At 33.1% G+C, this 55,321-nt stretch overlaps 2 protein-coding genes and 1 pseudogene across 41 annotated transcripts; 2 read left to right on the top strand and 1 right to left on the bottom strand.

Moving 5' to 3' along the window:
• Window positions 1-3,354: 3,354 nt before the first annotated feature.
• On the bottom strand, window positions 3,355-9,709 carry LOC142611024 (coronatine-insensitive protein 1-like). Its single transcript, XM_075783029.1, has 3 exons — window positions 8,835-9,709; window positions 5,208-5,679; window positions 3,355-4,403 (listed from the first exon to the last, which is right to left on the bottom strand). The coding sequence occupies exons 1-3, from the start codon at window positions 9,314-9,316 to the stop codon at window positions 3,534-3,536; spliced, it is 1,824 nt and encodes a 607-aa protein (XP_075639144.1). The 5' UTR covers window positions 9,317-9,709; the 3' UTR covers window positions 3,355-3,533.
• A 17,520-nt stretch (window positions 9,710-27,229) lies between these two features.
• LOC142608652 (putative disease resistance protein RGA4) lies at window positions 27,230-33,034 on the top strand (annotated as a pseudogene).
• A 6,205-nt stretch (window positions 33,035-39,239) lies between these two features.
• On the top strand, window positions 39,240-53,203 carry LOC142609701 (putative disease resistance protein RGA3). 40 transcript variants are annotated; one of them, XM_075781383.1, is made up of 21 exons: window positions 39,240-43,098; window positions 43,213-43,291; window positions 43,418-43,462; window positions 44,228-44,424; window positions 44,565-44,666; window positions 44,770-44,918; window positions 45,383-45,710; window positions 46,420-46,657; window positions 46,786-46,912; window positions 47,289-47,552; window positions 47,726-47,791; window positions 47,972-48,033; window positions 48,273-48,380; window positions 48,522-48,604; window positions 48,683-48,712; window positions 49,491-49,561; window positions 49,728-49,795; window positions 51,261-51,364; window positions 51,541-51,700; window positions 52,356-52,469; window positions 52,579-53,203. In XM_075781383.1, exon 1 carries the CDS (start codon window positions 39,407-39,409, stop codon window positions 43,085-43,087), a length of 3,681 nt encoding a protein of 1,226 aa, XP_075637498.1. In that variant the 5' UTR covers window positions 39,240-39,406; the 3' UTR covers window positions 43,088-43,098; window positions 43,213-43,291; window positions 43,418-43,462; window positions 44,228-44,424; window positions 44,565-44,666; window positions 44,770-44,918; window positions 45,383-45,710; window positions 46,420-46,657; window positions 46,786-46,912; window positions 47,289-47,552; window positions 47,726-47,791; window positions 47,972-48,033; window positions 48,273-48,380; window positions 48,522-48,604; window positions 48,683-48,712; window positions 49,491-49,561; window positions 49,728-49,795; window positions 51,261-51,364; window positions 51,541-51,700; window positions 52,356-52,469; window positions 52,579-53,203. The 40 variants fall into 40 exon arrangements, with proteins under 40 accessions (XP_075637498.1, XP_075637497.1, XP_075637495.1 ...); XM_075781382.1 differs by having other exon boundaries at window positions 48,240-48,380; XM_075781380.1 differs by having other exon boundaries at window positions 47,967-48,033.
• The last annotated feature ends 2,118 nt before the right edge of the window (window positions 53,204-55,321 follow it).

The following is a 55,321-nucleotide window of genomic DNA, read 5'->3' as shown; positions in this document are numbered from 1 at the left end:
AAGTTCAACCTTAGATGATTTTTTTTCTCCTATTTTTTGTTTGTCTAAATATGAAATTCAATAATTATTGTAATTATTAATAAACATTTCAATAATTGTAGTTATATTTGAAATTGTATATTCACGATGTGCCACAATTCTTAATGGAAAGTTTAAAGGTAGAATATAATTTAAGTTAAATAATTAATTTATATATATATATATCAGGGGTGGCGTTACTTATGCTCGGGGGTTCAATCGAACCCCCTTACTTGAATTTTTTTTAATATATATAAAATTTTTTTATTAGTATAATTTACACTTGAAAATATGTTTGCACACTCTGGCTTAAATCTTGTAAACCCTGCCACATATCATCTCAACCCAAAGCCAAAACAACACACATGTTATCTCATGCTAAAATTAACCAAACAACAACATATATCACAGGTCTCTCTAAAAGAATAAAAATAGAGTGTTTGTGAGTAGTAGGTGTCTCTCTTTATTATAAACTTATATTATATGTGTGTTAGTGTGTCTCTGATACTGATTGTGTGCATTATTTTTTATTTGTTATAATGTTAGATCACAAGTCTCTTTAAAAGAGTAAAAAGGTTAAAAGAGATTGTTTGTGAGTAGTAGGTGTCTCTTTATATTATAAATTTATACTTATGTGTATGAGTGTTTGTTTGATACTGATTGTGTGCGTTTTTTTTTTTATATGTTATAATGTTATTTGTGTGAGTTGTGATGTGTGCGAATGTGTGTTGTATACTATAAATATAATGGGCCTGTTTGGATATGCTGTTCACAAAAGTACGTTTTAAAAAAGAGCATTTTTAAAACGTGCGTTTTGAAATCATTTTAAAAACCACAAACAAGCGTTTGGTAAAAATGTGAAAATATGCGTTTTTGATTTTTAAAGTTACATTAAGCGTTTGTATAAGCTGTTTTGAAAATGGCTGTTTGGAGTGTAAATTCCAAAAAAAAGACTTAACTATTTTGTTAAGGTTATTTCGTCATTTTTCCTTTAATCAGTGTTTTTTTAATTACACAATCTAATAAAAATATACATGGAGGCAATGGCGGCTCTAAGAATTTTTTTAGGGTGTTTTTCAACAAGCATAAATTACACTGTCTAATAAAAAGAAAAATTTGTTCCTCACAGTAGTCGAACCATGATGATGTCAAAATTAATTTAATAATTAATTAATATGAAAATAAATAAAATAATTATGTAAATTTTAACAATCTTAATAAAAAAAAGTATTTACAGATGTTAAAAATATATCTTGATTAAAGATTAGAAGATATATCTCATAATTTACTACAAAGATTAATAAATATCCTCTAATTATTTAAGATATTTTTTTAAATTTGTAATTTACTAATATAATTAGCCAAACTATTAATATATTAACCAAACTACTAATATATAAGATATTCTATTCATCTGTAGCACAGAGTTGAAACTATTAATAACATTACACGTATTGTATTTATATACATTCAAAGGCCTTCAAAAAGTAAAGTTTATTTCATTAAAATAAAAACTACATATATTAAAGTTTGAAATTTTAGCTGGCATTAAACACAAAAAAAAAAAAAAAAAAATTGTAGCAAGTATTCAACTTTTTTTTTTTGTTGAGAAAGTAGTAGGTATTCAACTAGTCTAAAACACGTTTTTCAAAACTAAAATACATGTCAAAGTAACATGAAAACAGGTGTGTGGCTATGGAATTTTTTTTTGTTTAAAAAATATAAAAGATCTCATCTCTGTCTCTGTTTCTTTTCTCCCGTCCTCTCTGTCTCTGTTTCTTTTCTCTTCTTTTTTGAGAATCTCACCTCTTAGTCTCTCATACAACAAGTAGATCAGAGCACACATCTCTTCCTCTATAACCTTTCTTCCTAAGCAAACTGATCTATCAATGGTAGATCTAACATCTATCTAAGGTTTGAGCTTTTGGTGAAGATGAACGAGCCCAGCTACCGGCCATTTTCAGTGAAGATTTCTGTGGGAGGAACCATGAGAACCGTGAGGTCTGTGGGAACACCCTGCACTGAAGATATACATGGGAGAAGGGATAAAGCTGGTATTTCTTATCGTATAGGCGCTATTTTTTATCTTATTAGCGCTATTTTGATTTTCTGAAGAAAAAAATAGCGGTTAGCCCATCTGCGTTTCTGAAAAAGCAAAATTTTGCAGTGCTTTGTAAACGTGAAAAATCTGGATTTTGAAAACGCAAACGTGCTGATTTTGTGGAGCCAAACGATTTGACAAATCACGTTTTGTCTAAAACGCTAAAACGCGCGTTAAGGTTTTATAAACAGCCTGTCCAAACGGGCTCAATATAACTTTATATAATTTAATAATTAGAAAATACTTAGTGATTCAAGAAAAAAATAATAAAATTAGTAGTTGTTCAAGTATTTGATTAGTTAAGTAGACGCTTACTGTCTTATTTATGTCTGGATATGTGTGGTTGTGTAGGCCAATTTAATACAATGCCAATGGATTGAGTTTTGTCATTTAGTTTAAAATATTTTTATAAAAACAATAACAAATAAATAATAACAACTTCATAAAAATAAAAAATGTTACAAAAACTTTTTTTTGAAACAAAAATGTTACACAAACTTAATAAAATAAAATGATCACACTTACCCACATCGACAATAAATAATGACAATTAATAATAAACTATCTTGAAATGATTTTAAGATATGAAAATTCGTAGAAAAAAATGGTAAAACTTTATATATATATATATATATATATTTTGTCGATATCTCAATATATTCAAGTTCTCTTTAATATTTTGAAATGATTAGATTAGTATTTTTTTTATTTAATGAAAATAGAAAAGTAATATTTAATCGTCATTATTCTCTGATTTCATTGACCCCTTTCCCCCTTATAATATACATGGAGGGCCCAGCTTATGTACTTATGTATTGTTTTTTTGTGTGGAGAAGATTGTACCATGTATTTGGTCTACGTTTCTTGGGCTCAATTCTACAATCTCCCCCCCCCCCCCCCCCAAAAAATAAAAAAAAAAAACACCTCCAACTTATATCTTATGTAATTGGATTTTTGGACTATATAGTCCATAAAATTGATTTATTTTGAGTATTTTTTATCTTTGAAATTTCAAATGTGTTGTTGGTCCTTGAGTTTAATAAATGAGTCTCATTAACTAAAATACTCTATTAGTCCGTGAAATTTACCTATTAAAATTTCAATATATATATATATATATATATATATATATATATATATATATATATATTTTTTAAGACCAACAGTGAATTTGGGCCATTATTTTTAAATTAATTTTTGCTGAATTCAATCAAAAGGTTAATGATAGTTGGTAATTATTCTCGATAATGGTTGGGGAAGGGGTTGGTTGCTATTTATAAATTGCTAGTTGCAAGTAACCTGTTTTTCAATTGAATAGAATACATTAATATTTAATAATTGCTGATGAACCTAGTGGGATTGGCCGAGTGATTGGACACTCGGTCTCAAAGTGGCTGTCTTGAGTTTGACTGTATCAAAAAAAAAAAAAATTGCTGATGGAAGAAAAAGGATGGCTCAACTCAGTAGTATCATCTAGTGCAGGTAGCATTTGCAATGGGTGACTAATCGTTAGGAAAGAAGACAGATTGAGATTCCTGGAGTAATATGCAAGTATATGGGCTGGATGCTCAACTATCACGGTCTCCCCAAGAGCATTGGGAACACTTCCTCGTCTAGCAGGAATTAACTCGATATTCCAGAATGGGCGAGCCATTGTCATAAGGTCGCTACCATTTAAAGATGCTCTAAATCCTTGCACCCATAAATACCTCAGAGAAGTGAGTCGCAACACAGCATCAGCCAGTGCACGCTCACTGAAGATACAGCCGCTCATTTCTAGTTTTTGCAAGCTAGGACAGCCTTTAGCAAACTCCAAAAGCCCTGCATCAGTCTCTCCAACAGGACCAAGAAGCATCCACCTCACATTTTGGCTGTACTTTCCAATATAACTGAGACCCACATCAGTCAAGCCCCCAGGTTGGACATACAACGCAAACCTCCTAAGCTTTTCACAGCCCCTCAAAAGAGCTTGGACACCATTGTCAAGTGGCAAATCGGTTATCCTCTCTTCTTGGTCAAGTAGGACTAGGCGGAAATCACAAAGGTTTTTTGAGTAAGAGCCAATATATTCCAAAGAGGCATTTGTGATATCAGACACATAAACAACCAAGTATTCCAGTTCTAGGCATCCCTGAGCCAAGGCAATCAATCCTCTTTGTGAAACTAGACCTTGTTCATCGTCCATTCCCTGCTCATCGGCACCTCGCTCAATCCTAAGCCTCTTTAGTCTCTTACAACTCTGAGCAAGAACTTCTAATCCTCTATCCCCAATAACATTCCTTGTCTGTACTTAAGAAAAACGATTTTAGATATATATATATATATATATATATATATATATATATATAAGTTTTAATGCACTAAATACCCACTCCATTGAGCAGAACCATTTTCTAGGATTTTTTTAAGAAGTTACATACAACCATTTTAAAGAATATGCACCTACATTTGGCATTTAGCATTGTCGTATAAATTCTAATTTTTTCCCTACAGTTTACTTGCCAATTAACATGAAATAATTCAATTTGGTTACATAGGTGAAATCACAAACAGGAAATAGTACACTTACGTAAAATCCTAGGAATTTGATCTTTTAAAACCAAGGTCAATATAGTCATTATTGAGAATAAAGTAACGGGGGATTCTACTGGAAGAAAAGGTTCTACAATAGTTGCAAATAATCCAGATAAGAAAAGCAGAAATGAAAGTCTTTTGGAACGTGAGTTCCAGTTAGCAGAACGGATAAAGTCTCTTGCCAACAAATAAAACATTTGGGGTTCAAACCCCCTACTTACACTAAAAACCAATTGGTGTCTTAACCTGATGATAAGGAGAAATCATCATGAAACGAACACCATAGATTGAAATACTATTGCATCTATCAAAACACAATTCTAAAAAATTTTCAATTAAAAAAAAAAGTTTCAGCATATTTACATATATAGTGCCTTAAAAATTTAGAAATATGATATAAGACATAACTCTGACCAATGAAAAAAAGTATACACACACATAATGATAAAAAAAAATAAAAAATAAAAATAAAAAAAAGAAGGAGAAAAGATGAGAAGTGGTTTTATGGTCTTACCTCAAGAACTTCCAAGCTGGGGCACCTTTGAATTAACATACAATGGTCATCTGTGTCAAGGAGTGCAAAGAGTAGATCCAACTTTTTGAGTTGGGATGCAAAAGGTAATACAATTGGAAATTTATTCTTCCCCATGTATGATAGACCCAAACGGCATAACTTTGGAGGTAGTGACACAACTGAGTAATTTTCTGGTTGCTCATTGAAGGAACCCCCACAAAACTCTTCTAAAGCAGTTGCAATACGAAAGAAACCAAGGAGGTCCAAGATTTCTCGATCACTAATTTTCACAGAGATCAAGGAGTGACAATTTCTGGCAATGAGTTCAAGGTCCTCAAATCTGACTTGGGCAAGATCCGTCATATAAAAATTTAAAGTTTCAAGAACCGTGTTGTTCAAAGCAAGCTCGTGTAGCCAGTCACCATCATTCTCAGCAATGAGGCTCTCCTCCAAAAACAAAGTTTTTAAATTCCTGAGAAAGCATATAAAGAATAATACATTAGACATAATGACTATGGATCAGATCAGTGCTCCAGAATCAATAGCTTCTACCACTATGACAGCAAGCTGTGCTCACACATCCACTAAGTGAAACATAATAGTAGTAGCCCAAATAACAGGCATCATAAACAGTCAACATTATATATAAATGGTAGTGGGGGCAATCACATGATACATGAAAATGAGAACATAATTCTCAACTTAACAAAACTTATCTGAACTAATTGCAACCACTACATAAGTCATGTTTCTGCAAACCTAGAACATCTCACTAATAGGTCAACATTTCTATACTGCTATCTCATATCTTCCTCGTTTTTTTTTCTGGTGGGACAAGCTCATTGTGACTAACTCATACAACATATTTCTAAAATCCATGGAAAAAAAATAGAAGTGAAAAGAAGAAACAAAGCACAAAGAAAACTTTCCAGGGTGTGAAATTCTCCAAGAAAAACAAAATTCTACCAAGGTTTAAGCAGCATTGGAATCCCAGGCAACAGCTAATTTTTATTTTGTGCATCCTGAGCAGTTTTTTCCTAGTTTTAAACTTCTGTTTTCCTCTGTAGTACAGAAAGTTGCTTAAGAAAGAGTATTGCAGAATGAGTAGACATAAATAGTTTACCAATACATATGTGAGGGTTGGTGTCCAAAGCTCTTTGGGAGTCCAACTATTCCCCTCAGTGTGTGTAGATCCCTTGTCCCACGTACATTAGGAAATTATAGGAAGGAATCCCTTGAAGGTAGTACCAAGATGCTGATTAGAGGTTTCAAAGCCAATACCTCATGGATATCATGAGACCTTAGAAACCACTAGGCCAATCCCTTGGGATAACAACATATGTGAGGCCTAAAACTTCACAAACATATCCAAAAAACTAAAGCTTCTCTCTAAAGTTTTTTTTGATAAGTAAATATTCATTGATTAAGTGTGCGTTTGGATAGCAAACGCGTCTAGCATTTACGTCCAAACCTAGGTCCCGTGCACTGCTCACGGGATCCACAAACCTCTTTTTTCAGCAAAATTTCCATTAAAAATGAGTCCCACAGCACTATTCACACATTTAAAAATTATTTTGCTACAGTGTTTTCAGTTTTCAGCAATAAGCGGTATCCCAACAGACCCTAAATGAGAAAAGTGCTCCCCATGTAAAAAAAAAAGGGGGAGGGGAGGGAATATAATTTTACTATTAAAACCCTTTTATATGTCTTTGTCAGAATAGGGATGAAATCGATATTTCATCTCCATTTCATTAAAGGAACAAATGTTCCTCCAACTTCTGAGGGGAATGCTTAGGGTTCTAGACCTAGATGAGCATAGGGATCAAGAAACAGAATCTGCAACTCTAACAAGTCATAAATTTCAAGATATAGAATCAAGCTAGTTGACTTTCAAAGACAAAGTAAATGTATAACTTACTTTCATCATTCAAGAGAGAATATGTATATGCAGTTAATTAAAAGGAGAAACATGGTATTATTGCAAGATCTACCTTTTAAACTCACTTAAATCATTATGTATATATGGTTGATGGTTCACAAACATTTGCTTGTCAAAAGTTATACTTTTTATGTTTTTAGTCTCAGCCTACATTTGATGCATTTTGCAGAAGTAATTAATCTTTTATATTATCTCAGTGTTATCCAAACATTTGCTTGTCAAAAGTAATACTTTTTATGTTTTTAGTCTCAGCCTACATTTGATGCATTTTGCAGTAGTAATTAATCTTTTATATTATCTCAGTGTTATCCAATGATTAGACTCTTCCAAGATGTTTGAATTTCTAAATTGAATATATTTTCATTGCCTTATTTTTTTCCATTCTCTAGAATCTTGATTCATTGCTGATCACACCAATAACTCAATCCTGTCAAGCTTGAGTCTTTCATTACCCATTTAAACATCTTGATTACTTATCAAGAAAACTTTCCATTGGTCATTCAAGTGGGAAAGGGAAAAAATGGTAGTTTTCTCAATTGATCTCCATTATATAAAACCAAGTCAGTATTACATTACCCTTTCCAAAACTTGATTGCCACCATAAGTGCTCAATCATACTCCCCAAAGTTTTCAGAACATAACTCAGAGATATGACAATAATTAGCGCAACTTCAACCCTCTGATTAGTGATTAATGAATTCATCACAAAGTTCTAGGGACTTCACAATTTTTTAGAATCTTGGCATTATAGCCATTGTTGTACACAAACCATAATTTCAAAAACCTTGTGGACTTTTAAGTTAGATGATTTGCAGTATTCAAAGTTCAGAAGCTAGAGCATGAGGTGAGCCAACCCCAACTGCCTGAGAAATCCTCAAAGTAACATATAGACAGATCCAGATATATCCAACTATTGTTAATATACATGTTAACAAAACATTCTAGTATATTTTCACTTCCCAATTGTACTAAACTCATCTACTAGTGGTCAACTCAAACTATAACTGCCAACAACAAGCTTTCAGTTACAAACCTATGCAACACCAAAACAACTATATAGAGAAGAAGTCCACAAATGACTGAAAATTTTTATCAAAACTTTTATTCTTTTAATCGCGTGTGCTAATTAATTCAAATTTCAATCAAACTACAACTTCCCGAAGAAGAAACAGAGAAATTATTCTCACTATAACACAGGTAATTATCCGAATAGAGAAATAATCATACTCAAATGACCTGCAATTTAAGCTAATCATGGAAGACACCAACAATCATTTCGCTCAACATTCAAAAACAAAAACAAAAAATCGAAAACAGCATGTCAACTACAAGCCCTGCACTCTATCAATAACTCGCGATAACAAAAGATTAAGTAAAAATTACTCGAGCAATACTCGTGAAGAACTTTAAGCCCTTGAAAATCATATTTAACCAAGAAATCTCAGTAAGTCAGTCAAAAATTAAAGCAACAAAATTTGCACGATCAATCTTCACTTGATAACAAGAAATTGAAAAAACAAAATAGAAATCACAGTAATTCACACAATAAAGCAACAAAATTTGTTGAGATTAATCTTCAGTTAATAAACAGTCAAAAACAAGTACAAAATCCGAATCCAAATTCAACAGGAATAGAATCAATTCAAGCTTGAATTATCACAAACAAAGTTTCAGATAAAAGGAACTACCTGCAAGATCGACCGATATGTAGAAGGCCATCGGTGGAGAAGCCAGAGCACTTGTCGAGCTTCAGCGCGAGGAGAACACGGCCGCGAGTGCGAGCGAGAAGTTCCAGATCCGAGTCTCGAACAATCATTCGGCGAAAGTGGAGCGATTTCAAGCAATTGAAAGACTTGGCGATCTCTCTCACCCAGGGAGTGACGTGGCCACCCCAATCTTCAGGTATGAGCTGGAACATGGTCGCTGGCGGCTTTCCTTTAAGCTTCAGAGATTCGAGGTGCCGAAAACGGCGCCGCAACCGATCGGGACTCGTGGTGTAGCAGAGCTCGATCGTCACGTGCTTGCGCGTGAGCGCGTCGAGCTCGTACCATCTCTTGCAAACCAGAGACACCGCGTCTCGGTCTTTCGGGTCGTGAATATACGGCATCACATAGCCGAGGACCACGTCAGACATTCCGATATTGATTCTGTTCAAGTTCCGATCCTCCATAACCAAAAAAAAAAACCCGAAAAACAACAAAAACAAAATCGGCTCAAAAGTTAAAAATCAGTTTCAAGCAGCAACAAAACAAAATCGATACCGAAACCGATATTTAGAGACCGAATCATTCCGTTATATCTGGAAACGACGAAACGTCTTTTGAAGAGAAACGCGGTTCGAAGAAAACCCACATGGTGTGAGAGAGGAGGATGGACGGTGAGGATCGACGGAGAAAGAGAATCGAACGGCGACGGTTGGAGAAAAAAACAGTTAGTGGAGTGGTGGCTGAGTGATTGGATTGGATCAGACCCTTGAGGGGTCTATTGTGCGCCTCAAATAACAAAAGAAGAGGCTGAGTGACTTCACAACAACCCCTCCAAAGTTGCTTCCTCATTGGGGCATGCTACCTAATTGGTGACGGCTCTTCTGTCAACATTTGGACTGACCCGTGGGTCCCATGGCTCCAAAATTTCAAACCCAAACCAAGAATCCAAGCCTCCTATCTCCTACCTATAATGGCCTCCCAAATTATTAACTCAGAGCTGCATGTTTGGAAAGAAACCTTGATCAAAGAACTGTTTGATCCAGAAGATGTACCTGCCATTTTGTCCATCCCACTACCTCACACTCCTAGAGCTGATAAGCTGATTTGGGTGGCTAACTCCAAGGGATTTTTCTCCGTCAAATCATGAAGGTATTGCCATCAAAGTAATGTCAAAAATCATCAATCTGTGCTCACCTATACAAGCAGAAGCTGCAGCCATTCTCTGGGTTGTCCATTTAGATAAGGCTGAAGCATGGACCCACATCATAGTTGAAGGTGATGCTAGATGCTGCTTCGACGCCTTATCCAATGCCATCGCTCCAGACTGGACCATCAGCACTTCCATTGTTAATATCCAGAATCTCGCACCATCCTTTGCTAGTTGTTCCTTTGCTTGGGTTAAAGAGACTTTGTAATGTTCCAGCACATATTGCTGCTAAGCTAGCTTTATCTTCTTGTTCTTTTTGTTTCAGTTATGACAATCTGCCCCCTCCCCTAAAATTAGCTTGTAATGCAGATTGTCCCGCTTTTCCATCTTAATTTAATACAATTGCAGCATATCAAAAAAAAAAAAAAAAAAAAGAAGAAGCGAGAGAGAGAGAGAGTGTGTGTGTGGGGTTTTGTGAGTGTAAAAAAGAGAGGACTCAAAGGGAGCATTTTTTTTTTTTTCTCTTTTCTGATTTCAAACTTCGACTGGATTTCATTGATTAAGACCGAGGTCCATTGCAATTACATTATTTAAAATTTGGAGTTCAATGATTGGGGGAATATCCCGGTGCAATTGAACCCTTTGTCTTGAATTTTTTTAAATATATATAATAATTTTTTTATTAGTATAATTTACGCTTGAAAATATGTTTGCACATTCTTAGGGTCCGTTTGGATAGAACTTATTACTGAAAACTAAAAACTGAAAACACTGTACTAAAATAATTTTTAAATGTGTAAATAGTATTGTGGGACCCATTTTTAATAAAAAAAATTCTAAAAAGTGAAGTTTGTGGGTCCCGTGAACAGTACACGGGACCCACAAATATACTGAAAAGTCAGCAAAAGCGGGATACTGTTCATGCACAGTATATGAACAGTAGCCTCTGTCCCTACTGACCCGTGCAGCAGCAGAAAAAAAAAAAAAAAAAACGCAAATTTTTTTTATCAAAACGCAAACGCCAAATTATTCAAACACACGCTAAGTTTAGGATAGGCAGTTACATCACTTGGAGGATAAGCATAAGACAAAAAGAAGGAAGCCAGTTTGATGACAGGACAGCCAAACTAGCTGCCTTGACTTTTGGAAAGCGAGAGAAGAATTGTATTCATTCAAAATCGGGTTAAAGAGCCTGTTAGCGTTAGAGTTGATTGAGAGAAGTGTGACAGCTTCAGTGACATCACACTCAATAATTAACTGAGAAAATGAAGTGTTGTTTGGTAAGAGATTTTTAATAACATTGTAGTTGTACTCTGGTTATGTAATATATTATAACTCGATTTAAAATACTAAATATTATTATTTTTGTGTGTGTTCTAATAAGTATTGTTGTTTACTAAAAAAAAAAAGAATGTTTATCCCACATTGTTTGTGTATGTCTAATATCCGTTGTTTATAACCCCAGTCTACAACTACAAAAGTCTTTTGTAGTTGTACTCTGGTTATGAGATGTACTATAAACCCGATTTAAGACACCAAGTATTATTATTTACATGTGTGATTAATAAGTATTACTGTTTACTCAAAAAACAAACTTGGACTTATATTCATCTTCTACTAGGACGTTACTTTTTTTGAAACAAACGGAAGTCTTTAAATAATATATTTTGATTCATATTAAATTGTTAGAGAAGTATACAATTATTTATTTTGGTGTTTGAATATTCTTTATCAACCCATAAGATGGTTAAAAGAATTTCTTAATCTTACGAAGACTTACTCAATCATTTTTTAACTAAGGATATTTATATTATTTTAAAGATATGCTTTCTTGTTAGGCAATCCGTGGTTTTGCTGCTATAGGGGCCAAGCTAACTTATGGCCTATTTGGATTGAGGAGGGAGGGAGGGGGAGTGTAGGGGAGTAGGGTAGAGTTGGCCCAAAGAGTTGGCTCAAAGAGTTGGCTGAAAATAGGAAAATTTTGGATCAACTCAACTCTACTCTACTTTTCCTCCCTCCCCTCAATCCAAATGGACCATGAAAGCCAAGATGTTTGTCATGATCCTTTTTTTAGAAGCAAGTTATACCAAAAAAAGAAGAAGGAAACAAGTAAAACACCTTATCATATACAGGGACAATCTATGGATCATGTGTTGTACTAATCAAAATTCTCTTCACTCTCAGCTCATCTATTTCCTCATACATTGACTATAAATAAATCAATAAACCACATACTTCTCTTATTCATTTATTAGTTAATGTGACAAGGACCACCAATTGAGGGCTTTGCAACGATGTCATCAGATAGCTAATGTCATTAGGGTATTAGCTTGGTGGTTTTATGTACTAAGTAAAGCATTTGAGTTTGTTTATCGTGTGGCTTGTGGCCTATTCATATTGGATTTAGGATTTATGGTTTGTTCGGGATTGAGGTGGGAGGGAGGGGGAGCAAGGGGGACTAGAGTAGAGTTAGCTAGAAATTAGGCTAATTTCTAACCAACTCTACTCTACTTTGCCTCCTTCCTCCTCAATCCAAATGAACCATTAGCGTGTTTTCACACAGTTTTTTTTAATTATAACTAGTCGCAAACTCACACGATGCATATGAATAAATAATTATTTTGTATTGTAATATAATTTCCTCTAAAATTTGTAGAAGATAATTTGTTCTCCATAAAAATTAAACAGTTTCTATTTGGTCCAATTAGGTCTACTTTGGTGCAATTTGATCTACTCGGTCAATTTCAGTCCCCTTTAGTCTATTTTAGACTAATTGGGCCTTAAATTGTTTCTTTTTGTAGATTGTTTTTTCAAGTTTAGATCAAAAATTCCGTTTATTTATTTATTTATTAGTTTTTGGATTGAAAAGTATAAAATTTTATTATATTTGGGCTAAACTCTTTAATTTTGAGTTAAAAAAAAATAGACATTAGAAATTAGAATTATGAGCCTTCAAAATGCAATAAAAATGATAAACATTTAAAAGTCTTATTCGGTCCACATTGGATCTATTCGGTCCATTTTGTCCTCTTCAATCCAATTTGGTCTTTTCGGTCCATATAGTCCTATTCGGTCTAATTTAGTTAATTTTATCCACTAAAGTTTTATTCGGTTTTATTCAATTCACTTCGGTCCTATTTGCTCCATTCGGTCCACATTAGTCATATTCTGTTCACTTCAATCCTATTTGGTCCTCATTGGTTCTATTCAATCAATTATGTCTACTTTGGTCCTATTCAGTTGACTTTGGTCTTGTTCTGTCCATTATGTCCACTTTGGTTCTATTTGGACCTATTCGGTCTATTCTGTTCACTTTGGTCCACTTCACTCCTATTCGAGTTATTCGGTCCACTTTAGTCCTATTTGGTTTATTTTGTCCACTTTAGTTCTATTGGGTCCATTCTGTCGTCTTAGGTCCTACTTAGTCAACATTGGTCCTATTTAGTCCAGTATACCCACTTCGATCCTATTCGGTCCAATTTGGTCCCGTTCGGTCCATTCTATCCACTTTGGTCATAATCTATCCATTCGCTCCATTTTGTCCACTCTTAGTGCTGGTTTGGATCCAGCTTATTAGTGCTGCGTCTGCGTTTTGCTTTTTTTTTTTTTTTACCCAGCCGCAAGGTTGGACTTTTCAGCCATGAACAGTGCACAAATGCACTGTTCATGGGTCCCACAAATTTTACTTTTCAGCAACTTTTTCATTAAAAATGGGTCTCACGGTACTATTCACACATTTAAAAATTATTTTGCTACAGTGTTTGCAGTTTTCAGTTTTCAGTAAAATAAGTTCTATCCAAACGGACCCTTAGTTTCACCACCCCCACCCATCTCTCTCATCTAACAGCCACTGCTGGCATCATCACCTCATTTTAGCAAGGTCTCTTTCTCTAGTCACTCAAATCTAGGGCATGTATCAATCACTTGAACCATGAATGTCCTTCAGATTCGTCATTTGCCATTGATATGTCATTGAATTCAATCACAAGGGATCAAGTGGTTTTTTCAAGACAAAGTCATGCATATATCATATGATCATATTAATAAACCAGCTTCACATAAAAGGATCTACCCCAAAATGAAACATATTATAATGACAAATGTTGTTAACCTAAACTTCAATAATCGAACAAATGTCCATAATCCATAATCCATATTTCCAATGTCTCAAAAGAATTAAAATATACGTAGTTCAGATCAATAAGCATCAATTGTTGCCCTCTGTATATTAAAGTTTATGCAATCACGATAATTTTGATCATAATGACAGGGAATAGGCTGGGAGGCTAATTATTTCTTGGTTCATTACAATTATTTCATAGAGATCACATCAATTTATCCAATAATTTGACAATTACACAGTTTGACCATTAAATAAAATGATTTCTTTACATCATTTTCATAACCAGAAGGGAAAAAAAAACTAACTAACTAACTAATATGGAAGACTTCAAATTGAGACACATTTATAGGGAAGAACCCTCATAAAGACATGGGCCTTCAACAATAGGAAGGATGTGTGCTAGAGTACATATTAGTCTCGTAGCTTCCAATCCATTCACATTTTGCACCTGAAATAATAAGCAAAATACAAATTCTGCTATGTAGAAATGAAAGGTACTATTATGTATCTGCAAAATTTTCTCAAAGCAATCTTTAAACACATGGACAAAACTTGTTATAGCTTGAAAATTGAAATACTATGAAGTAGTCAGCACACGGCTATATAGTTAAGTTAGCCCTGGGAAGTCATTCAATTTGGGCAGATCATAGCAGATACAAGGTTTATAGTTTTTAATTCCAAAATTTTCCATCAAATTATGAGTTACCAAAGATGAGAGAGAGAGAGAGCAACTGTGACTATCAACTAGAGCAAATAGGGAAAACTTGAGCATGGAGTTGATCAGTGGTTTGTTTTAAAGTTCTCTTTCATTATGTTTTAGGACTTGAGTGTATTTGCTATTAATAGGAGTGGAGTCTTACTCTGTCATTGATATTTGAGAGTTTTTTTTTTTTTTTTGATAAGTAATAAAGATATATATTCAAATGGTTACTTTGTGCAGAAAAAGCACGAGGCAAACCAAAAATTACAAAGAAGAGGACTGAGAAAGAAAACAAAGAAGAAGCAAACTGAGTGTGTTTAGGGAGCTTTAAGCTATTCCTTTGGTTATAGTAGATCTAGTCTTTGTAGAGTGCTGTACAAAGAGTGCAATGTTATTAAAGATCTGTTTGGCTTTGTAATTTGTTTTTTGTTAATAACATATCTCTTACCCATGCCATAAAGAAAAAAAAAAAAAAAAAGTAAAGAATACTAATGCACTAACAAGCCGTGTAAATCTGCTATAGCCTGAAACAGATGATAGAGTGAACTAAATCCATTTAGTTGAATTTACAACTACTAGATAACAAAGAACCCATATAGTTTACGATGCTACTTTGTCACAAGTAAGAAAACATTAGCAATGTCAATGATATTAATCAACCAGGTTGTTTCTATTTTTTCCTCTCCATTTTGGCACAGTTACAGTGTTCTTATCATGCCATTTGCACACATAATTTACCATGTATTGCAAACTGTGGATGATTCCAATTTGTTTTCATTCCATTATATATTCTCACTTTGTCAGAGACTAGCATCCATATGCATTTTTATGAATACATCAATGAGGAAAAATCTAAAAATAAAGTTGCTTAATACCCATTAAAGTTCTAGAATCAAGAAAGAATATCAACAACAAACGCAAAAAGAAATGCAAAAATTACATTTAGCTGCCCTATCTAAAAAGAAAAAGAAGTTTTATTGGCCCCCCAATTTAACAGAGTCCCCTCCTCAATTTCACAGAAGCCACAAGAAAAACGAAGACCATATCAGATAGATAGAGAGCACTGAAGTGATATCAACGCGTTAACAAAGAAAAATGGAAACAAAGCAAACATGCTAATCATTAATTAAAGAGATTTCATAATTTGCGGTGATATTAGGGTTTGTCGTTTTGATCTTTCTAAGAAACCTTCCGTTCCTTTCTATCCTTTCTTCTTGAAGTTTTTTTTTTTGTGCCGATTATACGTTACCTGCTTCACCGGTAACTGGTGTCTCTTTTAAATTAAATTAACCGTCACATTAAAACAAATAGAAATACACGGTACTGTAGAATGACCAACCATACCCTCTAAAAATATGAAGGGTACTGTAGAATGACCATTTTTTTTTTTTTTTTGAAAGGTAGAATGACCATTTGTTTAGTTCTTTGTTTTGAATAGAAAAATAACGATTAATCTAAAACCTCAGTTTTTCCATGATGAAAACTCCTCTCCCAATTAATAGAGATAAACAAAAGAAATTCAAAAACTGAGCGAGCTAAAATCTAGAGAGAGGGGTGTATTTTCGAAACTTATCCCATTATAATATTGGGTTGAATAATAAAAATTTAAAGAGAGATTATATATATATATATATATGAGATAGAATTCTACTCTAACTAAATTGAGAGTTTATTGTGATGTTTTAAGTAAAATGTTGATGTGACAATCTCTTATTGGATGGTGTAAAACATGGGTTTTACATCCCATCTTTACCAAATTCAAACTCAATTTAAGTGCATATATATATATATATATATATATATATATATATATATATATATATATATATATATATACCATAAAGGGGGAAGGACGACAGCGCAGAAGGCGGAAGCACAATAATATAGTAATTCAAAATAAATGTAATTGAAAATAAGGCGGTAGAACCAGCCAAGCAATTATATCAAAATAGATCAAAAGATATTAAAAACAGTTGTGTTATTGAATGTACTTCAAAACACTTACAGTAGTAGCAGTAGTTACAAGATTACAATGATCAACACTAGTCCTGGTTCTAGTTACAAGCTTTGTGGAAATAGTGAGATATTATAATCTAAGGGAAGACCTAAAGAGAGTTCTAAAGGAGATCCTAAGGGAGAATTCTGAATGGCAATAAGGGACAACCCCTCTTCTATATGTAAATAAAGTAGTGAATAGTGACATTTTTTCCTATTCATATCAGGACCCGTGAGGAGCAGCAAGGGCGCATAATTAGGACCCATGAGGGGCGCATGAACCGAAAGCTTATCAGTTTGGCTTTTTGTGCCGAAAGTATTGTGGCAATTCTAAAAAGCAGTCAATAAAGGCATTTTTAGCAGCATTAGTGGAGACAGCTTTAGTAAAAGCATCAGATAAGACAATAGTAATTATGTTCACTATAAGTGAATATATTTGAGTGAGCCGGACAAGTAGGAACATTTAAAGCCATCAATGGAGTGTCAGAGAAGCCATATAAGTCAACAAAAGAAGTCGAATATTATGGTAGTCAATCAAAGCATCATTCAAGGGTAAAACAATAGTAGTAGTAGGTAATAAAACTTTTCCCTTGAATAATGAAGCAATTTTGGCCGTTATGCAAGCCAGACAAATAGTAAGATCATCATCAAGCTCCTAGATCAGGGGTATTTTATTCATCATATTCTTCATCATGTCCAAACCAATCTTTTGGATAAGGTTGGGGGTATGGATAATAAGGACTTTCTACAACAAAGCCTTCGTCATTAGAATTTCTATTAGTAGCATCATTTTCTTCTCTAATTTTTTTTTCGAGAAGAGAATATAGAGCTTCTTTGCTTAGATTATCATAAGAATCCTTAAGCACCTTGGAGGATGAAGTAGATGGTGTAATGTCAGCATGAGTCAAATGCGCTAGAGAATGCTGCTTGGGCAGAGACTTACGAGACATTCTTTTGTAAACATTATCCATGATTTATGGACATAACCAAATTTATCCCACCATTTAACATACCAATGTCTGGTAAGGATATCATCTTCTTTTTCATATTGCCATTTTAAAATTCAAGGGATTCTAAAGTGTTTAACAAAATGGAGAAGAGCAGGAAACTTGGCATTGTGAGCATTTGTCTTAAGGTTTTTTTCAAAAGACTTGAAGCAGTCTAAAAGTGGTTTGGGGAAAATATCAGTATTAGGACCAAATTGATTCCACCAACGAGTGAACCAAAGAGGCAAATCAGCAGTTTCATCAAATTCTTTGTCAAAATTAATAAATAATGAATGAGTCATTGTGTCATTCTGATGAAACATGAATCGGAACCAAGCAGTAATATAATCATAATATGAGTATGGAACATGGTGCTTTGGAAGTCTTCTTGATGAGGCAGGGGAGTGTCCCCATTTGGCTTTAGAAATAATATTTTTCAAATAAACACTGTGGTAAATAATTTTGGACTTATCATTTTGATCAAAAATAGTTTTAATAACAATGGATCGTTCCTAGAATCCAACTTTTTATCACCATGTTCTGGAATCCAATGAAACAACGGAGGGAAGTAGCTTTTTTGCAATCTGAAGTGGATTCCAGATTGCAGATCGGTTTGGTTTAATAAAAAATAGGTTTTGGAAATATTGCTTTTTAATATATTGGGAAGCATTAGGTTTTCTTGGGTAAACAGTTTTAACCGGTTGGTTAACAGGGGTCAAAGCATACGGATCATAGGCAGAGGCTAAGACAGAGGAGTAATTAGGTTTAGGAATTGTTCCTAGGGGAGTGAAACGGTTAACAATGTCACTGGGAGAAATAGGTTCTTTTTTCACAATTTGATTAGGTGGTTCAACAGGGTTTTTGTCTTTGGATCTTCTACTTATCATTGTGGCACTGCAAGAATTCACGAGTAAGGAAATCAGGAACAGTATTTTGAGAACCTTTAATATATTCAATAGTATATCAAAAACACTTAAAATAGCTTTCCATCTGGCAAAAATATGTTTTGCAGCAATATTTTCAACATCTTTTTCAATGACATATGTTGCGCTTTTGCAATCAATTCTCAATAAAAACTTTTGGTTTAATAAATCACTTTGAAACTTTCAAATACATAGTACTATGGCTAAAATCTCTTTCTTTATAGTACTATAATTTAATTGTGCAGCATTCCAGACCCCAGAGTAGAAGCGAACAATTTGTTCTTATGAGTCCGGCGGAACTTTCTGTTTCAGAATACCTCCATAACCAATGTCAAAGGCATCAGTTTCAACAATTTTCAAAGCATTAACAGTAGGGATACCAAGACAAGGTAGAGTTTTAACATGAGATTTGATTTGTTTAACAAGGGAAGTATGAATGTCAGTCCAAGGAGGGGGATTACTTTGCAGCCGATCAAAAAGTGGTTTGCATTGTTTCCTCAAATATTTGTAAAAATCAGCAACATAGTTTAGGGATCCAAGAAATCTTTGAAGGTGAGTTTTATTAGTAATTTCATCAGGAAATTTGTCAGCAAATTGGATAGCTCTATCAATAGGACGAATTTTTCCTTCAGAAATATCATAGCCAAGAAATCTTACTTTGGTTTGAAACAATTTGATTTTCTTAGCAGAGACAACAAGGCCATTTCTTTTGATAGTATCTAGAAACGAGTACAAATGTTTCCAGTGTTCATCAGTGGAATTGGAGAAGATTAAAACATCATCAATGTAAACAATAGTAAAATGACTGAAAGAATTGAAAATATCATTCAAAATATTTTGGAATTCACTTGGAGCATTTTTTAGACCAAAAGGCATAACATTCCACTCATAGTGACCAAAAGGTGTGGTGAAAGCTGTCTTATACCTGTCCTTTTCACTAACCTGGACTTGCCAAAATCCAGATTTCATATCAAACTTGGAGAATACAACAGCATCACTCAATCTATGAACTAAATCATTCTTATTGGGGATAGGATACCTAATCCACTCTAAGACTTTGTTCAAAGGCTTGTAGTTAATCACAAGGCGAGGGGTTCCTCTCTCAAGCTCAGCATTTTTTTGGACATAAAAAGCAGCACAAGACCAAGGGGATTTGCTATTCCTAATCAACCTCTTCTTGAGCAAATCATTGATTTGAGTTTTGTAAAATTCAACAGTTTCAGCATTCATCTGAATAGGACAAGCTTTAGTAGGAATATTTTTCTCATTAAAATCTTTAACATAAGACAAGTCAACAATATTTCTCTTCCTATGCCAAAAAGCATTAGGAATATCAGAATAAACATCATTCATAAGGATTTTTTGAAAATTATCAATTTTAGACTGTAACAATTTATCAGAAAGTTGTTCAATAATTTTTTTGTACCTAACTTCTTGCTTAAGGAAGTTGAGATGTTTAACTTTAGCATGAATGAGATTAAAAGCATCATGAGTTTCAAACTTTGAACAGAATTTGAATTTTACTTTCTGTCCAAAAGGATCAGTAGTAATGTCATCATCTTCAACAAAGAAAGGATACAAAGAAGAAATAAAAGGCAGTCCAAGTATCACCTTATCAGTCATGTTTTTAACAAGCACAGAAGGTATCTTAAAGCAAACATTATCATGGCAAACATGAGATTTACTCAGTTCATATTTTATTTTCATTTGAGTGCCATTAGCAAAAACTAATCTTTCAGTAGATTTGTCAAAATATTTAGAAGGGATCAGTCATTCTTGAATGCAGTTAACATCAGCATCAGAATCAATCATAACAACTGTTTTGAAAGCATAATCATGTGAGACAACAATTTTGACTTTAGTAAACAATTTTGGAAGCATTACATGTTTAACAAGAGAAAGTTGGTTGTCAATCAAGTTTATCAAAGCATTGTCAGAGACATTACCAGAAGGAGGGGCTTGTTGAATGGATTCATCTCCATCTTCTTGCTCATCATTATCAAACTGATGTTTATCCATATTTTTATCAATTTTGAGAATTAACAATTCTTCTTTAAGATTAACATTATCATTTTTAACAGTTTTGACATCATTTTTTAATTGGATTATCTCTTGTTTAACAGTGTTGATTTCATGTTGAAGGTCATTAACAGTTAATTCTTTGGTTTTCTTTTTATTGAATCTTTCCAAAGTTTCTTCGAAACTTATGTTAGATTTAAATTTTTTTTAACATTTTTATCTCTTGTTAAGTTTTGTTTGAACTTATCAAGAAATTCTTTTTGTAAAACAGGGTTTTCAATTTTACTTATTATGGTTAATAACAAATTATCTTGTTTGTCTTCTTTAGTTAATACATTAACAGTATTGATCACATTACAACATGAATCTCTACAGTCAAGTTTAACATTAGGAGAAGTAGAAGTATCACTACAAGAGTGATAAGCAGAATCAGATGAGGAGGAGAAATCCTCTTCAAAAGAATCAATCGAAGTAGCAGATTCAAGAATCTGAAACAGTTCATTTTGATCATTATCATTAATGTTTAACATGTTCAATTTATTTTTTAATTTTTCAGGCTTTTGCTTACAGTCTTTACTGAAATGGCCAAATTTGCCACAGTTAAAGCATTTACCTTTACCTGTACCTGATCTTTGTTTATCATGCTTTTTAAAAGCAAATTTCTTCTTGGCATAATAATCATTAGGTTTAACAGAGTTAGTTCTGTATCTTTTATGTTTTTTATGGGAATATTTTTTGTAAACTTTATCATGTTTACTTTTTCCTTTTTGCCTAGAAGGGGCAACAGGAGATAAACTATATTGCTCACAGAAATTACTCATTTCATATTTAGCTTTCTTTTTATTTTTTAATTGTTGTTTTAACAATTTTTCATCATTATACATGTTGATTCCGAGTTTTTTAATAGTGCTAAAAATGTCACCATAGTCAATAGAATCATTTTTACCAATTAATTCATTTTTTACCTTATGAGCAAAGATAGGAGGCAGACCATCAATAAACCTCTCTTTCCAATAAGGCTTCATGGAATCTTTCCGGAGAATAACTTTGGAAATGAACACATCTTGGTATCATCTGTAATCAGACATAGTAGGACATCTCAAATTATTCAAATAATCAGAAATTCGGGATGAAATATTAGATGGAGTACCAACAAAATGTTTAAGAATAGTACGAACCAAAGTATTAACACCATCAGGAATACCTCGATTAATATTTTCATCAAAAATAGGCATACCATCATTATCTCTCTTAACAACATGTTTAATAGATTCTCTCGATTCTTCTGTGAGATGTGAATCCCACCATCCTCGAAGAGTACCAGAAAAACCAGTAGCAAGTAAATCAACAATATCAGGGTGATCAAGATCATTATGGTTATTCATGTATGCAATTCCAACCACAGACATGTGAGCCATTTTGTTAATAATTTCTTGTTTAGACAAACCATCAATATTCCATTCATAAAGTTTTTCAGTAGAAACAGAGAATTGAGTTTGAAAAGATCTTTCTTCAAACTGCATATCAGGAGGAGTAGGTTTTGAATACCAGTTTTTTGTAAAAGACATGGGATTGGGTTTTCCAACAAATCTTTTGACTTCTGGTAAACCATCATCAAAAACAGAAGATAATGAGTCAAAATTTATGTCTTCTTCAAAAACAATTTCTTTCTCATTTCTTGAAATAGCACAAGCAGCATTTTTTGAAGTAAAAGTTTCTTCTGTTTTGATTTTTGAATCAGTTTTAGTGTTCAAATCAGCAATCATTTTTTCAACCTTTTCAAGAGTCTTACTCTGAGAAGTTTTGAAAGTAATTTTTTCTCTTTGACTGGGTAGATCAATCAAAAGTTTCTCAGGTTTGGAGACAACAGTTTTTTCAGCAATTTTTTCTTCAATACGGCCTAGCTGTTGACCAATAATATGCAAAGACTCATTAGTAAAATTGTTTTGTTCAATAATACTAACAATAGGAGTTTTATCATCAGTAATTTTGAAAGGGGAGACTTTCACCTCAGCTTTTTGGTGAGTTATCAAAACAATTTCAAGGGGTGGATGACTAGACCGAACAACGGTTTTGTCTTCCTTTTTGAAATTTGATTTTTTTTTATTACATTCAAATGATTAGTGTGAACATCATATTTTGAAACATAATAATTTTCAAGATAATCAAAAAACAAAATATATTTTCCCAACAAATTCATTTTTTCTTTCCATTTCCTCTTAACTCTGTCTTTTTCGGACTGAGCAAAAGTACTTTGGTAATATTTCCTTTTACTTATGTTTTTTGCAAGCATGAACTCATTATACAAAGTAACCATATCAATTTCAAAATCATTATTGACACGAGCTAAAACTCTTAATTGATTGTAGTGAATAGGGGTTTCAATAGGTGGAAAGTCAGATCCAGAAGGAGCATTAGATTTTGCATCATCTTCTTCTTCATTAGCATTTTTGCTAATATCACAGGGAGATTCAGCTTTAGTTGAATAGAAAGGAGTGCTAACTTGGGAGTTGTTGCTTGCAACTCCTTTTAGCCTTAAATCAATTCAAAATTCTTTTTCAAAAATTCATCAATATCATGATCTCTTTTAACAAAACTTTCAGATCCAGCAAAGGAAAGTCTTCCTTCGTTGATCCTCAAAGGTTTATTTTCGCCAAAACAAATTTAAACAATGCCATCAGCATATTGTTGAATATTAGTAAGATCAAGTTCATCAAAAATAGGTTTAACAGGTGGAGTTTCACGTTCCAAAATCCATTCTTTGGGAAGAGTAATATCTTGCCATTGAATCATTTTAGGGACTTGGATCTTAGCATTAGGGATTGAACATTGAATTAACATAGTCTTACCTGCAGGATCTCTTCCTTTAGAGACTTAAACTCCAAAATAAAAATTTATGAAACTAAACCCAAAATAAATAAAAATGCTAGTTTAAGGAATCATAAAAAATCAAAAGCGCCAACCTAAGAATGGCCTAGTGAATTCTTTACAATTATTACTTTGCTGACCAACAGTTTCCACTTAGGGTGCGTTTGTTTGAGTGTAAAATATTTTGCGGGTATAAAATAATTTCAGGTGAATATATTTTCGGAAAAGGAAAATAATTTCAGTGTTTGGTGGCATTTAAAAAAAAATACTTTGAAAAATATTTTTTAGTATTTGGTAGTGTTCATGAGCATTGAGGCGGCGCGAATCAGATCGGCGATGGCAAAGGCACGATCTCGCCGGCGCGGGTTAGGGCACGATCTAGTGCTCTCTCTCTCTCTCTCTCTCTCTCTCTCTCTCTCTCTCTCTCTCTCTCTCTCTCTCTGTGTCTGAGTCTGGAAATGGTTTGAAGTGAAAATAGAAACGTAAAACAATTTCCGGGTCAAAGCCTTTATTTTACGGTCAAATGAAATGCTTTTTCGGAAAATTCTATTTTCCATGCGCAACCAAACACACAGTGAGGTGTAAAATGATTTCCTGAAATGGTTTGAAGCCAAAACAAATACAACCTTAGTATCATCTTTCTATGTCTGCTGCTACACTTTCTCCTTGAAATGCTTTGAAGTAAGAGGGAAATGTTGGGAATATATGTGTGAACGAAGTGTTATTCTTATTCTCAACTTTTGCAACTTTAATCTCATTCTTCGTGACTATAATTATTGATTTGCAACAATCTTTGCCATTGCCTATCAATTTGCAGTTGTAGCAAGTGGGTTGTATCTTTTTCCTTACATCTATATCTATCTATATCATATGCTATATATAATAACAGAAGTTTTTTCCTACAATTATGGAGGTTCCGCCATGTAGGAAAAATGCCCATCTAAAATTCAGCCACGTATAAGTTAAAAAGCGATAAATTATAGCGTTCCACTACCTTAAAACACCTTTTGAGAGTCTCTCAGTATAAAAAGAAAACTAACCGCTTAATAAATTAATAAATTACGTTCAAAAGGTCTTAAACCTATACGGAAAAAGAGAGAACCTAAATTCCTTCTTTTTTTTTTTTTTCTCTAACCCAGTAATACATAAAACCCTATAATACAACAAAATAAATTTTGATTCTCTATACTCTATTTATTGTTGCTACGCTCCAGTTGAGCCACATCAGCGTCCACGTCATTATCTTTTTTCTTTTCAATTTTTCTATAATTTTTTTTTACATTTACTTTTTTAATATTTACACTTCTCCAACCTTTCTCCATACCTTACATTTCCATCTCCCCACTACTTCTCCAACTTTTCTCCCTCCCTTATCTTTTCATCTCTGCACTACCCTCTACATTAATATTATTCTTTCTCTTTCCCTTCATTTTCCTCTATTTTGTCTCTTCTTATTCACACCATCATACTATAAATTTGTTACTATCTCTTCCATTCTATGCCTAGTTTTCCCTCACACTAAAAAGGTTCTCTCTCTCTCTCTCTCTCTCTCATATTTTTGGTGGATTTTTTATTTTTCTTGCATTTTGCTTTAGGTTGATAATTTTTTATAATATTTATAACTCTACTTTAGGTTAATGCGATTTAGTTTTGTTTTTTGAATTGTTGTTGTTATTGTTTTTTTTTTCCTCTTTGATTTTTAAATGTTATCCTATTGCATTATAAATAATTAAATATAGCATATAAAAATATTATATTATTCTATTACATAGCATAATTTGGATAATTTGGTATTTATTGTAATTTGGTTTTTATTCTATTACATAGCATAATTTTTTATAATGCTCAATTTAGATGTTAAATTATGAGACTTTACTAATTTTTGTTTATTTTTTAATCTTTTGTGGTGGACAAAGTACTCTTAATAGTTGTATTAGAAGTACTCTATAATACCATTTATTTAGAGAAAAGCAAAAGTTAGCCAAACGGAAATAATCGAATGGGTGACAAGTTTTAGATTTTGCAATTTTATTTTAATTATTATTTTTATAACAATGCATATATAGAATTTTAATTCTTATACTTTGCTAATAATTTTTTATTTGATAATATGTTGTAGGTGGACGAAATTACAATTTTTGCAAAGAAAATAACTTTAATAGATTACAAACAGCAAATTGCTTTCCTAATTGGTCCAATTAATCACTGTTAAGTTTTATTAATTTTTTTAGTTACATTTTTTGGTATTTTGGATTATAGCTAGAAAAAATAAGGTTTGAGAAATTTTGTTCAAAACTAAAAGAATAATTTCCAAATTTTATATTCTTTTTAATGATTCACAAAATTTTAAATAACTTTTATAAAAATGAATATTTTCGTTAACTTGCCTTTTGAATTTCTAAGAAAATTGTATTGTTTTCATTTTGGTACAACAAAATTTATATTTATGATTTATGATTATTCTTATATTACATTTATGATTGTTCCTATAATAAATAAAAAAAATAATTACAAATTATATTAATCTTTATTAAATTAGTTTAAATTGTAAAAAAAAAATTAATAAAACTATCATAAAAATAATTATCAGCAACGCGCAAACTCACGACTAGTTATGTAAAAATGTGAAGCAATAATTCAGATGAAACCAAAATGAAGAGAAGAAGCCATGTGACTTTGTAAGAGGAAAAAGCCTTAGCCAAGTGACTCTTTTCAAGTCTCATACGAAAAAAGAAATATAGGACAATTTGTCAACTTCCAATCTTTAAGTGTGAACTGGTGACATCTTTTTCAACATATTTTTATGACTATTGAACAGAATCTCAATTCTCAAAAGACTCAAACGGTGAATGAAGCACATGGCCTGTCATCTTTTTCCTAAATAAATGTTAAAAAGTGAAGCAATAATCTAAAAAAAAAAATTGTGTGACAATAATAATTCAAAAAAAAATATTTGTTAACTAATGTCATAAAGATATTGATTTAAGGATCGTTTTTAAAAAAAATTTATAAAAAAAATAGTAAAACAATTAATTTTTCTAACAACTTTTTATATTTTTCATAAAAAATATATTAAAAATTTTCGTGATATGATTTATTAATAATTATTTTAAGAGCACTTGTTAACGTTGCCGATTCAAACAATAAATTTAAGCATTTAATAAAAAAAAGTGAAGAATCATTCTGCAGTCCAGAGGAAAGCGTAAGGAAAAAGCCAAGTGAAAAAAAAAAAAAAAAAAGTGGCAGTCTGTCTAGAAATAATTTATTTAATTTTTTGCTAAAAATTTTTTATTGTGAAAAAAATATAAAATTTTAAAAACTGTATGTAAAAATTAAAAAGGTGAAAATTACTTATTACCTAGCTCATTAAAAAAAAAAAAAAAACACTGCACTTTTGGAAATACACAATTATGGTTATGTTGGCATATGATAAGCTCTCATATACGTAAAAGACACGAATTGCACCTTATCTCTTGCGTGCAAGTTGATATTTGGGTTCCCTCCTACTTCTTTACGTATATCATTGTTGCTGTTTTAGTCTTTGTACATCTCAATCCTTCTATTGTTTCCAAATACTTCCAGCTTATTTCTGGCTTATCAGAGCACCAAACCAAAGATGGCTGAGACTATCCTTAGTGTTGTTGCTGAGGAAATAATAGGCAAGCTGATTTCAGTTGCTACTGAGCAGATCAGCCTTGCTTGGGGTTTCCAGGCGGAGTTGACAAAACTTCGTGACTCATTAACCACGATTCAAGCTGTGCTGGCTGATGCGGAGAGAAGGCAAGTGAGCAATGAGTTCGTTACGCTTTGGCTGCGGAGGCTTAAAGATATTGCTTATGATGCTGATTACGTGCTGGGCGAGTTAGATTATGAGATTCTCCGGCGAAAGGTAGAGATCCGAAACCAAATGAAGAGAAAGGTATGCTTCTTCTTTTCATTCTCAAACCCCCTTGCTTTCCGTCTCAAGATGGCCAACAAGATTAAGACTATTCATAAATCGCTAAAAGAGATTAATGATGAAGCAAATTCATATGGACTCGCTCGTAAATGCAAATCCAGAGATTATCCCAAACCGAGAGACAGACTCCTTTCTCGATCATTCAGAAGTTGTAGGAAGGAGAGATCTTGTCTCAAAAATAGTTGACTTGCTAACTAAGGCAACCAAAGAACAACTCTCTGTCTTTCCTCTAGTAGGAATGGCAGGTCTGGGAAAAACAACTTTAGCAAAGCAAGCGTACAATGATGAGCGAGTAAAGAGACATTTTGATAGGACAATATGGGTATATGTCTCTGATAATTTTGATGATAAAAGGATCTTGAGAGAGATTCTTGAGCTCATTACCCATACCTCAAATAAATTAGAAAATAAGACTGCGATTCTTGAATGCCTTCAAAAAGAGTTGGTAGGAAAAAAATATCTTCTCATACTTGATGATGTATGGAATGAAGATCCAATAAAATGGGATACTTTGAGGAGTTGTCTGTTAGGAATTAATTCAAATATGGGAAACATTATTATTGTAACAACCTGTAAAGACAAGGTGGCAAAAATTATGGAGACACTTCCTCGATGTGATTTAGAAAAATTATCAGATGATGAATGTTGGTCTATAATCATGAAAAAAGTATCTTGTAATGAAATAACTCTAGATTTGGAAGTTATCGGAAGGAAGATTGCTAAAAAATGTGGTGGGATTCCATTAGTTGCAAAAGTTTTAGGAGGGACAATGTCTTGTAAGAAGGAGAAAAGTGAATGGTTGGCAATTCAAAATAGTAAAGTTTGGAATTCTCCACTTGACAACTATGGAATCTTACCTATACTAAAATTAAGCTTTGACCATCTTTATCCACCATCTCTAAAAAGTTGTTTCACTTATTGTGCAATTTTTCCTAAAGATTATAAAATGCACAAGGAAGAATTAGTTCAACATTGGATGGCTGAAGGGTTCCTTCAATTGTCTCCAGGAAGATTTTTAGTAATGGAGGATATTGGTAACGAGTATTTTAATATTTTGTTGGCGAATTCCTTATTCCAGGATATAAAAAGGGATGATTATGGTGATATTGTTAGTTAAAAGATGCATGATTGTGTACACGATCTTGCTCTCTCAATTTCAAAATGGGAAACCTTGCATTTAGAAGGCAATTTGGGGGATGACATTGACATGTCTCAGATTCGACATTTATTTCTTATACCCATTGGCCAAACAACACCAACAATCTCATTATCTAGAGAAGGCATGAGTAGGTTGTGCACATTTTTTTCAATTCATGTTAATCTTGGCGACAAGTTATTAAACTTAAAATGTGTACGTGCTCTAACTTTATTTGGGAAATGTATATTAGAGTTGACTGAGTCAATTGGTAGGCTAAGACAATTGAGGCTTCTTCGCATTATAAGGACCAATGTCAAAGAATTACCCAAGTCTCTCACAAAACTCTATAACTTGCAAACTCTAATACTCAAGGATTGCTATTTTCTCGAAGAGCTTCCAAAAGACCTACAAAATTTAATTAGTTTGAGACATATAGATATTGATCATCAATACATAAAACAATTGCCGATCAATATGAGGCAACTAACTTGCCTTCAAACATTGCCTTTTTTTGTCATTGGTCAAGACATTGGTGGTCGAATCGAAGAAATGGGATACTTAAGCCAACTTAGAGGAAAGTTAAGTATCTATAATCTAGAGCATGTGAGAGACAAAGAAGAAGCCAGAAGTGCAAAGTTATCAGAAAGAAAGGAGTACACAAGTTGGGATTCCATTGGAATAGTGAAAGAGAAGGCACCATTAATGATGAAGATGTCTTGGAAGGCCTTCAGCCTCACCCGTGTCTGCAAAGCTTAAAGATAAAAAATTTGCAGGGTGAGAAGTTCCCTTCATGGATATTGGGCAAAAACAGTAGCGGTGGTTTGTTTCTCTGGGACCATTTGTTGGAAATCTTCTTAAAAAACTGTAACAAGTGTGAACAAATTCCAACACTTGGGCATTTATCTCATCTCAAGGTTCTTGAAATAGAGGGAATGAATAACGTGACATGTATAGGGACAGAATTTTTTACGGCAATTATAGCGGTGAGGGATCGAGTAATGCAGTGTTCCCGGCTTTGGAAAAACTTGTTTTGAAGTGCATGCCCAAGCTAGTGGAATGGAAGGATGCGATGGAGCCAACAACAACAACAAGAGGAACGGTGTTTCCTTCCCTTAAAATATTGGTTATTGAATACTGTGCCCAGCTCATAAGTGCTCCATGTCATTTTCCAGCTCTTAAGCAACTAACGATTTCCAGCACCAAAAGCACTGCATTCAAAAACATTAGTAGTAATCTTACTACACTCATGTCCCTTAGCATAGATTGTGTATCAGAACTTTCTTGTTTGCCAAAGCAGCTATTGCAAAATAATGCGAGTCTCATGAGACTTTCTATACATTATTGTGCTGATTTGGAGTCCATCTTGCTACATGAGGATGTAGGGGCCTTCTGCATCTCTCTCCGATACATTTATATATCTTCATGTTTGAAATTGAGTTATAACCGGACACACTGCACACCCTTCAATCTCTCGAGACATTTGGAGTAGATGGCTGTTCTAATTTGAGGCATTTTCCAAGTATACAAGGTGTGGCGTCCCTTCGAAGATTGATAATATCGTGCGGTGTTGGAGTTCTACCGACTGGGCTACAATCATGTACATCTCTTTCGGAATTGGACATTTCGTCATGTCCTAATTTGATATCAATTCCAGATCTAGGAGAATTGCACTCTCTTAGCCGTTTAACAATTCTGGGCTGTCCAAAGTTGACTCGTCTGCCAGGAGGGTTATCAGAATGCTTAAAGACTTTGGAGATAGGTGGGTTTTGTGAGGAGCTGGATGCTTTCCCCAGTCTCAGTTCCATCCAACACTTGCACGCGTCCCTTGAAGAACTAAACTTGTATGGGTGGTCCAAACTCAACTCTCTTCCGGACGAAATTCAACACTTCACTGCCCTTATATATCTGCATATATCTGATTTTAAGGGAATGAAAGCTTTGCCTGAGTGGTTGGGCAACCTTTCTTCACTACAAACTCTGCTTCTTAATGGCAACGAGAACTTGATGGAAATGCCGACAGTGCAAGCCATGCGACGCCTCACCAAATTAAAACAACTGATCATTAATAGTTCCCCCAAATTAAGTGCCCGTTTGGTTCAACGTTTTGAGCCCAAAACGCCACTTTTTCAAAAAGCCAGTCCTTTATATGTGTTTGGTTCAGCACAAAACGCAACTTTTTAAAAAGTTGCGTTTTGAACCAAGGCATAAAACGCACAATACCTTATGGAGCTCTGGAGGTCCATTTTGCCAAAAGCCAGTGCGCGTTCTAATGTATCCGTTGAACAATCTTGGGCAATTACCAAATTCTCCTTTCTTCGTCTTCTTCAACACCGCTCATCAAGCTCACTCACGCCTCTATCTCTTCCTCTGTTTTTTTTTTTTTTTTTTTAATTTATTTCTCTAATCTGATCAACACAAAACAACTTAAAATAAACTCAAATCCCATTAGAAAACCCATCCCAAACCCAACTAAAAATCAAACCCAAAATCCACAAAAAAGAAAAAAATCAACTCAAAATCCAAAATCAAACCCAAAATCAACTCAAAAAAAAATCAACTCAAAATCAAACCCAAAATCCCAAAATCCTTATGTTTCAATCATCTTCATCTTCTTCATCATCATCTTCTATGGAGTGTGAAAAAAAAAAAGAATAAAGGAGGAAATACGAAATAAGGAAATAAAGAAAAAAGATGAAAAAATAGATGTAGTACCTCTGTGGACGGATGAGTTCTTGCAGAAGAAGAAGAAGAAGAAGAAAAAAAAAAAAAACAAGAGGAAGTAGCTCGAGTAGGAGAGCTCTGTGGAATGCTCTAGAGAATGGGAGAAGTGGCTAGGAAAAGTGAGGAAAGAAGGAAATAAAGGAAAGGAGCTATACGTGGGTGGAGGAGAAAAAAAGAGTGGGAAAAAAAAAAAAGAAAAAAGGGAAAAAGTAGGAAATGCAGTAACGTGTGGAGGAGAAAAAAAGATGCAAAGAAAAAGGAAAGAAAAAGAAGGGAATGCTGTTACAATATTTTCACAATATTTTTACAATAAATTTTAAGTGGTAAATTATTATTAGTAAATATTGATGAGAAAAAAATAATTTTTATAGAAAGAGAAAAAAATAATTTTAATAGTACATTCAAATTTTAATCAGTATTAATTTTTATCACAATATTTTCACAATAAATCTTAAGTGTTAAGTTATTATTAGATAATATTGGTGAGAAAAAAATAATTTTAATAGTTCATTCAAATTTTAATCGGTATTAATTTTTATCACAATATTTTCACAATAAATCTTAAGTGGCAAGTTATTATTAGCTAATATTGGTGAGAAAAAAATAATTTTTATAGAAAGGGAAAAAAATAATTTTAATAGTTCATTCAAATTTTAATCGGTATTAATTTTTATCACAATATTTTCACAATAAATTTTAAGTGGTAAGTTATTATTAGCTAATATTGGTGAGAAAAAAATAATTTTTATAGAAATTTTTTTTAATAGTATGTTCAAATTAAAATCAATATCAATTTTTATCACAATATTTTCACAATACTTTCACAATAAATCTTAAGTGGTAGGTTATTATTAGCTAATATTGATGAGAAAAAAAAATTTAGAAAGAGAAAAATTGATTTAAGTATATGAAGTAGTTGATTTAAGTATGAAATAAACTCCCTTATATATACATTGTCCTTTTTGGTAATTTATCTCTTAAACTGCAACTTTTATAAATGCTAGCCAAACACTCAGCTTTTTTAAAAAACACTTTTTAACAGCTTTTACCAAACACTCAGCTTTTTGAAAAATCACTTTTTCATTATGCACTTTTTAAAAACTCAACTTTTTCATTATGCACTTTTTCAAAAAGCCCAACCAAACTCCCCCTAAATGAAAGATGTTCAAAGGAGAAAGGCACAGAGTGGTCCAAAATTGCACATATTCCATATATCGAAATCGACTGTAAAGTTATAAAATTTATTGAAAGAGTTGTTTGGTAAGTTTGCTCATACCTCAAATCCTCTTTCTCTTATTTTCTCTCATATTCTCTATTCTTAATTTCCCGCAATTTCTTGCTATCAATCTTTAGTTTTCTCAAAATGTAAGGATCATTTGTTTAAAGGGGCGAAGCAAGGCTATTTTGTGGTAGTTGCAACAGAAGGCTGGAAACCAGAGAGGTTTGTTGTCGAACTGGGTTATCTCCATAATCCAGAGTTTTTGAAATTGTTAAAACAGGCGGAGGAAGAATTTGGGTTTTCCCATGAGGGAGCCGTTGCAATTCCTTGTCGACCGAATGACCTGGAGAGAATCATTGGAATGAGAAGATCTGAAAGAGAGTAAAATGGAAGGATCATTTGTTGTATGCTTATGCATTCTTTGGTTCATTATGGATTTATTATTTTTTCTCATGCGTCTCCTTTTACCTATCCCATAGTTTATTATTGTATTGGCGGGGTTGTCCTTGGCAGATAGGTTCGGATTTTTCTATTTATTGATAAGTTACACACGAACTCAATGAGTGTTGAATCTATGGCTTCACTCCATCACATTATTATGGGGGGAGTGCTGGTTGAACTATAAATCATTGGCAGTGGCAGTTAGGTTCAGATAGTTTAGATGCCAAAATTTTCTTCATAGTGTAACATTGTGAGTGATGCAACTACAATATGACATATCCAACGCCAATCTTTGTAAGTCACATAAATCAACATGATTTGATCAGTATAATTCAAATTTGTCTCCTGCTATTTATTATCTTCACTTCCAAAAGTAGAATTAGACCATTCGTTGTATGAACTCATGTACATTCCCTGTGCATATTATATTTTCCTACTTTTGCAGAATAGCACATTAATGTGAAATTTTGCAGAAGTGTTGGCTAAGTAAAACCCTTGATGCTGACTTAATTAATTCTCTGTTTCCAAGGCTGTTGAATTCTAATTCCTTGTCTGTGAGATAGTGAGAGCACTTGCACCAATCGGTGTAAAACAGAAAAAAGTGCACAATTTTACACATTATTGCTCTAACTCTACCCACATTAGTCATCTATAACGTTGTGCATATCTATTGTTTCTACAATAATCATGTAGATGTACATGGTTACTGTAGCATTCTATTTGATTTTTTTTTCTCTTCTTTGTCACTTGATTCTCTCTCCACTCTCATCCGATTTTCCCTCTTCCCTTCTTCTGTCTTCTCTTGAATCCAACAACATGCTTTGCAAATCTATACAAATCATCAAACCCATATAAATAATCAAACCCAAATTGCAAAAGAACATATGGAGAGAGAGTGTGTTCAATGGGGTAGCTGTGAAATTTAAAAAAAAAAAATTGAGAAAAATGATTGTAGGGGGTAATAAGTTGTCACGTCAAGCCAAAGGCCCAATGAAAAATAAAAAAGGCCCAATAAAGAAAGGATGCCCACTCAAGCCCAACCCATCAAGCCACGAATCATACCACGAAACTTCATTCAACCCAACTACACTTGACGAGGAGTATTTCACCTAAGTTGGCTTGTTGAGGAGAACTTGCCTGAGATACGTGGTCCAAGAACTGTAGTATTTGGGAATGCGCCCTAGCCTAGCGCATTCCTCAAGGTATAACACTAATCATGAGGAGTAACTGCATTGGCAGCATCAGAAGAGGACAAGAGGTGTCCACACATTAATTGTTGAAGTGACCAATCTAAATAGTGAGCTAAACACATATTTCCACTATGATTCTAAAAAAAGGATATGATGCATGATAGAGTAGGGCCAATATCATTACAAAGCCCACTGTTTGCATCAATATAAATAGGGAAAGACCCTATAGGAGATGGGGTTTAGAAAAATTAGAGAGAGACAGAAAAAATCCTTGAGAAGAACCCACTTCCCTATTGTTGCATGTGTAAGCCGGAGGAACAAAGTCACCTATGAGAATCCAATAATAATAATAATAAAACTAATAATAGAATTTTACAAGATGTGGTCGATGACTGCAGATTCTTCCTTAATCGGTTTGAGAGGAAACATATTCTCTAGAATGTCTGTAGGGAAGCGAACTGATCTACCAATGCCCTTGCCAAATGTTGTTGCCATCAGTTACAACACCTTTGTATTCATTAGTCCCTATAAAGGGTTTATCAACTATATTGTGTACTTTTTGTTTTCTTGTCACTTTGGTTAATACTAATGTCCATATCTTGGCAAGCCTTCATCATGTAAACATTGAATTGAATGGCTTTGGACAATGAAATATTAGAGATAATGACAGCTTGTAACGTTTTTCTCAGACTTACCATGATACCATCCTTTTTCTTCAAAGTTTGAGCGAGATCAGGGGCAAAAATTTCAGGGCCACCTAGAGATAAATGCACAAAATTGCTAAGAATTCACAAAGAATGAGTCAAAAAGAACAAACAGAATGAATAATAGTATGAAGAAGAAAATGATTTACTGATTCCCCACTCTTTTCACACATATAGCATCAATCTACAACTGCGACACCCTTATACGGTTATACCATGAGTTCTCAAGAGTCAAAATCTTATCTAATGCGGCAGTCCATGAGAAGAAAGCAACCCTAAGAGGGATTTTTGAACATCACACAGGTTTTCAAGGGAATAAAGTGTTAGGAGTAGAGGAAAGGGAGAGATAGTATTTACTCACTTTAAAATTCTTATTCCCAGCCAGTTTCTAACAAAGTTTGTCGCATCCTTCACCATTAAGAGACATAATTCTATCACTTATTTTTCTCTCTATCATTATTAATTACAACACTCAAAACATTGAGAGAGAGATATTTCTCTGCCATGGATGCACAGAAGAGACCTCTTTCTAATGAACTTAATATCAAAGCATAATTGAAGGTAAAAGTTTTACCCCTTCAAAAGTCTTAACCAACTTACCAACAAGGCCAACCCCAGTAAAACAGAAAATCTCTTCCTGACGCTAACATCATTCACATGAAGTTACAAAAAAGAGAAATAAACAATAGAACACTCAATCAAATAGAAGTAAGCTAGTATGATTATTGGAGTAATTCCAACAGATCATTCAAATCCCTTTTTTCATATATTTTTTTAATAATCTGATGGTTCAAATCTACATCCAATTTTTTGTTAAAAAGCCACCTTTTTTTTTCATCAGATAGCTAGTAACTACTCTTACGGACATAATTTCCTACGAACTTTCCTTCCTCTACCCAGCCCCAACGACACCAACTCCATTTCTTTGGTTCTTCCACAAGTCCTCCACCCTCCCACCTCAACTTTTTGAGAGCTGCAAATAATAAGGAGAAAGAGAAAAAAAAAAAAAAAGCTATAGCATTAAATAGATTAGTTGATCTAGCAAGCATTATATATTGAATGCTTATTTTGATTATTATATCTACTGGTCGTAGATCCATGCGATACGTGAGAATGACTAAATATTTTGTAATTGTGGTATAATATATAAATTGTTATTTAAATTTTGTGGAAGATAATTTGTTCTTCCTGTAAATTAAACAATTTCAAAATTATTTTTCATCTATCCATCTTTACAAATATATCATTTTAATATTTTTGATATGTTTAATTGATATTATTGTTTTTTGAGGTGGTCCATATGTTTCTAAAAATTATGTTATGGGACGTTATATATATATTCTTATTTTTACAACTAAATTCTTTAAGTTTCAAATATTATTCAATTTTCTCATTCTTTTAAAGAATATTATCATGATAATTAAAACTTATCACAAAATTACACTTGATATTACTCAAATATTTAATAGACACATTCAAATACATAGCAAGATTGTATTTTGATATAAATTCAAATTCTCACTTTCAAAATAACTAAGTATTTTGTCAAACAAAAAACAAACAAAAGCTATATGAGAGAGAGAGAGAGAGAGAGAGAGAGAGAGAGAGAGAGAGAGAGAGAGAGAGAGAGAGAGAGAGAGAGAGAGAGAGAGAGAGAGAGAGCTCAAAACACACACTACCAAAATATAATGATTCATCATCAGTGTCGTGATCTAAAAAAAAGGGAAGATTAAAGTAAAGTTTGATTTGATTTTTTTTTTTTAAAGTAATGCTATAGCTATAAACTATTTTACAACATTACAAAACATTACTCTTTAAAAAAAAGAGTAATTCTACGACCACAAACTATTTTACAACATTTTTACATAATGACGATGTAGCCAACTTCTTATTGGTTTTCATCTAAATTCACCATTAATATCACTTTTTCATTTACTAATAACTACTCATTACATCAACAATTTGAAAAAAAAAAATTTGTAAAAAAAAGTTTATATCTCTAGCATTACTCTAAAAAAACGTATAGGTGAAAAAAAAAAAAAGTGCTACATTGTGGGAGGCAAACAAATCATTCTTATTTCTCCCACCATTTTAATAATCATTCACTATATTAAGCTCCTTTAATTACTTCATAAATATTTTTATTCATATTTCCCAACAATTTTCCTTAATAATAAAAGGCATGTTATGAAAAACGAAGATTTGTTAGCATAAAAGGCATGATCTAAAAAAAAGGAAGATTTAAATAAAGTTTGATTTGATTTTTAAAAAAAACGTAGAGGTGAAGAAAAAAAAAAGTGCTATATTGTGGGGGAGACAAACAAATCATTCCTATTTCTTATTAGAAACTGCAATGGGTATTTGTGTTTCGATCTAGCTTGATAACACGCTCTGATACTAATTAATATAGCAATACATTTTAGGTGAGCACAAACTGGCATTGACCCTAACTTAACATATATGTGAAAATCAAAAAAAGAAAAAAGGAAAAAGAAAAAAAAAGTACTTCACTCTCTTCAGCGGTACCCAATAGCCTCCAAAAGACATAAAAGAAACTCAAATAGTGGTTTAATTATGACTAAACATACAGTAATTTCATAACTCATTCATGTAATCCATGCCTATTGGGTTGTCTTATTGGATTGTCCTATGAATTTCTGATGGCTCTTGATCTCCTTCAACGACAAAAACAACATCAATCTTACATCAGTTCATTGTCGACCAAGAATGGAGTCATGGCCCATGGAGGACTTGGAATGCTTTTTGAGACCTGAATTATTGTATCCCTATAATTTTGCTCTTCCTGTGCAACAACAGTTCATTGTCGACCACAGATTGTGGACTTTTCTTTAATCCGTAATTAACTCTTCATAACTTTCCTTCTAGTGGACAAAACTTTTTATATTAGGGCCCATTGTCACCATCCTGATGGGCCAAGCCTAATACTATCTATGATGATGATTTTGAATATTATTATTAATATATTTTTTAGAATCATTATTCTGTTATAATTATAATGTTGGTAAAAATAAAGGAAAGAAATAAAGAGAAGAAGAGACACTAGAGAAAATAATTTGTAAATTTCTAAATGTAGAATTGTGTGACAAAAATTGTCTTTTAATATAAGCATGTTTGTCGGTAGTACAAATATATGGAGTGCAAAACAAGTAATTAGTAATTAAGGAATATGTTACTTAGGATTAAAATCCTAAATAGGATCAAAAAGACTAGTTTAAACTTTAAAGTGATATCATTTTACAAATTTAGGTTTGAATTTGAAACTAACAAAAGTATGTGGTTTAATTTTTAACAGTTCAAAACTTCATGGGTTAGTTTGAAAATATTAAATTATAGAGTTTAACTTTTTTTTTGAGAAATAATTACAACATACTGTTAATTATAAAGTTTAATTTAAAACCGCAATTATAGAATATGATTTAAAACCACCCTAAAAGTATATGGTTTAAAGTGTAATTTCCCGTAATCTTATTCTTCACTTTTGCAACTTTAATCTCATTCTTTGTGACTAAAATTATTGAGATTTGCGACAATCTTTGCTGCCTATCAATTTTGCAGTTGCAGTTCTAGATGATTGCCCCCTCAAGTCTCTTTGTAGCCACAGGTCCACAGCTATAGACTGGGCAGCCCAGCCCAATTACATAAATGACTATTTTCAATTCTCATATGAAAAAAGGAATTTAGATAGGAGATACTTGTTAACTTCGAGTGCGAACTGGTGACATCTTTTTCAAAAGACTCAAATGGTGAATGAAGCACATGGGCTGTCATCTTTTTCCTATATAAATGTAAAGATGTGAAGCAATAATCTAAAAAAACAGCTGTATAAGTGTGACAATAATAATTTAAAAAACAGACAAAGTGAAAGTCATAAAAGCAGAAAAGTGAAGAATCATTCTACCGTCCAGAGGAGAGCGCAAGGAAAAAGCCAAACTGAAAACAAAAGAAAATGAAAGTGGCCGACAAGAACTACTTCTACGAGTCCGTAAAAGTTTACTAAGTTCTGTAATAACATTTTTTTTTTTTTGGGAAAATTTGTTAAAATATATAGGTATTTTTTTGAAAATGTGAAATTTTTTTTTAAAAATTTAAAAACTGTATATAAAAATTATAAAGTAAAAATTTAGCCTATAACCTATCACATAAACAAAATTTGAAAAAAAAAAAAAAACACTCCACTTTTGGAAATACACAATTGTGGTTCTTTTTCGCATATGATAAGCTCCCATATCCGTAAAAGACATGTATTGGACTTTATCTCATGTGTGCAAGTTGATATTTGGGTTCCCTCCTACTTCTCTACATATATCATTGTTGCTGTTTTAGTCTTTCTACATCACAATCCTTCTATTGTTTCCAAATACTTCCAGCTTATTTCTGGCTTATCAGAGCACCAAACCAAAGATGGCTGAGACTATCCTTAGTGTTGTTGCTGAGGAAATAATAGGCAAGCTGATTTCAGTTGCTACTGAGCAGATCAGCCTTGCTTGGGGTTTCAAGGAGGAGTTGACAAAACTTCGTGGCTCATTGACCACGATTCAAGCTGTGCTGGCTGATGCGGAGAGAAGGCAAGTGAGAGATGAGGTCGTGAGGCTTTGGCTGCAGAGGCTTAAAGAAGTTGCTTATGATGCTGATGACGTGCTAGACGAGTTTGCTTACGAGATTCTTCGGCGAAAGGTAGAGATCCGAAACCAAATGAAGAGAAAGGTATACTTCTTCTTTTCATTCTCAAACCCCATTGCTTTTCGTCTCAAGATGGCTAACCAGATTAAGACTATTCATGAATCGCTAAAAGAGATTAATGGTGAAGCAAATTCATATGGACTTGCTAGAGCGAGCCCAGTAAATGCAAATCTAGAGATTATCCCAAACCGAGAGACAGACTCCTTTCTCGATCATTCAGAAGTTGTAGGAAGGAGAGATCATGTCTCAAAAATAGTTGACTTGCTAACTAGGGCAACCAAAGAACAACTCTCTGTCTTTCCTATAGTAGGAATGGCAGGTTTGGGAAAAACAACTTTAGCAAAGCAAGTGTACAATGATGAGCGAGTAAAGAGACATTTTGATAGGACAATATGGGTATGTGTCTCCGATGATTTTGATGATAAAAGGATCTTGAGAGAGATTCTTGAGCTCATTACCCATACCTCAAATAAATTAGAAAATAAGACTGCGATTCTTGAATGCCTTCAAAAAGAGTTGATAGGAAAAAAATATCTTCTCATACTTGATGATGTATGGAACGAAGATTTAACAAAATGGGATACTTTGAGGAGATGTCTATTAGGAATTAATTCAAATGTGGGAAACATTATTATTGTAACAACTCGTAAAGACAAGGTGGCTAAAATTATGAAAGCACTTCATCGATGTGATTTAGAAAACCTATCAGATGATGAATGTTGGTCTATAATCAAGAAAATGGTATCTTGTAATGAAATAACTCCAGATTTGGAAGTTATTGGAAGGGAGATTGCTAAAAGATGTGGTGGGGTTCCATTAGTTGCGAGAGTTTTAGGAGGTACTATGTCTTGTAAGAAGGAGAAAAGTGAATGGTTAGCAATTCAAAATAGTGAAGTTTGGAATTCTCCACTTGACAACAATGAAATCTTACCAATACTAAAATTAAGCTTTGATCATCTTTATCCACCATCTCTAAAAAGTTGTTTCACATATTGTGCAATTTTTCCTAAAAATTATAAAATGGAAAAGGAAGAATTAATTCAACATTGGATGGCTGAAGGGTTCCTTCAATTGTCTCCAGGAAGATCAATAATGGAGGATATTGGTAACGAGTATTTTAATATTTTGTTGGCAAATTCCTTATTCCAAGATATAGAAAGGGATGATTATGGTGATATTGTTAGCTGCAAGATGCATGATTGTGTACACGATCTTGCCCTCTTAATTTCAAAATGGGAAACCTTGCATTTAGTGGGCAATTTAAGGGATGGCATTGACATGTCTCATATTCGACGTTTATCTCTTATACCCAATGGCCAAACAACACCAACAATCTCATTATCTAGAGAAGGCATGAGTAGGTTGCGCACATTTTTTTCAATTCATGCTAATCTTGGTGACAAGTTATTAAACTTAAAATGTGTACGTGCTCTAACTTTATTTGGGGGATGTATAGTAGAGTTGCCCAAGTCAATCGATAGGCTAAGACAATTGAGGCTTCTTCGAATTATAAGGACTAATGTCAAAGAATTACCCAAATCTCTCACAAAACTCTATAACTTACAAACTCTAATAATCAAGGATTGCCCTTGTCTCAAAGAGCTTCCAAAAGATCTACAAAATTTGATTAGTTTGAGACATATCAATATTGATCATCGATACATAAAACAATTGCCGATCAATATGAGGCAACTAACTTGCCTTCAAACATTGCCTTTTTTTGTCATCGGTCAAGACATTGGTGGTCGAATCGAAGAAATGGGATACTTAAGCCAACTTAGAGGAAAGTTAAGTATCTATAATCTAGAGCATGTGAGAGACAAAGAAGAAGCCAGAAGTGCAAAGTTATCAGAAAAGAAAGGAGTACACAAGTTGGGATTCCATTGGAATAGGGGAAGAGAAGGCACCATTAACGATGAAGATGTCTTGGAAGGCCTTCAGCCTCACCCGTGTCTGCAAAGCTTAAAGATAGAAAATTTCCAGGGTGAGAAGTTCCCTTCATGGATATTGGGCAAAAACAGTAGTGGTGGTTTGTTTCTCTGGGACCATTTGTTGGAAATCTTCTTAGAAAACTGTAACAAGTGCGAACAAATTCCTACACTTGGGCATTTATCTCATCTCAAGGTTCTTGAAATAGAGGGAATGCATAACGTGACATGTATAGGGACAGAATTTTACGGCAATTATAGCGGTGAGGGATCGAGTAATGCAGTGTTCCCGGCTTTGGAAAAACTTGTTTTGCAGCGCATGCCCAAGCTAGTGGAATGGAAGGATGCGATGGAGCCAACAACAACAACAACAACAACAAGAGGAACGGTGTTTCCTTCCCTCAAAATATTGGTTATTGAAAAATGTGGCCAGCTCATAAGTGCTCCATGTCATTTTCCAGCTCTTGAGGAACTAAGCATTTTCGAGACCAAAAGCACTGCATTCCAAAACATTAGTAGTAATCTTACTACACTCATGTCCCTTACTATATGGTGTGTATCAGAACTTTCTTGTTTGCCAGAGCAGCTATTGCAAAATAATGCGAGTCTCATGAGACTGAATATACATGCTTGTGCTGATTTGGAGTCCATCTTGCCACATGAGGATGTAGGGGCCTTCTGCATCTCTCTCCGATACATTTATATATCTTCATGTTTGAAATTGAGTTATATACCGGACACACTGCACACCCTTCAATCTCTCGAGACATTTGGAATATTCAACTGTCCTAATTTGAGGTCTTTTCCAAGTATACAAGGTGTGGCGTCGCTTCGAGACTTGACGATATGGTGCGGTGTTGAAGTTCTACCGACTGGGCTGCAATCATGTACATCTCTTTCGGAATTGAACATTCAGTCATGTCCTAATTTGATATCAATTCCAGATCTAGGAGAATTGCACTCTCTTAGCAGTTTAACAATTCTGGACTGTCCAAAGTTGACTCGTCTGCCAGGAGGGTTATCAGAATGCTTAAAGACTTTGAAGATTGGTGAGTTTTGTGAGGAGCTGGATGCTTTCCCCAGTCTCAGTTCCATCCAACACTTGCACGCGTCCCTTGAACAACTAAACTTGTATGGGTGGTCCAAACTCAACTCTCTTCCGGACGAAATGCAACACTTCACTGCCCTTATATATCTGCATATATCTGGTTTTGATGGAATGCAAGCTTTGCCTGAGTGGTTGGGCAACCTTTCTTCACTTCAAACTCTGGTTCTTAATGACAACAAGAACTTGATGGAAATGCCGACAGTGCAAGCCATGCGACGCCTCACCAAATTAAAAGAACTGTTCATTAATGGTTCCCCCAAAGTAGATGTAAGATATGCAAATGAGAAAGGCACAGAGTGGTCCGAAATTGCACATATTAGACATATCAGAATCAACTATATTGTTATTAGAGACGAAACTTTTTGAAGAGATGTTTGGTAAGTCTGCTCATACCTCAAATCCTCTTTCTCTCATTTTCTCTGTTCTCTGTTTCCAGCAATTTCTTGCTATCTTTCTTTAGTTTTCTCAAAATACGTTTGCTGGATATGCAGGCACTACGAATGGCATAATTTCTGGTAACTTTATGGAATTTCAATCCACTCCCAAGCTAACGTAAGGTCATAAACGCAGGTAATTGTATGGAATTTCTATTTTATAACCCTAATTTCTTACTTTCTCTCTTTATTTCTTTCTTTCTTTCTTTTTCTTTTTTTAATTTTTAATTTGGCTATTTCTTATTTAATATATTGTGTTCAGCTGGAGGAATAATCAATTAAAGCTAATGGAAGTACACAATTGCTGGTAAGTTTTCTATAAATTGTTAATCCATAGTTTTTTTTTAGTATAAATATATTTTGGCATGATTAGTGTGGGTACTGGGCTGTTACTCAATTTGAGTAAATCTTTATGAAATCTAACATTTGAGATATCAAACTTTCAAAATCACCACCAACCTCTTTTTTTTTTTTCATCTGTTTTTGATATATAACATTGATAACATGTTTCCACTACTCTTTTGTAATTCTATTATGGGGAATATTTAGCTTTTCCATATTGAAAATTTCAAATCCAACTAATTAAACAAAGAATTTTAGATTTTAAGATCGTATAAAGTGTATGTTTTTATCAAGTCAAAAGAATAAATAATTACGATATTTTTTTGCTTGATTTGAGAGCGATACTTGCATTTGGATTTTTCTTTATATAAAATTTTCCCAATTTTCATTTTCTGAAGGCTTGAGTGGATGGTTCTTCACCTTGGTTCCAAATTTTGAAAAACTTGTGTGAATTTATATACTCTGGAGATTTGATTAGAGATTTACCTTAAGAAAACAAAATCCCCAAATTTTCTAAATATTAATACCTGGTAACATATGATTTATAGTGGAGAACTCATGAATCTTTTGTATCTGCCTGGTTCTCTGCTGCTGCCATGTTTCTTATATTGGATAGTTATGAAGAATAATCATTGTTAGTAGCATGATTCTATGTTCATAGCAAAAACATCTTGTAGCAGTTTGGAATTAAAACTAATTTACTGATGGCCCAAATATTCTGCTCTAATAGGAAACGAAGGTTCTATTCAAGAGCTGAAAATTGTAATTATGATTACAAAAAGCTGATGCATCTGCACAAACACAATGTTTCACCATATTGCGGAAAATGCAAAGTTTTTATTGACCTAAGGAAGGATGTGCCAAGGAAAATGACTACGTGGTCCAAGATTGTCCATATTTAATACAAATTGAAAGGCAAAGCCACTAGTAAGTCATCAAGAACAGGCTTTCTTGGCTTTTTCTTCTTTGGTTTGTTTTCTTTCAGTATCAAATACCCAGCTTATTCGTAAATGATCTGCTTGTGTTCAGCTGCACGAATAATTAATTGTCTTCAGCTGGATGTGTAGGCACTATGAATGGCATATCTATTGCGTTCACATGAAGGAAGACTTAATTAATCTTATGGAATTTCAGTCCACTCCCAAGCTAACAGAAATTCATCAGTGCTGGTATTTTTTCTCAAATCTTCTCTTCACTTCTAACATATAAAGTACCAAATCAATCAAATAAATTTATTATTCATGCCAAAATGTGTGTTTTTGAAATCTGCAGCATGACATTTGAAAACATTAGCAGTAATCGTGCCACACTCTGTCAGAACTTGATTCTTGCCAAAGTGGTTTTTGCAAAATAATACGAGTCTCATGCCCATGAAGATAGTGTTTTGTGAGGATTTGGTGTCCCTCTCGGCACATCAGGATGTATGGGCCTTCTATACACTATACCTCTCTCCAATCACTCTCTATATTTAACTATAAGAAATTGAATTATTATTGATGACCCTAATATTCTTCTCTGACTGAAAAAGGAAGGTTCTATTATCCTCTCTTCCCTCTCTTTTTCCCCCACAATATTTACTCAATTGTTACACAGCAAAGGAAAAGAAAAATTTGTTAATCCAATTTTTTTATGAAATTATTTTGGCATAATTTATGTTGATCTGAGTTGTCACTCAAGTGGGGCAACCCTCCATGATCTCATAGTGACGGTATCCTAATTGTGCAAAATTACCATTTAGGCATAGAGGTATCTAACTTGCCAAGCCACGATCAACCTTTTTTTCTTTTTGATTGTGCTATTTAATATTGATAACATGTTTCCACTACACTGAATTACATGATTTTTTCTAACCATTTGATTATTGGCAATTAATGGGATTTTTTAGGGTAAATTTTGATGCTGCTGTGTTTGAAGAAATTCAGAAAATTGGTGTTGGTGTAGTGGTATTGGATGAGCATAGGCTGTTCATTGGACCTTTAAGCTCACTGGAAGATATGAGTACTGATGCTGAGGAGGCTGAAGTTATGGCTGTCATGCAAGCGACTGAATTTGCCATGCCCTTTTGGAGTAACTATAGAAGGTGGCTTGTTACAGAGATTTCAAGCCCTCAATTCTGCAGAACCAAATCTCTCAAAAATTGAACATCTGTTGGACTTGGTTAAACAGAATGGACTTTTTCGGGGAGATCTCTTTCTCACATGTCAGTTAGACTGGTAATGAGGTTGCACATGTATTAGCTTGAAATGCTAGATCCTTATGCATGGCTAAATCTGATTGTAAATATGCTTTTTGGCTAGAAGAGGCTCCTGTGTTTCTGCAAAAAAGCCTCTCTAAAGATGTTTTTCTTTTTGCTAGTTGATGAAATATTTTTCAGCTTTCCATAAAATAAATAAAATTAAATTAAAAAAAAATGATGAGAGAATTTGATATTTTAAGAGCTCATACAGTGAGTATAGGACTTTGTCAAGAAAAACGAAAAAACTATTAGTCTTTCGCTTGATTCTACTGTGATAGTTGCATTTGGATTTTTCTTCTTTTCCTTTTTTGATGGCTTGAGTGGATCATTCTTCACTTTGGGTTTGAATTTTGAAAAAATTGTATGGCTTTATGCACCTTTATACAGAGGATATATGATTGGAGATTTACCTCAAGAAAATGAATTCGCCATACCTTTTGGATATTAATACCTGCCCACATACAATTTGTAATGGTTAATTCATGAACGATGAATCTTTTGTGTTTGCCTGGTTCTATTCTGTTGATTTGTTTTCATTTTAGATAATAAATCAAAATTATCATTGCATAGCATGATATTGTAGAAATGTCTCTTAAAAGTTAATTTGTTGTAATGTTCTCCAATTCTTTCACCATCCAATAACCACTTCTAAACACAGCATCAATCTGTTGATTTTCAATTTTCAGGATGCTTGAGTGATTTAACAAATGCAGTAGTGAACAGCTAGCTGAAAACATTGGGGAGCATGAGAAGTCCACTAATGATTGCAAAAAGCCCAGGCATTTGTAGTGCTGCACCCATACTTATCATTGGAAGGAGCAAGAGTGGTTCAGTGGTAGAAGATTGGCTGTGGACCTGTGGTCCAAGAATCACCATTGAGGGAATTTAAAGTTGATTCCAAATGCAATTGTTTCATGAAAATTTGTGAGTGCTCTCAATTTAGTATTTAATTTCGCTCTTCAATGAAACCTATTAAGTTTCCTTTCTTTTTATTTTCTACTTTCAATTTTCCATACTATTTACTTAACTAGTTGTTCATATAATATTTACAGACGCTAGTTATCATTGATTTTCCAATTGGAGGTGTACCTCAGCACAAGATGGTCCAAGATTGCCCTTGTTCTAAATATCCTGATAAACTTCTGGTTACTATTCTAAGCTCAAAATAGTCTAAAATTGGTATTTTCTCTCAAATATCCTTGTCTAATGTTTTGCTTTAAAATAGACCAGTTTTTTTTTTTTTTTTTTTTTTTTTTTTTCTATTTCCTCACTTACCGAATTTCTTATCCTCTTATTTTTCTTGATTCCTATAAATTTTTGTTTCAAAACTGTCCATAATGAAGAGCATCTTTGAGATTCTAATAAAATTGAATGAGACCCTGATTGCAATTTTTCTTTTTCTTTTTCTTTTTTCTCTTTTTTTGAGGGGGATCAAATTCTAATACTGGATAAGCCATGTTACCATTAATTAAGATTACTTCAAGAATGCATTGAAATTAGGTTGATTAATTTTATTATTTTTTGAGTTTTCTTTATTTTTAATTTTTTTTCTTAGAAATTTCTGTATTTTTGGTCAACCGGAGCCATATTATATATGCATTTGCAAGTGTTGATCAGTGTACTATACTTGGAAACACTACTGGCATGCATTAGGTGAGGTGGAGGTCAACCAGTGCTTTCACAATCATTGCTTCCATCTTCTGGCTAGAATACAGATTCCAGACAATTCTTCCACCTTCCATATCAAAAGCAAATTTGTTATGTTTTCCTAACTTGAAGCCTCTGTGCCTGTGACTTCAACACTTTACTGGATTATGGGGTAGACATCTATAGTTATCCGTTTTACTTGTTAATTTTATCCAAAATTTTCACTAAAAAATCAATTGTACATATCTTTATTAGAATGTATTAAAATACTATCTCCAATTAAGGTTTTCTATCAGTAATGGTGTTTTCTTCTTGTAAGCTTTGTATTATTGTCTTGCCCAACAGGAGAACTTTTGATGCTCTAGATCATGCAAATGTTCAGCAGATAGTTCCTAATCGCTTGCATATAAGGTAATGGGCCTATCTCTATAAGGTAATGGGCCTATCTCTATAATCTAAAACCAATTAGGTAGTATTTGATATTATATGTACACTTTGCTTTAGAATTTGGTTTAAATAATACTTATCAAAAAAAAATTTTGGTTTAAATAAGATTTTGATGACTGCTTCCATGATTTAAAAAAAGGATAGATGCAGCACATTCTCCAAGCATGTGATAGATGGCAACTTTCTTGTTTCTTTTGACACAGCAGGTAGAGAACTTAAGCCTAAGTAGTTAAATAATGCATACTAATATATACACATACATATAAACATACGTACATATGTATATGCAATAGCATGTGTATATAAAACAAATGGGTAAGTTTTGATTCTTGTCAATGAGTTTGATTCCTTCTTTCTTTCTTTTTTTTTTTCTTTATAAAAATTTATGAGTTTGATGTCATTGGTTCTTTAGGATGCTAACAGAAAACAAGTGACCTCTATTTAGGATGGATGTTCAAGAATCTGACCTCTATTTAGGTCTTCTCAAGATTTTTCAAGCACACCTTTGAGTCAATCAATCACACTTATTCTTCACTCCTAATTTCTTTGTTGGGTATTCAGTTTTCCCGAGTCTTTTCCTTCTTCAAAATTTTTATTATTCAATCATAAATATTAATATTGTAATATGTTATAGGCAGCCTACCCCAAACATTTTGGGACTAAGGCATGATTGTTGTTGTTGTATATGTTATAGGCACTTGACACAGTATATCTATTATTTCTGGCTGGAGGAATAATTGATTATAATTGGAAGCTGACAGAATCTTTTTAAAGTTGGTAAGTTCTCTAAAATATTCTCTTCTTTTCCTCTCTTTATTCTCTTTCTTATACTCAACCAGTATATTGTTTACGCAGGTATTCTCTAGTCAACTATCAACTTTTCCTGTAAGTTATCTTTTCTTATGCAGTTGTCATCCTTCATATTTCTTGAAATGATTTTGCATGATTAAGGTAATAAGGTTTAGAGAATATTTATCTATTAGTTAGCTGGAGCAATATAATATTGCTTATAGTTATATTCCAGCAATTTAGATCATAAATTATAAGCTACAAAATTTAAGTTCCTCTGTTTTTTCTCTCTAAAAATCAATAAACTTTTCCCTATTGAACATTTAAAATATAGCGAATAAAATCCATAATTTGAGATTTTAAAATATTTCTTCATGTAAATAGAGCTTCAAATTTTGGTAACCAATGTGCACTGAGTTGATTGTTAATTTTTAGTTGTTCTTTCTCATTTTCATTTTGATATGCATGCATAAACGTTTTGGTGACTTCCAATAGATTTTCCAAAAAGATTGCTTATTAATCATGGCCACATACCTTAGTTGCCATAAGCTCTCCTAAATTTTTCATATTGTCGATGGATGATGTGTTTTGTATTTTTCCTTGAATTTAAAAACATTCAGAGCCATTGCTATTGTAGTATAAGGCCTTGGTACGTTAATTAAGTATTGCTAAACATCTTTTTAGCGGTTTTGAAATTTTAATAAGTTTTATATTTTATAGGAGCCCTCATATTTTCCCAACAAGAGAAAAAGGAAAATTCTCTTCAAGTGCTGCACACATACTTATGATTTCAAGAAGCTGATCTGCTTCCTTACAATGACTTATCAAATTACATATGCTGCTGATTGTTTTTTTCCCTCATATATAAGGACAGGCCATTGGAAACAGTTCCCAGTGTTCCTGGATTGCTCGTATTCAAAAGATAGGGATATCATATCATAGAAAGCAAGTGATAAGTCCCTCCAAACTTGAAGTCTAACTCTCTTCTGTTTTCTTTTTTCTTTAAAATCAAATACCAAATATATACGTTTATTATAACTGATCTTGAATGTCTTTGCTAATATATTCATTGTCATTAAGTTATTAATGTTTGGGCATAATGTCTCTGTAGGGCTATTCTATATTTACATTTCAACTGGGAGAAGAGTTTAAATTCATTAGTGTGGGCAACATGTTCAGGTAATTCTTTTTGCTGAGATTTTTTTCTCTTCAACTTGGCATATTGCATGAGACACTCAGTTTTTTTAATAATTCTTTAAACTTATCTTTTCTTCATTATCTTAAAATAAATAATAATAATACAAAGGATATGACTGGAATTTTATAAATCTTATACAATTAAAAGGGGTTCAATCAAACTAAGGTTTTTGTCCTTCTCAATAGTTTTCCTAATAATTGCTTTTTTTATTTTTTAATCATAGATCTACCTTTAGAATTGTTGTTCAAGGTCCTCATATTACATTCATAGAAAGTAGCTCATTGCTAAAAATTGTACATATACAAATATATAAATAGTATTAGTGATGATCCAACAACTATATTGTAATTGGAGGTTTGTTTTGTAAACCATGACGCATCATGAACCCTTACACAACACTTTAGTTTCTTACCAACAACAAACAATTAGAATATCTCATATGGGAGAAAATCTTTTCTTTTGTGATATAAAAGGAAAAGTATAAGTATCAGTCTATCATGTGATTGTGATAAATAGGCTATCATGTCGATGGGCTAATCTTAAGTCCTTGCTTCATCTATATGGTAACTGGGGACCTTTTCATTTCTACATAAGTTATACATTTGCAAGAAGCTACAGTATCTAACTATGGTGGAAGTGGGACATTTGAAAAATGTTAATTACACTCTAGCAAAATTTAGAACCCCCAAACCATTTTTATCAGCTTAATCACTTTTAGTCTAAAACTAACAATTAGTCAAATATTAATGATTAACCAAATTATATAGCAAGCACAAAGCAACTGATAGTTAAATCAAGTAAATAGCAATATAGAAATGCGGAAAATAAATGCAAACCGAAAGCTAAACACAAAGAAGTGTTTAGAAAGAGGAAAATCTAAGCCTCCTAGTGGAAAAACCTTTCCCTCAACCACACTATTGGAAAATCTCCACTAGTTAAATCGTTGCAATACAATAAAAATTATGAACCTTTGAAGTCCATATCCCTAATGAACTTGAGCCCTCCAAGCTCTAGATAGCAACGGACTTCCTGAAGTTCTTTCTTCAAACTAGCTTGTTGGAGATAGCAGTGGCAGAGCAACGTTAAGACCGAAGGGAGCCATGCTCCCCCCCCCCCCCCCCACCAAAAGTTTTGGAAAAAAATTTGTAGATGTACATACATTTTGGAGTTATACTAATCAATTTTAAAATTTTTTTAAGGAACTCTTATCATTTTGGCCCCTCATTCCGAGATAATATATATATATATACACGAAAGAAAGTCTAAAATTACATATAAATTTTTTAAAAATAGGATACAATCCAATTAGTTATAAATATATATATGTCAAAAAGTTACAATAATTAGACATTTTTTAGCATTTTAAGATGAACACATAGTTATTTTAACAAATATCTCACCAAATAAGAGGGAAAAAAATTCTAATTTTCACCCTAACACTTCTAGGCTTACTTGCGCCACAACAGCAGAAAGATCGAAGATCAGAGGCTTTGATTTGCCACACCAACACATAGTTGCGAACATTTTGCTCATCATTTGACAGGACACAGGTGACTCTCTCTCGCTCTGTGTCTGAACTATCTCTCTCTGTGGCATCTCAACTCTCATTCTCTCAACTGCTCCATCTGCCTTCTTCTTTTTCTTTTTGTTCTGTTTTTCTTTCCTCTAGGCTCTAGTTTCCATCATTTACAATGTAACAAATCTTCTATGTGAATAATAATTGTAGACAGCAGACTATACAATCACGTATATCAGTGAAAGATTAAAATCTTCTCTAGAATCTCTACAAAAGCAAGTGGGTAGGTGTGGGCGCAAGCGGTTGGTGTCTACAGTAGGTTGTAGCCGCGTTAGCCCAGTGTAGCATTCCCACAATTCCACTTTTCCAGGTACTTTTTCTTTCATGTTTTTATAATTTGACTTTTCTTTATCATAAATTTGTTAGTTATTAAAATAATCCATATATCATATAGCATTATATGTACCAATTAAAATATAATACTATTTATCATTGATTATTAAATTGTATGTGCATTACCATTTTTAATTTTATATGTAGTATGGATGTAATTAATTTGACAGTGCTTAATGTTTCTCTTTCTTTCTTGATTGTACTTCTTTTTCGGTTGAATGAAGTGAGTTTACCATTTAAAAATATTGATGTAATTAATATATACACAGGAAAAAAAAATTAGCTGTCTAATTATATGTGTGGCCCCCCAAAGATAAATTTCTAGCTTTGCCACTGGGATATACCACCATCAAACCACCAACAGAAAGTCAACAATGATATTGGATTTGAGGTGACAGCCTAAGTTTCCAAACCTTCACTCATAGCTCACAAAGTCAGATGTGTATCAATGAGATGAATGGAATAAAATTTCTCTCACTAGGATGATAATGGTGAGAGAAATGGAGAAGATATGTTGAGAATGTTTTAGACTTATTCTTTGTAGATAAATAGCTGACTGTTGCTTTTTGCACCCCACTATGAAAAACATGCATTTACAGGCGTTTATGGTGCCTTTTAATCTTCATGCGTAGGTATTCTTGCATGTCTGGATGGGTATATGAATATAGCAATGGAGCAAACATAAAAAAAACGTCAAAGGGCAGTTGAAAAATAACTATGAATATGCTTTCGTTTGAGAAACAATGGTAATTAAACATTGTCTTGTTGTTTTACTATTATTATTCATCTCTCTTTTTTTGGTCCACCCCTTATTCTTTTGGACAAACAATGATTGGGATATCTATTCTGATGCAGTTCTCTACATTAGAATACAGAGTACACTAGCAGACTACGATTACTTTTGAACTTTTATCATCAACTCATGTAGATCATCAGCGGTCATGCATTTGATGTAAAATATTGTGGATGTTGGAAATGAGGACTAGAAGAGCTTCTCCAACTTGGACAAACAGAACTTTTGTTATCTATTATGTGCAAATGCAATGGAATGAGCTAGCAAATGTTTGATTTAAAGAGTGGTGCCTTATGGTTACTGTGATGAATTAATGGCCATCATTGTCTTTACAGTTCATCTGGGTTCGAATCCTACTGAGAGGGCCTATTAGAAGTAGAAGGCACCATTGTGGGATCCTCATGGACATTCCTTTGGAAACCAAAAACAATAAACTATTCGAGGCAGAAATGCGAGATATTTTGTTCAATGATGATGATGATGACTACTTAATAGATAAATTTTATACATTGAAGCTTGCTGCATAACTTTTAGAGGCATCTTTTGTTTTGGTGGTGTTGTACCATAGTGAATTTGTTTCTAGATGGTTTTATTTTGCAAGAAACTACTTTAAATTGTACTTGCATTTTTACTCAAATTGTACTTGAACCAAGAGAAGCATAATAGCTTGTTGCAAAAAAAGTTGTGAGATGATGTTGGCCCTGTTTTTTATTTTCAAATTTATTGTTCTCTATTTGGTTGAGGGGAAATGGTTTCAAAAATCACATTTGGTTTAATATTCGAGGCTTGGGAAGAATGATTTGAGAATGTTTAATCATAGGCAACTAACTAGCTCTTGGCTACTCCCCCTCCACCTGTCCTCGGACCTAAAACCAGTTGATGGATAACCTTTAGTTACTTTTACTAATCACCTGTTATATTAGCTGCTAACTTTGATGGTTAAATCTCATAGTCAATAGTTAAAAAATTATCAGGTAGAATATTTGTGTTTATGCTAATTAGTTAAAACAAGTCATTTTCACAAAAGGAGAAAAATAAAAGTATCTTGGACTTATATTCATCTTCTACCAGGAAGTTACTTTCTTTGAAACAAAGGGAAGTCTTTAAAGAATATATTTTGATTCATATTTAATAGCTAGAGAAGTATACAATTTATTTATTTTGGTGTTTGAATATTCTTTATCAAACCATAAGATTGTTACAAAGAATTTCTTAATCTTACGAAGACTTACTCAATCATTTTTTTAACTAAGGATATTTTTATTATTTTAAAGATATGCTTTCCTGTTAGGCAATCCATGGTTTTGCTGCTATAGGGGCCAAGCTAACTTAAAGCCAAGATGTTTGTCATGATCCTTTTTTTTTTTTTTTTCTATAGAAACAACTTAAAATGTTTTTGGTGTTAAAGAATATCGTATACAGGGACAATCTATGGATCATGTGCTGTACTAATTAAAATTTTCTTTATTCTCAAGTCTCAACTCAGCTATTTCCACATACATTCACTGTAAATAAATCAATAAACCACATACTTCTCTTATTCATTTATTAGTTATGTGACAAGGACCGCCAGTTGAGGGCCTTGCAACCGTGTCATCAGATAGCTAATGTCGTTAGGGTATTAGCCCGGTGGTTTTATGTAATAAGTAAAGCATTTGAGTTTGTTTACCATGTGGCTTATGGCCTATTCATATTGGATTTAGGATTTATGGTATGTTTGGGATTGAGGGGGGAGGGGGGAATAAGTAAAACCAATATGGCCTATTCATATTGGTTTTATGTAATAAGTAAAGCATTTGAGTTTGTTTACCATATGACTTATGGCCTATTCATATTGGACCACAACTATACTCTATTCTCCCTGCTTCCCTCTCATTCCAAACGGATCATTAGTGTCACTAGTTATTAACTCGTGCTTCGCGCGGTTTTTTAATTATAATTTGTAAATATTATACACTTTAATTATAATTTATCAATATTATAAGTAAAAATGTTTTTTTAAAAGTATTATATATTATTATAAAGAAAATTTTTTAAATTAGTATTTTGCGTAGGCCTCTTTTATTTTTTGGTGTAATTTGATTATAATTATATATATATATATATGTGTATATATATATAAAAGTTGTAAAATTTCAAAATGTATCTTGCATGTTATGGGTAGCTTTTGTTTAATAAGATGTAATTTTCATGTTTTAAATTGATTTGATTTTTCTAAATATTGTGCGTGAGAATTTCTCAAGGTTGCTATTTGAAGCATGTACTTTATTGCTCTTTTTTTATTTAAAACAAAACAATGAGACTCCAGGTACATGTTTAGACAAGAAGTATTATTATGATCATTATTATATAAAAATAGCTCTAACATAGTTGTCAAAAAAAAAAAAAAAAAGGGGAAAATTACATTTTCCCACCCCCAACTATTCCCCATATTACATTTTGCACCTTAAACTTTGTAAATGCATGATTTGCATCCTAAACTATGGCCCTTGTTACACTTTGTGCCCCCGATGTTCAGTTTGCTATTAACATGGGCGAAAATTCAAAGTTTAGGATGTAAAGTGTAACCAAGAGTATAGATTAGAGTAATAAAGTGTAATGTATCTTCTGTTTTTAAAGAATTAAGAAGATAGATAATTAGGTCTTTTGGCGCGGTACTATATTTTTCATTTTTCCTTCAAAGTTAATAGCAAACTTGATGTCAAGATTCAAAGTGTAACATGAATTATAGTTTATGGTGTAAAATATGTACTCAAAAAGTTTATTGTGCTAAGTGTAATCAAAGTTATAATTTAGGATGGTAAA

This window comes from Castanea sativa, chromosome 9, assembly GCF_040712315.1.
Source record: "Castanea sativa cultivar Marrone di Chiusa Pesio chromosome 9, ASM4071231v1".
Taxonomy (NCBI): Eukaryota; Viridiplantae; Streptophyta; class Magnoliopsida; order Fagales; family Fagaceae; genus Castanea; species Castanea sativa.
The sequence above is the reverse complement of the archived record's forward strand: the minus strand, read 5'-3'. Positions and strand labels throughout refer to the sequence as shown.

Bases quoted from the DNA above. Each gene is read 5' to 3' on its own strand.
- LOC142609701 (XM_075781374.1), top strand. From the start codon at position 39,407: ATGGCTGAGACTATCCTTAGTGTTGTTGCTGAGGAAATAATAGGCAAG.
- LOC142611024 (XM_075783029.1), bottom strand. From the start codon at position 9,316: ATGGAGGATCGGAACTTGAACAGAATCAATATCGGAATGTCTGACGTG. The intron at 5,680-8,834 runs GTAGTTCCTTTT...ATGCTTTCTCAG, and splicing joins CATATCGGTCGATCTTGCAG to GAATTTAAAAACTTTGTTTT. The intron at 4,404-5,207 runs GTAAGACCATAA...TCTTAAGTACAG, and splicing joins CCAGCTTGGAAGTTCTTGAG to ACAAGGAATGTTATTGGGGA.